This window comes from Acipenser ruthenus, chromosome 48 (genome assembly GCF_902713425.1).
Source record: "Acipenser ruthenus chromosome 48, fAciRut3.2 maternal haplotype, whole genome shotgun sequence".
NCBI classification, from domain to species: Eukaryota; Metazoa; Chordata; class Actinopteri; order Acipenseriformes; family Acipenseridae; genus Acipenser; species Acipenser ruthenus.
The window spans coordinates 4,584,605-4,648,471 of record NC_081236.1 but is presented as its reverse complement, the minus strand read 5'-3'; the positions used below and the strand labels follow the sequence as shown (position 1 = coordinate 4,648,471).

Below are 63,867 nucleotides of genomic sequence, written 5' to 3'. Positions count from 1 at the left end.
CGCGCCCCTCAACTTCAGCTACTACTAGGTATCACAACGTTGAGTTATTGAAACATGTACATCTGACAATAGAACAGATCATTTACAGACATCCGGCTATAAGGGCTCTAGTTTCTGACCCAGAAGTGGCTCAGAATATACAAACGTTAATTACCCTATTGAAAACACTGGGTTTCTTAAAACAGTAGCATTGTATTTGTAGAGCTACAATGGAGCCACATCGCAAAAAAACTTGTAAAAGGAAACATATTGAAATTACTGTTGACGATGATTCTGACAATGATGTTGCTGTGACAGGTGTTCAAAAAAATAAAACGGTTTCAATTGATCCGAGTCAAACGGTGTCAAATTCTGTGGTTAATTCTGTAATCATTCCCCAAAATACCTTAAATTCTGACCCCTCAACAAATTCCCATACACCTAGTATGTCTCCAGCCCCCTGTGGCAGCCCACCCACTGTTCACCCCCAAAATTTAACCGGTTTTGAGAATTTTGACTATCTAGACAAACTATTAAATGATTTAAATTATAACGCATATATTTTACCGTCATTCAGGGCGTTGATTGATGAAATTTTTACAGATAGTGCCCTGATAAATGACAACGCTACTAATATAGACCACAATAACTCCCAGAGCCCTGGGTTTATTAATGATGCTAAATTGACTCAGATCAATTTTGACTCTTTGGATAAGCTTTTGCAAGAAATGGCTAGAGAAAATCATGTTACTACCGAGAGTGTAGATGATAGGGAAAACCAAATAGGAGAAGGCTTAAACAGTGGGGCTTGTCAGGATGATTCTTTTAGCATAAAAGTCCCGGGGGGTGGTGTAGTACATGATGATCAAGTGGCAGGTCCTTCAGGTTTACAGGCCCCCCATAGGGGTAGTGACGGTGATAGAATTGGTGGGGAAGGTGTACAGCTTCGGCATAGACCTATGTTTAACAATATCGAATTGAAACACCCTCTTAACTTTACACATCTGTATGACTTGGATTCCTACGCCGAAGTTTTTACTGTGTTGCATGAAACGTTAGAGAATATGTTGAGTGAGGTTTCTAGAACGCTAAGACCTTCAGACGTCGTTCAGCTTGAATTGAGAGCAGGATCCTTAGATATACCAGTGTATGTAAAAATGACTGGAGACAATTTAAGTCTAGACGACTTTCTCAGTCAGATTGAAGCTCTCCTTCAAAGTCATAGTGAAATTTTAGCTGATGACTCTTTGATGTTGATTGTCCAGGTTATTAGGTGTCCGGAAGGAGGTGGTGTTAGGAGAGGTTTGCAGACCTTAATGAAAAGTGAGCTTATTAGAAAAAAAGCCAAGCATCTGATTATATGTTACAACAGAGACAATCAATTATGTTTTCCCTACAGCGTTCTGAGCTTGTTATTTCCAGAATTCAGGGGTGCCTATGATACGTGTATGGCTGAGGCTTTAAAACTTCAACAGAGTGTGGGATTAAGTGAACATCAAACGGTGTCGTTTGCGGACATAGATAAATTTGAACAGGCTTTAGATGTTAAAATTGTGGTCTGGTACAGATGTCCTCAAAAGGATGTGTTCCTGAATCACCAAACAGATACTCGAGCAAAAAGCAAAACTGTATTTCTGTTTCTTCATGAGAATCATTTCTATGGTATTGTTAACTTGAAAGGTTTTCTGGGTGCAGCCTATCTGTGTAATTACTGTTACACCGCATATAGTAACCGATTGGGACATCGCTGTGAAGGACACTGTAATGTGTGTTTTTCACCAGCTTGTAACACCGAGTCCTCAGTAAAGGTAAAATGTAACGATTGCAATCGTTATTGTCGATCACAGATCTGTTATGATGAGCATAAGATTCTCCGAGATAAAGCCAACTGTGAAAAACAGGCTTCTATGTGTGACATTTTAAAACTATGTACAAGGTGCTATTCTCTCTATAAATGTGACCCTACAAAGCCTCGGACTCATAAATGCCTTAGTCCATACTGTAAGATATGTAAATCAGCATTGTTACCTCACACTGATCACAAATGCTTCATTCCGGTGCTTAAACCTTATGAACCCACAGACAAATATGTGTTTTATGATTTTGAATGTCGACAGGAAGACGGCGTGCACATTCCAAATTATTTGTACTGCATCCACATGAGTGGTGAATCATGGTTTTGGGAGGGTGAGGACTGTGTGAAAAAGTTTTTTGAGCGGTATCGCAGACCCTGTTACGCCGGCTATACTTTCTTGGCTCACTACGCGAAATCGTATGACAGTTATTTACTGATGAATTATTTAGTGACCAACGGTGTTAACCCTCATATCATAGCTCAGGGTAGCAAGTTAATGTGTTTTACAGACGAAGCTTTTAAGATGCGTGTGGCAAAGCGCCCCGCCCCTGTGTGCATTTGTGTTATGTGTATGTATGTATGCGTGCGTATGTTAATGTTGGTGTATAGATTGGTACACGGGATATAAACGGGTCTGTGTTTCACGTGTGTTTAAAGTGTAGATTTGTATTTAGGCACGAGGAGAGCACAAATCACTTCACGTGCTGGTTAAATGTAATATGTGAGCACGGGGTTTCACGTAATGAATTCACGTGCTGGGATTCAAGTGAGTAATTAATTAGTAATTGAATCCCAGCACAATAGTATATATAGAGACACGTAGCATGCACTCGTGGTTGGGTGTTCGGAAGAGGAGAACGGGTGAGAGAGAGAGGAGAACGGGTGAGAGAGAGAGGAGAACGGGTGAGAGAGAGAGGAGAGTTAAAATCATTAGAAGTAAAGATAAGTGTTTGTTCTCACCGTGTTTGTTTGTCTCCGTGCACCGTTTGTTAAGTGTCAGTCGTTTTGTCTGTCTGTTTATTTTGGCGTCAAGTGCCGTGTCCTGTTTTTGTGCTGTTTACAACCCTTTTATTTGTTATTAAACGCTGAGTGCAGCCATTGCACTCGGCTCATCATCACAACCATCGTCTCTGTGTATTCCTTTTCTGGTCTGACGCCACCCACTCTGGCCGTCTTTGTGACAATGCGTTACATTGATTCCTTCAACTTTATGCCCATGAAGTTAAGTGCTATGCCTGCAGCTATGGGGTTTGAAGCCAGAAAAGGGTATTTTCCTCATTTTTTCAATACTGTTGAAAACCAGAATTACGCAGGTCCCTATCCAGAACCACGTTACTACGGTGTTCAGCAAATGATGTCTAAAGATCGTGATGACTTTTACAAATGGTATGATTCGATTAAGAATGGTGTTTTTAATTTCAGAGACGAAATGGCATTCTACTGCAAAAATGATGTAGAAATTTTGAAAGAGGCCTGTATCAAATTCTGTACCGAGGTTTATGCTATAGGGCAGATAGACCCCTTCCAATGTACCACCATTGCTTCACTGTGCATGGCTATGTATAGAAGCAAATTCCTGCCTAAAGACACAATAGCGATCATTCCTCCCGACAATTACCGCGAGCAGCAAAAAAGCTTTTCAAATGCCTCGATACAATGGTTAATGTATGTCGCAGAAACTGAAAATGTTTTCATTCAACATGCTTTAAACTACGGAGAGCTTAAAATAGGCCCCTTTTTCTTGGACGGTTATGCTGTGATTAATGGTAAGCGTACGGCCTTTGAATTTGCAGGGTGCTTTTTTCATGGTTGTCCCTTGTGCTATGATTCTGCCGATGTAAACCCTTTAAGCAAAGTATCGTGCGGTACGATGTATCATCACTTTGATGAAAAGATTGAAACAGAGTTATCATGAGAAATACCAAATCAAAACACCTATAAGCGGCCGGTTATTGCTCTAAAACTGTTATTTATCTAGGCTCTGCAACAGCGCAGCATGTCGGCTAGAATAAAACGTAACCTCCATCTCTTAAAGAGCATAGTTCGTAGCTCTGCTCATCAGAGAAGAGCAATCTTACGAAACGCTTCAGACGATTTTATCAAATCTATTGTGGAAATCGCCTTAAATGCCTTAAAGGGTCACATCCCCTTAACTTCGAGTCAGTTAAACACTCTCAAAAAGCAGCGGCGGGTTATAAAGAGCCTATGTAATAAGAACCATTCAATTAAAAAGAAGAAAAAAACTGTGAATCAGAGTGGTGGTTTTATTGGCGCTTTAATAAGGATTGCCTTGCCATTTTTATCAGGACTCTTAACGCCTCAAAGTTAATTTGTAAAAATGACTCACTCCCAGAAAATGTTTCTGATACCACAACATCAACTCGATAGACTTCGGCAGCCTGAGCCCCAGCACCCCGAGCCTATTAAAAAAGCAGTTGAAAGCCGACTTGACTCTGAAATGAAAAGCATTTTACTTAGATCCGACATCAGTGACCATGAAAAAGTTAAGCTATACACCAACTCCTTACAGAAATATCTAACCCTGCTTAAACAGAGTGAAAAAGAGTTTAATACCCTGACATTAATTACACCCCCCTCTGAGGAAACGGACCAACCTGCCGCAGAATCTGAATCTAAGATAGTGACTGCTGTTATGAGTAGCGTTCCCTCCAGATCTAAGAAAAATGCTAATTTTATTTTAAACGCTATGTCTGAGAATGCTTTGGTTACCTCATGGAATGATCAAGGGGAATTCATTCTTAAGGGCAAGAACATTAGAGGGTTGATTTAATCAGGGCTGCAACAGGGCATACCCATATCCCTGAACATAGGTTACCTGTAGGATGGGCCGAATTTGTCAAAGGTTTGTCTGTGATAAATGTCCCCTATTCTACAGTACCTAATTCTCAAACACGACAACTCATAGAAGCTTATAAAAAACGACCCTTAGAGCCCCCTATGAATAAGAAGCAGAAAAAAAGACAACAGTTATGGGAAAGTTATTAAGATGTTACTGTTTTTATTGAGTTTACATATCTTTACATTTTGTTGTATATTCATGCAAATGCTGTGTAAACATTGTCTGATACATTTTGTTATATATTCATGTAAATGTTATATAAACAATGTCTGATATATATGTCTGTATAAGTCTTTACACCAATAAAAATATTTATTCACCATCTACATTGGTATACATTTTTTGAAGATTAACATTCGTAACATTTTTTAAAATCATGATGAGTCTTGACACACTGCACGCATGAAAATATATTTATACAATTCTGTTTTTTAGGGTTAGACATACAATGTATAAATTGGGACACCATCAGATCATTTTTGTTTAAATCAGAGCTGTAGAGCCCCATAACCTCAGGGTAAGTAAGTCCTTTGGCTCGATGATGTACATAGAAAACACAGTGATGGCCGCAGGTCGTGGTCATAAGCCCTTGTAGAGGCTGATTATTGTACACTGTTTGTTTAGCGTTGTTGTCTAAAAAGTTTGAGATCGTGTCACAAAGACGGCCAGAGTGGGTGGCGTCAGACCAGACAGAAATACACAGACAGAGACGGTGGTTGTGATGAGCTGAGTGCAATGGCTGCACTCAGCGTTTAATAACAAATAAAAGGTTTTAAACAGTACACAAAACAGGACACGGCACTATATGCCAAAATAAAAGGACAAACAAAACGGACTAGACAGTGCACAACACACAGACGAACAAACACGGTGAGTGAAAACACTTTAACTATTCTTCTTCTTCTTATTATTATTACCTCCGTCTCCAATCCCGTTCTCCACTCACCGAACACCTAACCACAAGTGACTAAAACGTGCATCTATATATACTGTTGTGCTGGGATTCAATTACTAATTAATTACTCACTTGAATCCCAGCACGTGAATTCATTCTGTGCAACCCCGTGCTCACATATTACATTTAACCAGCACGTGAAGTGATTTGTGCCCTCCTCGTGCCTACATACAAATCTACACTTTTTAAATATACGTGAAACACAGACCCGTTTATATCCCGTGTACCAATCTATACACCAACATTAACATACGCACGCATACATACACAAAACACACAAATGCACACAGGGGCGGGGCACTTTGCCACATATACCCCCCCTTGTGCGCAGCACACATGGCCTCAACGGCCACCTCCCCCCTTAAAAACCCAGCAGTCCAGAACAAAGTCTCGGGCTGGGAAGGGAGGCTTCAGTGGGCCCTTGGCTGGCAATGCTGTCAGCACCCCTGCCGGTAGTGGCACGGCTGACAGCCTGTTGGTCCCGTCCTGCAGCGAAAAAGCTGCGGGGGCAGGTGGTCCCCCGACCTCCCCCTTCTTCGTAGCCGGCAGCTCCCTCCTGTGGGGCTCCGGCCACAAGAACTCCTGCAGCGAAACTGCTGCTGGGGAAAGTGGTCTCCAGACCTCCTCCCCCTTCTTCGTGGCCGGCAGCTCCCCTTTCTGGGGCTCCGGCCACCGTACTCCCTGCGGAGGTACGGGCAGCAGAGGCAGCTCCTGCTCCTCTGCTCCGGGCGGTGGTGGAGGCAGAGGCAGCTCCAGCTCCTCTGCTCCTGGCGGTGGTGGAGGCAGAGGCAGCTCCAGCTCCTCTGCTCCTGGCGGTGGTGGAGGCAGAGGCAGCTCCAGCTCCTCTGCTCCTTGCGGTGGTGGTGGCGGAGGCAGAGGCAGCTCCTGCTCCTCTGCTCCTTGCGGTGGTGGTGGCGGAGGCAGAGGCAGCTCCTGCTCCTCTGCTCCTGGAGGTGGTGGTGGCGGAGGCAGAGGCAGCTCCTGCTCCTCTGCTCCTTGCGGTGGTGGTGGCGGAGGCAGAGGCAGCTCCTGCTCCTCTGCTCCTGGAGGTGGTGGAGGCAGAGGCAGCTCCTGCTCCTCTGCTCCTGGAGGTAGAGGCAGCTCCAGCTCCTCTGCTCCTGGCGGTGCTGGCTCCCTCTGCTGTGGCGGCTGGGCATGTGCACGCCGTGCTGCCTTCAGCAGCATAGCGAGAGGCTGCTGGGGGACACCAGCATCCTGCCCTTCTCCCCCCCAAAAATTTTCAGGGGGTTGAGCCTGTAACTCCTCCCCTTCTGGCTCTTGGGGCTGAACCAGCAGGCATTTTCCCTCTGCTGGTGGCTTGGGTCCCAGGGCTGTGGAAGCCCCGACTTGCCTCCCTTTGGGCTATGGACGCCCCGACTCCTCCCTTTTGGGCTGTGGACGCCCCGACTCCTCCCTGTTGGGCTGTGGACGCCCCGACTCCTCCCTGTTGGGCTGTGGACGCCCCGACTCCTCCCTGTTGGGCTGTGGACGCCCCGACTCCTCCCTGTTGGGCTGTGGACGCCCCGACTCCTCCCTGTTGGGCTGTGGACGTTCGGGCTCCCCCCACTCAGGCGTAGGACGTTCGGGCTCCTCCCACTCAGGCGTAGGACGTTCGGGCTCCTCCCACTCAGGCGTAGGACGTTCGGGCTCCTCCCACTCAGGCGTAGGACGTTCGGGCTCCTCCCACTCAGGCGTAGGACATTCGGGCTCCTTCCGCTTGGGCTCCTCCCATTTGGGCTGTGGATGCTCAGGCTCCTCCCATTTGGGCTGTGGAGGCAAAACCAGCAGGCATTCACCCTCTGCTGGTGGAGATGTGGACAGCAGGTACTCACCCTCTGCTGGTGGAGATGGGGACAGCAGGTACTCCTCTGCTGGTGGTCCTGCTACCTGGGCTGCTGTTCCATTTATGGTTGCCTCCAGGTAGTTGAGGACAAACTCCACACCCTCCTCCAAGGTGTTTGGGGTGTGTTCCTGCTGATATGCCTCCCATCTCTCACTGTCCATCATCCACAGGACCCGGACGACTATGGGCAGAGACTGGGCCTCCAGCCCAGCATTCTCTAGGAACCAGTCCCGCCATTTTGTGGCGTCTTCTGCCATTATATATATATATATATTATTTTTTTTTTTTTTTTTTTTTAAACAGACCCCTCCTGGTCTGACGCTTGGAGGCGCGGCTATCCCACGATGACACCACGTGTCACAAAGACGGCCAGAGTGGGTGGCGTCAGACCAGAAGCAGGAAGGAATACAGAGACAGTGGTTGTGATGAGCTGAGTGCAATGGCTGCACTCAGCGTTTATTAACAAATAAAAGGGTTGTAAACAGCACACAAAACAGGACACGGCACTATATGCCAAAATAAAAGGACAAACAAAACGGACTAGACAGTGCACAACACACAGACGAACAAACACGGTGAGTGAAAACACTTTAACTATTCTTCTTCTTATTATTATTATTACCTCCGTCTCCAATCCCGTTCTCCACTCACCGAACACCTAACCACAAGTGACTAAAACGTGCATCTATATATACTGTTGTGCTGGGATTCAATTACTAATTAATTACTCACTTGAATCCCAGCACGTGAATTCATTCTGTGCAACCCCGTGCTCACATATTACATTTAACCAGCAAGTGATTTGTGCCCTCCTCGTGCCTACATACAAATCTACACTTTTTAAATATACGTGAAACACAGACCCATTTATATCCCGTGTACCAATCTATACACCAACATTAACATACGCACGCATACATACACAAAACACACAAATGCACACAGGGGCGGGGCACTTTGCCACAGATAGTCTTAGGAAAATAAATAAAATCGGGAGGGTTACCGTAAGAATCAAAAAACTCTCCCTGTCCCTCTTCTTTTAGATAAATCCCCAGCCAGTGTTCTCCAGGATAATTTTTGGGGTCAGTGTTGACAATGAGTATCGCCGGCAGTTTTTTTATTTTTCCTTTAGGTAGTTGATCACTAGCTAGAACCCCATAAAAATACTTTGCAGTCAACGGGTTGCTGGATAGCAACTCTGTAAGCTGAGTGGTATTCATTTTTAAAAGGATCAATGTTGTACCCAACTTTAATCAAAGAGAACAGCTCTTTGGTGGGAAACCTCAATCACGTTCTCAAAAACAGCATAAACAATCATATTCACAGTCTCTGGCAGAGCATTGGCAAAACGCATTTCAAGACGCATATTACCATTTTTCACTAAGGAAAAATGATCTCCACATTCTTGATCGGGGGTCAAATCAAATGCATAGAGCGTATAGCCTCTAATAAAGTCTGCCCTATCAATTATCAGCGGCTTGTCTTTGAGATGTCTACCCGTGGCTTGTATTAGACTGTAATATTCACTGACGGGGTTGTGTCTTGCTGTATAGTGTGGTTGTAAAGGTTTTGAGGGGACTTGTTCACCATCGACGTACATAGCTATAAAGTTCCCGCCAAAGTGTTTAAAGTTAAAAGGGTTTTTAGCGTAGGAACCGCTAAAAGCGTCATTATCTGTTAAACCAATAACCACAAACTTTGGTAACTGCCCCAGAAACAAATTCTCCTGATTACAGACCCTACTCCCTCTAGGAATACTAAAAACTTTCATAGACACTCTATCAATAGGATATCGGGCATTAGAGGTCATCAAGGCCTGAGCTTGGGCAATTCTGACCTCTGGGGACACTTTTACTTTTTTAATATAGAGAGAGGCTTCTAAAATTTTAAGTTTGAACTCTTCTGCGGCATCAGACATTAAACAAAAAGTGTTGTTGGCCCTCACCATTTTAATTTTCAGGTCAATCCCGTTCAGCATGAGTTTCTCTTGAAAAAATATATCAGCATGCAATGGTCCTAAAAGTTCAACAGTATGGCTCATTCTGGTAAAAGCATGCCGTTTAACTAGCCCTTCATTAGCACCTGCAGGATCAGTCTCATCCATGTGTCCTGGGGTATCTTTGTAAAACAAGCCAGCAGTGAATTGAGATTCTAGAGTGTCCTTACTAAAGTTTAGCATTGCTTCTATAATGCTACGGTACGGATAAGTATTACTGCTTTGACTAATTAAGCGATTTCCTAAAGTTACATCCACTTGTGAAAACATGGTAGCTACAGGATAGTTGATAATACCAACTATACTGCCTCCAACTAAATCGGAACCATCAGCCCTAGTAATTTTGCATGAAAGTCTTAAAAGAGTATTATTCAAATCAAGATAATCTTCCCCGTTTCCTGCTATGTAAAATTCGAGTGGGGCCGTGTCAGACAAGGCAGACAGGGGGGAATTTCCACATAAAGGTTTTTTTCAATACTTGTTTGGGTGTAGGGGATAGTAAACAGATCCAATTCTGATTTCACACATTCTTGAGACATATGGTGTACCAGCGTCATGATTTAAAAGATGTTTCTGTTTTTCTTTGTTCTGGGAGTCTTTGGTTTCTTACTCCTTCTCCGGTTACCGCTCCTAAATGACCTAAATGTAGCTGGTTTAGCCTTTTTGTGATGATGATAGCGAGATCCCGGGGGTTTGCTACGTTTTCTCTTGTATCCTCTTGACATCACCATCAATCCCTCCCCTGACTGGCTCTTGTTGTGGCTATGAGGGTTATGACTTGTTAGGACATTTGACACTACGTCACTAACAATATTTTTAGCTGCTGATTTAAAATGAGGTTTAACTATTTCAAAACCCCTTCTAAGTAACGGTAAAGCTTTTCTGAAAAGACTTCGAAAAATACCCCCTATACCCGCTCCGTACATTACAGGAGCTCCCGAAAATCCAGGCAATCCATTACCAGCTTGATTTTTGTAATAATTAATATAAGGATTGACATATCCATTAGGGCCCATTTTTCAATTAAGTGTAAAAAAGAGGCTTTACAGGTCGGAAATGCAACTTCACTACAACCTTCCCAAAACGGAATGGCACTAACTTGTTTTGGTCCGTCTTAATTTGTATAGTTAACGTGTCAAAGTTGGTCTTGCTGAGGGGCACGTAATGAGGTCTGTCGTAAGTTACCGTGATTATATCATTGTTTATGCCTTTAATAGGGACACATCTTAGAAGAGGCACGTAGCTATCTCCAACGGCTTGATGTGTAATGATATCTGTATAGACGTACATGGTATAAAAACCAGCTCTGATATCTACGGGATAGTTGGTCCTCAAATAAGCCGAATACACTTTAGCCTCAATATGGCCTAATAGTCTATAGTTTCACCCTTTGTAGTCTCACGAAATCCCAACATTTGTCCGAGATGTTCTTTGGTAAAAATCATATATGGTTTAGTACTTTTTATATAAACTCGTCTTTCTATAGGTTTATAGACTAATTTCAAATCATTATTATTTTGTTCATCGGGAGCCTTGTCACCTTTCTGATCTAGTCCTTTTCCGAGCATGACATCGTTCATGGTCGTTATTACATCCTGAAGGGTCTCATAATATCCTTTTGGTATAGTATAATCACGTTTTATCGCATTTTCTATATCATAAGTAATAAAAGTGCTGTCTTTAAGGCTTATATTATCCCAGGTATGGGGATATTGAATCTCTGCTAAGCAAACTTCCCATTTTCCCGGTAGATTCAGTGTTTTAACCAATTTGATAGTAAAATTGGATATATCGTTTTTAGGGAAAACATCCTGTGAAGCGTTACTAGGCAGAGTTACATAAAAAGAGTCTTGAGACATCTTGAATAATGTTTTAAGTGTAATTAAATACACTCTGTACTTGTTAACTCTTTAGATCCACCACCTGGTGCCCTGCGACCCAACTGTTAAATTTTTCAGGCCATCCGGCCCATTTTATGAGATAAGACTTTTTGCCATTTTCCTTTTTCTCAGCAACGATCTTCTCTATCCTAAACAGCCTATCAGTCTTGACATTTATTTTCTGCAATTCTGGTTCATAAAAGGTGCCCATTATAGGCTCTCCATCATAATCACATAGTTTATACACCGGTGGAAATCTTGGTATACATTCTGTTATAGTAAAAATCTCTGATGTAAACGTTTGTTCATAGCCTTTTATAAAGGGAGCTCTTAACTTTGAAATTCTTACGCTGTCACCAACGGCAAACTTAAACTTTATATGTTTAGGGCTTTTCTTCTTAGAGTATAAAGTTTTAAACACTTTAAATGAATTATCTTCATTAACTTCTGAAGGTTTCATTTGAATACTACGGTGGAAGGAGTTGTTATAAGCCTGTACCATTTCTTGTAGTTTATCCATATACCTGTGAGTGTTAAAAGCGGTGAAATATTTCCACATTTTTGTTTTCAGAGTCCTGTTGTATCTCTCAACAATAGATGCTTTTAGTTCATTCCCCGTGGTAAAGTGTAGAATATTATGTTTTTTTAGCATATGCTGAAATGCTTTGTTTAGAAATTCTGCCCCTTTATCAGTTTGTAGTTTTTTAGGTTTCCTACCGGCGCTGATGATCCTCTTGAACGCCTCTGTCACCGTCTTAGATGACTTATTTTTCAAAGGTATTACCCATGCATATTTGGATAAGATATCTATACATGTTAACATGTACTTATAACCTCCATTTTCTTTTGACAAGCTAGACATATCCACTAAATCAGCTTGCCACTGTGTATCGATATTAGATACAAATACAGGGTTTCTTTTAAAGTTTATTTTAGAGGGCTTATGCAACGTATATGAGTCTTGCTCTGATAAAAAGTCAGTTAAGATCCTCTCAGAGTCTTTAGGCCCCTCAGCCCCCAGAGCTCTTTGAAGAGTCTGTAAACCCCCTAAACCTCCAGGATTTGAGGGATCGTAGTATATTTTTTTCATACGTTGATGTGCCATCTTTAACCATAATAACACAAATGCGACAAATATGACGTTCAAAAAGTTTTATTCACAGTTTATCAAGAAGATTAGGACATTTTAGAAGACCTATAAAGTTTTTACACAACCATTCATGATTAGTCACTAAGTAATCCACGACATTTTGCACAACTATCGATATATCTTCATCTCTTAAAAACCTGGCCATGTTATAAAAACATACATCTGTCACATAAGCGTACAAAACAATGATATGTGTACATTTGCAATCTTCTATTTCATCAAACATTTTAGGTAATATATTCATTAAAAATGCATTTAAGGGTTTACAGGTTTTTACGTGTGTATTTACCAACTCTAGCCATTCTTGAGCATCAACATCATTATGGATTAAATCAGTTACCCTTTTTAAATTGGTGAACATTTTTACATTTACGGGGATCAGGTTTTGAAAGAGGCTCTTGCAACCCACTTTCTCGGCTATTAACTCAAACAGCAGCCCCTCCATGGTGTTCCTGAGTGTTGCTGGAGTCTGGACGTTCCCCATTTTCAAAGTCACAGGCCCCGTAATAAGCTAAAGGAGCTTGGGGGTTTGTAAAACTGCGATGGTAGAAAGCTTTGGTTATTTTGTTAACAATGTCTCGGGTCTTGTCATCCAGGGTTTCTTGTAGATGCATCAGTTTACGTCTAATACTGTGTTCTGGTCTTAGCTCTGTTAAAATATCTTCCACCAGTTTCTGAAGTTTTGTCAAGGATGGATGAAAATTGAAACAAGCTAGAGCTTTAGCCACCAGAAGCTTCAGCCACGGGACGTGTATTTTTTCTAGTATTTCTTCAAAATGTTGATCGAAATAATTCGGGTCCGCTTCAAAAAGGCAGCTGTGTCTCAGCTGGCTCGGGTGGTCAATTTCGCAACCACGGCAATTTTTCACCATATCACGGTCAATGATCACTTCCAATAGAGATGCCACGAGCCCCATAGAGATCTTTAATACTTTTTCAAAAGAGATGCCTAAGCCACCGTCAACGTCGTCAGCCTCTGTAGGGTTGAGGAGGGGGACATTTTCAAAGTCTTTTATAAGCTGGGTCATTTCTTCACTGGTCCAATCCATTTCAAGATCACAAGGTTCAAGAACGGCATTTTCAGAGAAGTATCTAAAGTTTGCAGAAGACATGGCGTTAGACTCCTTCAATCTAAAGAGCATGTGTTGGGGCGCCCTTTAGTATGTTCCCCCAAGATTAGGGTTCGGTCTATGAGAGTGTTGACGCATTTGAGCTGACCTATCAGAGATCCTTGCTTGGGTGGTCCTTGAGGCACCGCCCCTTGGGGCGTTTTCAGAGTTACCCTAAAACATCCGCCCCCTCTCTCTCATTGATGTTTTGTTTTCAGTTCAGTCCACACACGAGTTTGTACAGTACACAGAGGATCCTAGGGACGGATGCTTGAAGGACACTTGCTTGGACTCTCTCTTGAAACTTTTTTTACAAGCCGCGGTTTCTTTCGCCTCTGTGGAAGGGCTAATGTGCATTTTTTTAAAGGCTTTTATAAGTTCAGCCATTTCCCGATCCTCAAGATCCATTTTCTCGGAGCAGCAACTAACAACGGTATGAGACATCTTGTGTAACAAACTGCCCATATATTTTCCTCCTTTTATGAGGTCTGAAAAACATGCCCAGACTTGCCCTTTTTAAAAAAAAAAAAAAACCATCGTAGCCTCCATCTGTTCAACCTTTTGCTCAAACACCATTCCACCTTGATTCTCTGAAACCCTCGGAAAGCTTAATACTTATTTTTTATTTATTAATGTTTTAAGAAAAACTGTTGTGGCCGAGTGGTTAAGGCGATGGACTTAAGATCCTTTTGACTCAATTGTCAGCGTGGGTTCGAATCCTACCAACAGTAATTATTTTATTTCAAACTCTTTTACATTTATAAATATTTAATGTTTATAAGCACTTGTTAAATACAAAAGGGTCTGTTTTATATATATACATCAATACCTATATTCCATACTCCTATATAAAATCCACGCCCCCTCATTACATATTCATATATTCATAAATCCCCGCCCCTCATTATATATTCATATATTCACATCTATAAGGTCAAAAAAAGGTCAAAAGGGTCATCAATCAAACTTTTGACAGAAGCTATAGTAATATTACTACTCATACAAAGTAGACAACAACGTCAGCACTTGAATGGTCTCGTTACAATCTAGATTACATTTGTAAAGTACACAGTACCAATTTCCCCCAATCTATTTAAAATGAATATATAAAACAGCTGCATGCTCGCAAGAATAAAATAAAATATAACAAATTGCAGTGCATCCCTTTGCAAAACAACGAAACACAGTTTTGTTTTGTTTATTTTTTATGTATGCATATCGAAACTAAATCCTGTCTTAACAAGTTTCCTCATTTATAGCGACCACCTCTCGATGCCCATAGAAATGCTAGCCGCCAGGTAAAGCAAATCAGACTGCCCCTAACAGGCACACAGCAAGGTGACACTAATTCCTCAATACAGAGCATCTAGGTCTACGCTTCTTTGGAAGCTCGTGGAACCAAATCGCCGCCAGCATTTGTCTGTTTAATCTAGGGGTATGATTCTTGCTTCGGGTGCGCGAGTTCCCGGGTTCAAATCCCGGATGTGTCCGTGTTCAATATCTTGCATTACACTTTTCTAATTACGATGCATTGCCGGGAAGGCGCTCAATCACGTGACTGAAAAAGACTGAAAAATCAGTCACCGAGAGCTCTGCTTGCCCACTCGTTAAATCAGGACTGCCATCTTTGTGTACACAGGGAATCAAATGCTTAAAAATTCAACAGAAGTCTCACATAAAAGATTATAAAACCATTCATTTTACAGTTGCTGTACATCATACAGCAATGACTATTTTGGTAACATATGTTTGATTTTTTTTCATGCGCCCATGTGTGTCTAAAACAATCCGGCTGCAGTAAGTTTTATCAGATGGTTGTTTAATTTTAAATATTTGATTTTGCAGCGCATGTAACTGCAACGCCATTGTTATGTGGCAGGACGAACAACAGGACCATATCAATCCTTAGAATGTGATTAATCATTCAACTCACGCTTCCATACATATTTGCAGTTTTCCCGACAACGCATTATCAATGCATGATTCCAAATGAACACATTCGTTTGATGGGGCTTAATGTAGTGACTAATATCACCTCACAGATCATCATAACTCACAGTGATACTTTCAAAGTTATGCTTTTAAGACTATTAACCAGTAAGGCAAATTAGTTGGGGAATGTATTACGCTTTATTCCAATGTTAAATGAAAAAGTTCAAAAAAGACTTGCGTTGGCCGGGAATCGAACCCGGGTCAACTGCTTGGAAGGAAGCTATGCTCACCACTATACCACCAACGCCTCCGTTCTCAAAATCACCTTCAAAGATTGAATTAAGCCACTGTAACGTTGGCTGCTGGGACAGGTCCCGTCTTGCCTCTACTCGATAAGCGTTAATACAGCGACTGGTGTTTGTGGGAGATTTTTATGGTGTTTGTAGATTGATTATTTCTGTAATTATTATTTCATACACAGCAGGCTAGTGTGCATCGTGCCTGTACTAACACGATGAAGCAATTATTGTATTCTATTTTCTTTCAAAAAGGTGCATGCCATGAAGATGGCGTGTGAAAAAAAAGAACAAGCTTCTCTGCCGTGTGAGGATTGCACCTGCCGTGACCCGGATTCGAACCGGGGTTGTTGCGGCCACAACGCAAAGTACTAACCACTATACGATCTCGGCGAACTACCGAGAAGCTCGTGTTTGTTTTGTCAGCTGGGCACTCCGTGCTACACACACGGCAGAACAATTGCAGCAGGTCGCTGCTATGTGTTTTGTTTTATTGTTTTAATTAGGCTACTTTCATTTTTAGAAACTTTCGTTTCTTTCCCTGCGCCAATCAGAGGATGATTCCCCTTTACCTGGCTCATTTCAAAGGCTGGTTTTAAAGACAAGGGGGAGCGGAATAGGAAGCAGGATGTAAGGGAACGGGAGGCTCTCGTGACGGCGGCGGTATGGCTGGTCGGCAGCCTGTGCTATGGCGGTGTGTTTACAATGATTCCGTGTGTGGTGTCCGAGTAGCGGCAGTAGTATTGAAGTGTAGCAGGTCTTTATATACAGATAGCGAAATTTATGTTATTTTCACTACGCCACCGTGTGTTTATTGAGGACAAGGACCTCGAGTGGTTGGTTCCCGCACAAACTCTTTTATCCAGGAGAAATCAAGCAATCATACTCCAAAAATAATCTTTACAAGTTTTAATTAATAATTGTTTTCAAAATCTCAAGCACATTAACAACAATGTAAACAATATGACAATTCCACTTTCACTTCACCATCTAACAATTGTCTAGTAGATACATATAGAGATGATACAATTAAACAAACTCTTAATCTAGCAGTTTCTTATAGTGAAGTTAATTCAACTAGTTACCACATATTATAGTATTGCAGTTTATATAAAATACTTGGATCTATCAGTTTTTTATAGTAAGGTTAATTAACCAGTTCAGCAAATCTGTTCTTTTTGTGGTACATACAAAGTAGACAACAACGTCAGCACTTGAATGGTCTCGTTACAATCTAGATTACATTTGTAAAGTACACAGTACCAATTTCCCCCAATCTATTTAAAATGAATATATAAAACAGCTGCCTGCTCGCAAGAATAAAATAAAATATAACAAATTGCAGTGCATCCCTTTGCAAAACAACGAAACACAGTTTTGTTTTGTTTATTTTTTATGTGTATGTATGCATATCGAAACTAAATCCTATCTTAACAAGTTTCCTCATTTATAGCGACCACCTCTCGATGCCCATAGAAATGCTAGCCGCCAGGTAAAGCAAATCAGACTGCCCCTAACAGGCACACAGCAAGGTGACACTAATTCCTCAATACAGAGCATCTAGGTCTACGCTTCTTTGGAAGCTCGTGGAACCAAATCGTCGCCAGCATTTGGCTGTTTAATCTAGGGTATATGATTCTTGCTTCGGGTGCGCGAGTTGCCGGGTTCAAATCCCGGATGTGTCCGTGTTCAATATCTTGCATTACACTTCACGTGACTGAAAAATCAGTCACCGAGAGCTCTGCTTGCCCACTCGTTAAATCAGGACTGCCATCTTTGTGTACACAGGGAATCAAATGCTTAAAAATTCAAAAATTCAACAGAAGTATCACATAACAGATTATAAAACCATTCATTTTACATTTGCTGTACATCATACAGCAATGACTATTTTGGTAACATATGTTTGATTTTTTTCATGCGCCCATGTGTGTCTAAAACATTCCGGCTGCAGTAAGTTTTATCAGACGGTTGTTTAATTTTAAATATTTGATTTTGCAGCGCATGTTTTGTTTTTGTTTTTTTTCTTCATAAATTTAGTCGTCGCCAATTATTTTTACCCCGGTTTTCACGCCAATTTAGCATGCCCAATTATTATCTGTATCCCCGGCTCACCGCTCGCAGGTCTTTATATACAAATAGCGAAATTTATTATTATTATCATTTTTTTCTTAGCAGATATATATATATATATATATATATATATATATATATATATATATATATATATATATATATATATATATATATATATATATTGTAATATGGTGCGGGAAACTTATTGATTGCAATAGACAGGTGGTAAGATGCAAAACACCAGACACGGAGAGATCGTATATGAGTTCAAACAGCACAGTGTCTGTATGTTTAATTGTTTTCAGGTTGTTGTAGCCTTCCAATAAAGCAACCATTTATACTTCTTTTAATCAAAAAGAAAATAAACAGAACATAAAAACTCTTCAATACGTAAAAGTAACAAAACAATCAATCATTGGCAGTCTCGTGGTTCAGGTACAGAAAAGGGTCGTTTTTACCGGGTTCTCATTCAGTCCACTAATCGGGGTCCAATTCCGTTCCAAAGTCGTTGCCAAGTAATCCTTTTTGTTTGTTTTCTTTATCTTTTCTTCTCTCCCTCGCTCTACGCCCGCTGTCCTCCAAGTCTTTTCTCCTCCACTACACTGTCCCAGATTGCTGGTCAGAGAGCATTTTATACCGGTGTGCCGATTCGTGGCACCTGTCCCTTGTTGAGCTTGTTAAAGCTGGATACAAATGACAAGAAAGGTGAAGCAATATAACGTCCATCAATTATCCTACCCCGTGCCATATTACTCTATATATATATATATATATATATATATATATATATATATATATATATATATATATATATATATATGCATTATAAATATCATATGGGTTGATTTCCATTACACGAGAGTAGATGTTAAAACTTCATGCTGATTTGAACTCGGCTCTCGCCAAGATAAGCACCATATGCGTCTCCATCCATTTACGTTTCCTTCCATATGATGATGTAGATATCCTTCTGTCTGGTGTTAATGGCTGAAGTGTAATGCTGGCTCCAGGGATCAGCTTATTTTGCCTCCCTGGCGCATCAGCACACACAACAGCTGCGATGCTGGCTCCGGGGATCAACCAAAGTGCGGCCTCCCCAGCGCATCAGCATGACAACCGTCTGGATTGAGCTAAGTAGGGTACATCTCTGGGGTTTTCAAGTGGGCACCTTCCATCCTCAGTGTTTCGTCGACTAGCCCACGACACCTCAAGAGGGCTCGACGGTGATTCTGGCGTCCCAGCATCACCCCCCTCCGTCCCCCACTCAACTCAGCCCAGCTTACTTACCTGTCCCCAGCCAGAATCTTTCCGTCTCAACCACAGCCAGTTGCTGCTCCTCTCTGCTGCTTCAGATAAGTTCTTCACTGTGCGACGCAACTCTTGGCCACTGAATCCGACGTCTCTGAGAAACCGGGTTGTAGAGTGTGCCACAAATCCTCGACAACCCACTTCCACTGGGTAAACCCGAACTCTCCATCCTCGCTGTTCCGCTTCAGTGGCTAGTTGAGCATACCGCAGTTTCTTCCTCTCATACGCCTCATCTACAGCGTCCTCCCATGGCACTGTTAACTCTACCAGGTGAACAAGGCGTGCTGATCCAGACCACAAGACAATATCTGGTCGAAGGTTAGTGGTGGCAATCTCAGGTGGAAAAATAAGCCGTTGACCAACATCTGCCAGCATATTCCAGTCTCTAGCAGCTTCCAGTTGTCCTGGGCGAGGATTGGTTTTAACACCTTTTCTTGGTGGTTGCTCTCCTGGGCGGAGGAATGTTGTCTTTTGTGTGTAATGTTTTGATGGAACAGGTGGCAACTTATTGGTCATGTTACGCTTGTCTTCCAATGCTAAGGCCAAACATCGCAGCACCTGGTCATGGCGCCAAGTAAACCGTCCTTGGCTAAGAGCCACCTTACATCCTGTCAAAATGTGCCTTAATGTTGCAGGTGATGAACACAAAGGACATGAGGGATCCTCTCCTACCCAGAGGTTTAGGTTCTGTGGTGATGGGAGAACATCATATGTTGACCTGATGAGGAAACTGATCCTGCTCTGTTCCATTGACCATAGGTCTTGCCAGCCAATCTTGCGTTGTTCCACAGATAGTGAATTGAAGAAGGGATATATGAAAAAGACCTAGGAGTTTATGTTGACTCAGAAATGTCTTCATCTAGACAATGTGGGGAAGCTATAAAAAAGGCTAACAAGATGCTCAGATATATTGTGAGAAGTGTTGAATTTAAATCAAGGAAAGTAATGTTAAAACTCTACAATGCATTAGTAAGACCTCACCTAGAATATTGTGTGCAGTTCTGGTCACCTCGTTACAAAAAGGATATTGCTGCTCTAGAAAGAGTGCAAAGAAGAGCTACCAGAATTATCCCGGGTTTAAAAGGCATGTCATATGCAGACAGGCTAAAAGAATTGAATCTATTCATTCTTGAACAAAGAAGACTACGTGGCGATCTGATTCAAACATTCAAAATCATAAAAGGTATAGACAATGTCGACCCAGGGGATGACTTTGACCTGAAAAAAGAAACAAGCACCAGGGGTCATAAATGGAGATTAGATAAAGGGGCATTCAGAACAGAAAATAGGAGGCACTTTTTTACACAGAGACTTGAGGGTCTGGAACCAACTCCCCAGTAATGTTGTTGAAGCTGACACCCTGGAATCCTTCAAGAAGCTGCTTGATGAGATTCTGGGATCAATAAGCTACTAACAACCAAACGAGCAAGATGGGCTGAATGGCCTCCTCTCTTTTGTAAGCTTTCTTATGTTCTTATGTTCTTATGTTCTTATGTTCTTATGTTCTTATACACATATACAAATTGTAGAAAAGGAGAAGCCATACTAATGGGGGATTTCAACTTCCCACATATAATATGGCAAAACCTGGTGGTGAGCATGCCGAACAAAATTGAAATGATGGAAATGACAAATTACTGCTTCCTAACAGAATTTGTCAAGACACCGACTAGAGGGAAGGCATGCCTTGATTTAGTTTTTCAAATAACGAAGACAGAATAACTAAAACAGTGGTCAGAGTACCATTGGCAAACTCAGACCACAACATGGTCTCATTTGAAGTGAGTTTTAAAACCCCAAAAGTAATGACTAACGCCAAGGTTTACAATTTAAAAAAAGCAAACTATGAAGGTATGAAACAGAGACTAACAGAAGTAGATTGGAGTAAAATAGAGAAAATATCCACAGAAAAAGGCGCAAAACAACTACATCCCAAAAGTAGACAAATCTAAATCTAAAACAAAATGGCCAAAATGGTTTAATAGACCAATATATATATATATATATATATATATATATATATATATATATATATATATATATATATATATACATATATATATATATATATATATATATATATATATATATATACATATATATATATATATATATATATATATATATATATATATATTCAGCAAAAAAAGGCATTTTACAGAGCGTTTACAGGGACCAAAAACAAAAGTACACAGAAAGAGTACTTTGAACTGCAAACGCAAGTTAAAAAGGAAGTTAGAAAGGCCAAGGGAGAGATAGAAATCAATATTGCTAAGGGGGCTAAAACCAATTCCAAAATGTTTTTCCAATATTTTAACAGCAAGAGAACACTCAAAGAGGAGGTTAAATGTCTAAGAGATACAAACAGCAAAATCATAGATTTTACCATTTCGCTATCAGCATAAAAGATTAATTCTCAAACTGAACGCAGTAGGTATTCAATGAAATGCATGCACATGGATTAGGGAGTGGTACCAATCATTTTGTCCATGTCTGCTTTCACCTGCTCAGGACGTCTTGGTTCTTATGTTTGTCCAGTTCTCTGTACACAGAGTAGTCACTTTTTCCAGCCATCTAGTTAAGTTCTTCCTTCAACAATTCAGAAGTAATGGCCAAAAACTTGTTGTTGGACTACCCTATATAATAATTGTAATGTTGGTCATTGAAAATTATGAGAAGAAAAGTTATAATGATTCACAACAAGTTTAAAACATGTAAGTTTAACAAATATATAAATTATGCCATAAAAGAAATGAGAAAAATCAATTCAAAACACAGCATACTGCTATTTAGATCCGATAGCTGAAGACAAACAAAATAAAACACACGTTATACCTCCTGAAACGAGGACAATGTAATCGTTTCCATTTTCTTGTCCATAATAACCCCTCCAGTGATGATAGAGTCCACGGCTAAAGGAGATTATGTCTCTCACATTAAATTTCTGGGGAAAAAAATAAACAACAGACATGGTTATGAGAGAAGACAAGACACTCTGAATACAAACTGTGGATAATGCATTGTGTGGCCACTGTAGAGCTAAACAACATAAACAAAAAGTTGGAGACAAAGATGTGGATACTTGTATATTTCAACTTAGCGTTCTTTCCTTAGACATGTTGGCAGTGTCTCTCTGTTGATTAACTGAATAGAAACAAGAGCAGAAATTCAAGTTTTGGTTTAAATTTTTATGACAGAATTTGTTCAAACAAAATAGGAAGTGTAACTCTCCACCTAAATGTCTCTCCAAGAAGCAATATAGGAGGTGATTCATACTAGCTGTCAAAGCCACATGTACTTTGTTAGTATTACAGTTCAGTTCCTTTCTAATGCAGTTAATGCAATCATAATCATAATCATAATAAACTCACCCCAGTGTAATTCCTTATTTTCTGAAGCACTGATATGTTTGTAACAGAACGTCAGGTCTTTTATATATGCTCTGCTTTTGGGGAAGTTATTGCCTCTTAGGGACTTATTTGCATACAGTCTGACTGCAGCAGTACAAAGGAAACCAAAGAAGAATGAGAAATATTTAAGATCAGCTTCTCTACACAGCAATTGATGTTTTGCTCAAGTTCAGGCTGAAACTGACAAATGGAGAAAATAAAACTTGTCCAGCAGGTTTAAATGCTTCTATAAATCATCTACAGCTTGAGAGCTGGGGGAAATTGTTGAAATGATCCAATTAAGACAATAATTAGTAATGTTAGATAATGAAGAAATTGTGTGGAATTAAAACCATAAGATCCAACACACTCTTGATCTAGAGCATGGTTTGGTCATTAGTTCCATCTCCAATCAAGATGGAGAAAACATCATTCCAAATAGCAATCTATTGGCATTACTGAGTATCTGGTCATAGTTTCATACCAAGCTCAATGGCCACATGAAAAAGGAGAATGAGACTTACAGTTACAGTTTATATATGATATACAAATTGCTGTCTTCTCTATCTCTGCATTATAAACAACACTGGAGTCTAAACTGTTTTTCTGATGAAACAGTGCCATCCTTCATTCACAAAAAGTGAGGGATTTCTAATACTTAAAATGCACAGGCTATGTCTTTTAAAAGTTCAGTAGTAACTGGAAGAGGAAAGCATGCAGCAGACTACATACCCATGGATAAATGTATTACATATCATAGAAGCTGAAGACAAGACAGCCTAAATAGAGAGTCCTTCACAGTGAAAGCAGATTAAGCTTCTAATGTCTGAATTGTGTCATGGTGTGGGCATTAGTTGCTGCACACTATGGCGTGTATTTTGTATATTATTTAATTATTGTTTTATTTGTATTGTAAATTATTTCTCGTGAGAATGCGGTCGAGTTTCAATTGAATGATTAATTGCATATAAAAATGGCATGGCTCAGCTGTTCAGAGAGAGGAAGTTAGGAGATCAAGAGAGAGAGAGAGAGGGAGAGGGAGAGGGAGAAGGAGTAAGAGTAAGAGCGAGCGAAACAGCGAAAGTAGTCCATTTAAATCTTTACCTTTTGTTTTGGCCATCACACTCATTCCTTTGTTCCTGTTTGTTTATTGATTTATTTATTTCTGTGTTTATTAAATATGCGCCATAGTGCTTAAACACATTTGTCTGTGTGTTTCTCTTCCGGGTTTACGCTACACCACGACCCCAAGACATATGGTATCAGAAGTGGGAAGTAGCGGCCCCTGCTGCACTGGAAGAAGACCACAGGCAGGAATAGGAAAAAAACAACAAATAAAAAATGGGAAGAACAAGCGAAGAAGGACAGCAGCAACCTCAGCAACCACAAGGGGGACCCAGGTCTTGTTGAGCCCAGATGCCTTGCAGGCCCTATGGGAGGACGACCTTGACGTCTTTGTGGAAGTCACAGGATGTCTGCTGTGCCGGGAATATGGCCATGAAGTTGCCAGTTGTCCACTCCCTGAGGAAAACGGGGAGCCAGAGGCGGCGGAGCTGTCGCTACCATCCCGAGGGCCCAAGAGGGAGGAGCCATTGCTGCCTTTCTGTGAACCAGAGGGAGAGGAGCAATCGCTGCCGACACATGGCCCAAAGGGAAAAGAGGCTGAGATCTGCCTCACCTGCCTCAAGGGAGAGGAGTGGTGTTTTAACGTCAGGAAGTCCTGGCACATAGTACCAGACCACCTCTTCCCCTACAGGAACAAAGAGCTGCCATACCACCAGTCAGAGGAGGAGCCAAGATGGTGGTGTCTTGACTGTGGGGAGGGTGACCACCCAACGTCCTGCTGACCTGTTCGAGAGCCAAAGGGGGAGGAGCTATCGCTGCTGACCCGCATGCCAGAGGGGTGACCTATCGCTGCCACCCCGCGTGCCAGAGGGGGAGGAGCTATTGCTGCCGTCCTGCGTGCCAGAGGAGCCAAGATGGTGGTGTCTTGACTGTGGGGAGGGCGACCACCCAATGTCCCGCTACCTTGTTCGAGAGCCAGAAGGGGAGGAGCTATCGCTGCCAACCCACATGCCAGATGGAGAAGCCATTGCTGCAATCCCGTGAGCCAGAGAGGGAGGAGTATCACTGCTACCGCTGCTGCTGGAGGAGTTGGCAGCACCACAACAACCAGTGCTGCCGCTGCAGAGAGGCCAGCAGCAAGAAGCCTAGGAGGGTCCCAGGAGGGGACAGTGAACATTCTCTTCTACCCACCTGAACTTTGGGAGTTTAAGGGGGGTGGTGGCCATTTAGGCTATTTATTACAAAAATTTCACTCTTAACATGCTCAGGCTCTGAAATAACATTAGCAGCTAGTTGAACAGACTTGCATTAGCTGGCTATATAATAGTAACAGGCTCCATTTTAAGAAACAGTCAACACAGGATACAGCAGAGATAAACATTCCAAAAGTAATTTCAAGTTATGTTACTCTAAATATTTTTTCTCTACAACAGAGACGTCGGATTCAGTGGCCAAGAGTTGCGTCGCACAGTGGAGAACTTATCTGAAGCAGCAGAGAGGAGCAGCAACTGGCTGTGGTTGAGACAGAAAGATTCTGGCTGGGGATCTCAAGCACAATAGAAAGAAAGATACGCTGATGTACAGGTAAGTAAGCTGGGCTGAGTTGAGTGGGGGACGCCAGAATCATCGTCGAGCCCTCTAGAGGTGTCGTGAGCTAGTCAACGAAACACTGAGGATGGAAGGTGCCCACTTGAAGACCCCAGAGATGTACCCTACTTAGCTCAATGCAGACGGTTGTCATGCTGATGCGCTGGGGAGGCCACACTGTGGTTGATCCCCGGAGCCAGCATCACAGCCATTGTTTGTGCTGATGCGCCAGGGAGGCAAAATAAGCTGATCCCTGGAGCCAGCATTACACTTCAGCCATTAACACCAGACAGAAGGATATCTACATCATCATATGGAAGGAAACGTAAATGGATGGAGACACATATGGATCACATTAGTTTACTGTAAAGCTACATCTTAGTTGGTGCTTATCTTGGCGAGAGCCGAGTTCAAATCAGCTTGAAGTTTTACTCTCGTGTAATGGAAATCATGAAGATCTGGATACGTCCAGTGACTGCTGTGAATAGTGCAGCTGGCAACAAGGGAAAGACCTTGTGACAGCCTGGAGAGACAGCTGACAGGAGGAAAGAGACCCCATGGGACTGGTAAGGGTTAGCTACCCTTGACGGGCAGTATCCAGCTCTGTGTTTATAGGATGCTGGACACCTGCCCAAGGCTTCTAAGAAATTAAAGAGAAAAATACCCCTAGAGTCTGCGAGAGTGGGGGCGGAAGATGACTCAACGTTGGACAACACGGTTAACGACTTAGGAACGGAAATGGATATGAGTATGGAGAGTACTTCACAAAAGACTAATTCAAGATCTGCAGTTAGCAAAGACATGGAACTCCAGGTTTGTGTCTGCGGCTGGAGCAAGGTGACAACGGTCAGGGGTTTGAAGATTCATCAAGGGAGAATGAAATGCTTGAGGGAGAAGGGACAAGGGCCTCGCATTGATCAGTACTTCTTACAAAGTCAGTCTAGTCAGTCGAATTAAATCCAGCGACAGGAAGCAAACCACAGTTCGCAGGATATCAGCACCCTTGTCATAGACGTGAGGAGGACTTGCATGGACACAGTTAGTGATGAACCTAATGATCCTTGTGAACCCAGTCAGACAAACCAGCATAAGAGAGAAGAGAGAAAAGAACCTCAACGGGCACAAGCCTAGAGTTAAATGGCCAAGAGCTTGTGAGAAAACTGCATGGGACACAGTAAACACAGATCTCTGCTTTGCATTGGAAAGATTAAGTGGAACAGTTGAAAAGCTGCTGGATAAATTTGGGGACATCATCTACGCATATGGAAGTGAGAGGTTTGGAGTTGAAAAAAGGAAGGAAAAAGTACAAACTATTCCTGGAAAGTCTAGACGGCAGCAGGAGATTGAACGCTTAGTTAGAGAAAGGAGACAGCTGAGGAAGCAATAGAGAAGAGCAGAACAAAGTCAGAAGGAGGGACTCAATCTCTTACAAAGGGTCATAAAAGATAAGCTTGCAACATTGTGCAGAGCTGAGCTAACTTTTATAAAGACCCATTCAAATTTGTAAAGAAGTTATTCACCAGTGAGAAGAATGGCACACTAAAAGCATCTAAGGTTGAGCTGGAGAGATATTTGGAGGAAACACATACAGATTCAAAAAGGCAGGAGCCTATGTCAATTCCGTCAGACATCCTACCTATCAATCCACCAGAATACCAAATGGAGGACTGTGCACCTAAGTGGAAAGAAGTAGAAGTAGAGCAAGCTGTGAAAAAAGCAAGGGCTTCATCATCTCCAGGGCCTAATGGAGTTCCGTACAGAGTGTACAAGAGTGCTTCAGGAGTTCTACGAATTCTGTGGAAATTGATGAAAGTGGCATGGGAAAAACAGATTGTACCAAGAGCATGGCGCCGAGCAGGTGGAGTCTTTATACCTAAAGAAAAAGATTCTACAAGCATCAGTCAGTTTCGTCCTATTTCCCTATTAAACGTAGAAGGCAAGATTTTCTTCAGCATTATTGCTCAGAGATTGTCAACTTACCTATTAAAGAACTGCTTCATTGACACTTCAATCAAAAAGCGGGCATTCCAGGTTTCCCAGGATGCTTAGAACACATCAATGTGATCTGGCAACAAATTCAATCAGCTAAAAAGGAGAAGAAGGAGCTCCATGTGACATTCCTGAATTTGGCAAATGCATATGGTTCAGTGCCACATGAACTTCTTTGGGCAGCATTTGATTTTTTCAGTGTACCGATGACAATAACAAATTTAGTGAAAGCCTACTTTGGAGATTTGCAATTTAGTTTTTCAACTTCAGAATTCAGCACTACATGGCAATGCCTAGAGGTTGGAATAATGGCAGGATGCACCATTTCTCCACTGGCTTTTACCATGGCAATGGAAGTAATCATTAGGGCATCAAAATGGGTAGTAGGAGGACAGCGCTTGGCTTCTGGAATGCGACTACCACCAATTCGAGCATACATGGATGACATGACAACCATGACTACAACAGTAGCCTGCACTAATCGGTTATTGGGCAAATAAACCAATAACATTGAATAGGCACGAATGCAATTCAAACCCACTAAATCAAGGAGCATCTCTATAATTAAAGGCAAAGTAGTAGATAAAATATTCTTCATTAATGGTGAGGCAATAGCAACAGTGTCTGAGAAGCCAGTGAAGAATCTTGGGAGATGGTACGACGGGGATCTAAAGGACACAGTTCGTGTGGGAGAAGTTAGACAACAAGCAGTGGAAGGGTTGAAGATCATAGACAGCAGTGCTTAACCAGGCAAACTAAAACTCTGGTGCTTTCAGTTTGGTCTACTGGCGAGGCTGCTGTAGCCACTGACTGTGTATGAGGTTTCTTTGACAACAGTAGAGAAGCTGGAAGCTTTAATCAGTTCATACATCAGGAAATGGTTGGGAGTTCCACGCTGCCTCAGCAGAGTGGGACTTTATGGTAAAGGAATACTGAAGCTACCAGTCTCCTCTCTAACCGAGGAGTTTAAGTGCACCAAGGTCAGACTGGAAATGACATTAGTAGAGTCACGCGACAAATGCGTAAGGGAGGCAGCACCTGTGTTGAAAACTGGAAGAAAGTGGGCGGCAAATAAAGCTGTGGAAGATGCAAAGGCTGCCCTTCGAATTGGTGATATCATGGGGCAAGTTCAGCATGGAAGAGGGGATCTTGGTCTCAGTTCAGCTCCTCCTACATGGCACAATGCAGCCCCAGCTTAAAGGAGGAAGCTGGTAGTCAATGAGGTACAAAAGCAGGAGGAGAGGATGAGGTGTATAAAGGCCATTTCCCAGGCCAAGCAGGGAGAATGGATGAGATGGGAGAGTGTGGAACAATGCAGGATTGGCTGGCAAGACCTATGGTCAATGGAACAGAGCAGGATCAGTTTCCTCATCAGGTCAACATATGATGTTCTCCCATCACCACAGACCCTAAACCTCTGGGTAGGAGAGGATCCCTCATGTCCTTTGTGTTCATCACCTGCAACATTAAGGCACATTTTGACAGGGTGTAAGGTGGCTCTTAGCCAAGGATGGTTTACTTGGCGCCATGACCAGGTGCTGCGATGTTTGGCCTTAGCATTGGAAGACAAGCGTAAGATGACCAATAAGTTGCCACCTGTTCCATCAAAACATTACACACAAAAGCCAACATTCCTCCGCCCAGGAGAGCAACCACCAAGAAAAGGTGTTAAAACCAATCCTCGCCCAGGACAACTGGAAGCTGCTAGAGACTGGAAAATGCTGGCAGATGTTGGTCAACAGCTTATTTTTCCACCTGAGTTTGCCACCACTAACCTTCGACCAGATATTGTCTTGTGGTCTGGATCAGCACGCCTTGTTCACCTGGTAGAGTTAACAGTGCCATGGGAGGATGCTGTAGATGAGGCGTATGAGAGGAAGAAACTGCGGTATGCTCAACTAGCCACTGAAGCGGAACAGCAAGGATAGAGAGTCCGGGTTTACCCAGTGGAAGTGGGTTGTCAAGGATTTGTGGCACACTCTACAACCCGGTTTCTCAGAGACGTCGGATTCAGTGGCCAAGAGTTGCATCGCACAGTGAAGAACTTATCTGAAGCAGCAGAGAGGAGCAGCAACTGGCTGTGGTTGAGACGGAAAGATTCTGGCTGGGGATCTCAAGCACAATAGAAAGAAAGATACGCTGATGTACAGGTAAGTAAGCTGGGCTGAGTTGAGTGGGGGACGGAGGGGGGTGATGCTGGGATGCCAGAATCACCGTCGAGCCCTCTTGAGGTGTCGTGAGCTAGTCGACGAAACACTGAGGATGGAAGGTGCCCACTTGAAGACCCCAGAGATGTACCCTACTTAGCTCAATCCAGACGGTTGTCATGCTGATGCACTGGGGAGTCCGCACTGTGGTTGATCCCCGGAGCCAGCATCGCAGCCATTGTGTGTGCTGATGCGCCATGGAGGCAAAATAAGCAGATCCCTGGAGCCAGTATTACACTTCAGCCATTAACACCAGACAGAAGGATATCTACATTATCATATGGAAGAAACACGTAAATGGATGGAGACACATATGGATCACATTAGTTTACTGTAAAGCTACGTCTTAGTTGGTGCTTATCTTGGCGAGAGCCGAGTTCAAATCAGCACGAAGTTTTAACATCTACTCTTGTGTAATGGAAATCATTACATTTCAAAGTAAAAAATAAATAAACAGATAATTATTCATTTGAACATTAAGAGTGCAGCTCACCTGCAAACGAAACCAAGTATATCAGATTATTATTATTATTATTATTATTATTATTTGTTTATTTAGCAGATGCCTTTATCCAAGGCGACTTACAGAGACAGGGTGTGTGAACCATCAGCTGCAGAGTCACCTACAACTATGTCTCACCCGAAAGACAGAGCACAAGATGGTTAAGTGACTTGCTCAGGGTCACACAATGAATCAGTGGCTGAGGTGAGATTTGAACCAGGAACCTCCTGGTTACAAGCACTTTTCTTTAACCACTGGACCACACAGATTGACATCAGCACACTGTTGCACAGCTGAAACCATATTACGAACTAACTGCAGTGTGCTAATGTAAACTACCCACATGGAAAAGAAAGACATCCTTCCTGCCAGGGAAAACAATAGGTGTCCCAGAATTCCCTACCAGTTTGTAGTTCTTTTGCTGACTTGTTAAACTAGCTGGCTACACAAGCAAGCAAATATTCCATGGAACGGAACATTCTTTTACAGCAGTTCAAAAGACCGAGGTGGGGGTGAAAAAACCTCCAGATGGCAGCAGTGGGATTGAAACTCACACCTCCAGAGCAAGTGGAGCTTAAATATAGCACCTTAGACCGCTCGGCCACACTACCACACCAGAATTTGCCAGACCCCTTCACGTTTCATACTATACGCCGCTAATGCAATTCAACAGCAACAACAACAACTTCTTATCTTGTAGTTGTAAAATCTTAACATAATGATTGGATTGAAAAACCAAACACTACTTTCTCTGGTTGCACTAACTGGGAATAGAACCCGGTCACAAGAATGAGAATCTTGTATGATACCACTACACCATTGGCGCTGACATGCACGCATGCATGCAAATATTCCATGGAACGGAACATTTTCTTTTACAGCAGTTCAAAAGACCGAAGTGGGGGTGAAAAGAAAACAAGAAGCAGGCAGCGGTGGGATTTGAATCCACGCCTCCAGAGAGAATGGAGCCTTAATCCAGCGCCTTAGACCGCTCGGCCACGCTACCACAACACTAACACTTACCCACCCAGGTTCCATACTATACACTGCTAGGCCGCTCGGCCACACTACCACGCTGCAGGCTGGCAGCCCCCCAGGTTTCATACTATACGTCACTAACGCAATTCAACTAGAACAACTTATTGTAAAATCATAACATAATGATTGAATTGAAAAAACAAACACTGCCTTCTCAGGTTGCGCCACCTTGGAATTGAACCCAGGGCGCAAGAATGGGAATCTTGTATGATACTGTCACCTGTGTGACAGTATCATACAGTATATACTGTGTGACAGTATAATTTAATAACTATGGAATTGAATGGGTGGGTAATTATTTCATTGATGCGTCCAATGGAGACTCTCTCCAATTGACTTGTTGAATTAGAACAGCGCTTGGCTATTGTGTCCAGGTGCGTTCTTACGTGTTAAGTATTGTCTGCATTTTCTATTTCATTTTTCTATGACCCTTTAAGAGCCTGTTTATTCGCTAATTATATAGAATGGGAATAGGTGTTACAGTGATTTTTCAGGGCTTATAGGAGGCTGTGTGGTCCAGTGGTTAAAGAAAAGGGGCTTGAAACCACGAGGTCCCTCGTTCAAATCCCACCTCAGCCAGTAACTCATTGTGTAATCCTGAGCAAGTCACATAACCTCCTTGTGCTCCATCTTTCGGGTGAGACGTAATTTTAAGTGACTCTGCAGCTGATGCATAGTTCACACACCCTAGTCTCTGTAAATCGCCTTGGATAAAGGCATCTGCTAAATAAACAAATAATAATTATTGGGGAGAATAATCATCAAAAAGGATATTGCTGCTCTAGAAAGAGTGCAAAGAAGAGCAACCATAATTATCCAGGCCTTAAAAGACATAACATATGCAGACAGGCTAAAATAATTGAATCTATTCAGTCTAGAACAAAGAAGACTATGTGGTGATCCGATTCAGCCTGATTGCGCTGCAGGTAGAATTGAGCTGGTAAGTGTTCACTAAGGCACGAGGCTGGGTTGCTGTTTTTATTGGTTTTCGAGTATCAAAACTATTATACTCTGTTTATTATTTTGGAATATTCTTTTTTTGTTTGTTTGTTTTGTGTTCTTTTGTTTGGACTGAGACTTTTTTGTGTTTGTTTTATTTGCAGAGATGCATTAACGTCAGGGAAGCACTGGAGATTGTTTGATGTAACTTTAAACACTTTAAATAAAACAAATGTGGAAATGGTGTTATAAAGGGGAAAAAACTCACCGTTTTGGTTCTTGTTTATTACATATACAGTACTGTGCAAAAGTTTTAGGCAGGTGTGAAAAAATGCTGTAAAGTAAGAATGCTTTCAAAAATAGACATGTTAATAATTATATTTATCAATGAACTAAATGCAAAGTGAGTGAACAGAAGAAAAATCTAAATCAAATCCATATTTGGTGTGACCACCCTTTGCCTTCAAAACAAAATAAATTCTTCTAGGTACACTTACACAAAGTCAGGGATTTTGTAGGCATATAGTCAGGTGTATGATTAAACAATTATACCAAACAGGTGCTAATGATCATCAATTCAATATGTAGGTTGAAACACAATCATTAAATGAAACAGAAACCGCTGTGTAGGAGGAATAAAACTGGCCGAGGAACAGCCAAACTCAGCTAACAAGGTGAGGTTGCTGAAGACAGTTTACTGTCAAAAGTCATACACCATGGCAAGACTGAGCACAGCAACAAGACACAAGGTAGTTATACTGCATCAGCAAGGTCTCTCCCAGGCAGAAATTTCAAGGGAGACAGGGGTTTCCAGATGTGCTGTCCAAGCTCTTTTGAAGAAGCACAAAGAAATGGGCAACGTTGAGGACCGTAGACGCAGTGGTCGGCCAAGGAAACTTACTGCAGCAGATGAAAGACACATCATGCTTACGTCCCTTCTTAATCGGAAGATGTCCAGCAGTGCCATCAGCTCAGAATTGGCAGGAAACAGTGGGACCCTGGTACACCCATCTACTGTCCGGAGAAGTCTGGTCAGAAGTGGCCTTCATGGAAGACTTGTGGCCAAAAAGCCATACCTCCGACTCAACTATGCATGAAAATACAGGAACTGGGGTGCAGAAAAATGGCAGCAGGTGCTCTGGACTGATGAGTCAAAATTTGAAGTATATGGCTGTAGGAGAAGGCAGTTTGTTCACCGAAGGGCTGGACAGCGGTACACGAATGAGTGTCTGCAGGCAACAGTGAAGCATGGTGGAGGTTTCTTGCAAGTTTGGGGCTGCATTTCTGCAAATGGAGTTGGGGATTTGGTCAGAATTAATGGTCTCCTCAATGCTGAGAAGTACAGGCAGATACTTATCCATCATGCAATACCATCAGGGAGGCATCTGATTGGCCCCAAATTTATTCTGCAGCATGACAAGACCCCAAACATACAGCGAAAGTCATTAAGAACTATCTTCAGCGTAAAGAAGAACAAGGAGTCCTGGAAGTGATGGTATGGCCCCCACAGAGCCCTGATCTCAACATCATCGAGTTGGGGATTATATGAAGAGAGAGAAGCAACTGAGGCTGCCTAAATCCACAGAAGAAATGTGGTTAGTTCTCCAAGATGTTTGGGCCAACCTACGTGCCGAGTTCCTTCAAAAACTGGGTCCAAGTGTACCTGGAAGAATTTATGCTGTTTTGAAGGCAAAGGGTGGTCACACCAAATATTGATTTGATGTAGATCTTTCTTCTGTTCACTCACTTTGCATTTTGTTAATTGATAAATATAAACTATTAACTTGTCTATTTTTGAAAGCATTCTTACTTTACAGCATTTTTTCACACCTGCCTAAAACTTTTGCACAGTACTGTGTGTGTGTAATATATATATAAGAACATAAGAACGTTTACAAACGAGAGGAGGCCATTCAGCCCATCTTGCTCGTTTCATTGTTAGTAGCTTAATGACCCCAGAATCTCATCAAGCAGCTTCTTGAAGGATCCCAAAGTGTCAGCTTCAACAACATTACTGGGGAGTTGGTTCCAGACCCTCACAATTCTCTGTGTAAAAAAGTGCCTCCTATTTTCTGTTCTGAATGCCCCTTTATCTAATCTCCATTTATGACCCCTGGTCCTTGTTTCTTTTTTCAAGTCAAAGAAGTCCCCCGGTTTGACATTGTATATACCTTTTAGGATTTTGAATGTTTGAATCAGATCGCCACATAGTCTTCTTTGTTCATGACTGAATAGATTCAATTCTTTTACCCTGGCTGCATACGACATGCCTTTTAAACCCGGGATAATTCTGGTAGCTTTTCTTTGCACTCTTTCTAGAGCAGCAATATCCTTTTTGTAACAAGGTGACCAGAACTGCACACAATATTCTAGGTGAGGTCTTACTAATGCATTGTAGAGTTTTAACATTACTTCCCTTGATTTAAATTCAACACTTCTCACAATATATCCGAGAATCTTGTTAGCCTTTTTTATAGCTTCCCCACATTGTCTAGATGAAGACATTTCTGAGTCGACATAAACTCCTAGGTCTTTTTCACAGTTCCCTTCTTCAATTTCACTATCTCCCATATGATATTTATAACGCACATTTTTATTGCCCGCATGCAATACTTTACAATTTTCTCTATTAAATTTCATTTGCCATGTGTCTGCCCAATTCTGAATGCTGTCTAGATCATTTTGAATGACCTTTGCTGCTTCAACAGTGTTTGCCACTCCTCCTATTTTTGTGTCGTCTGCAAATTTAACGAGTTTACTTACTATACCAGAATCTAAATCATTAATGTAGATTAGGAATAGCAGAGAACCCAATACTGATCCCTGTGGTACACCACTGGTTACCTCGCTCCATTTTGAGGTTTCTCCTCTAATCAGTACTTTCTGTTTTCTACCTGTTAACCACTCCCTAATCCATGTGCATGCATTTCCTTGAATCCCTACTGCATTCAGTTTGAGAATTAATCTTTTATGCGGGACTTTGTCAAAAGCTTTCTGGAAATCTAAATAGACCATGTCATATGCTTTGCAGTTATCCATTTTCAATGTTGCGTCCTCAAAAAAGTCAAGTAGGTTAGTTAGACACGATCTCCCTTTCCTAAAACCATGCTGGCTGTCTCCCAGGATATTGTTACCATATAGGTAATTTTCCATTTTGGATCTTATTACAGTTTCCATAAGTTTACATATAATAGAAGTCAGGCTTATTGGTCTGTAGTTGCCTGGTTCGGTTTTGTCTCCCTTTTTGTAGATCGGTATTACGTTTGCTATTTTCCAGTCTGTCGGTACAACCCCTGTGTCAAGAGACTGTTGCATGATCTTGGTTAGCGGTTTGTAAATAACTTTTCATTTCTTTGAGTACAATTGGGAGGATCTCATCTGGCCCAGGGGATCGGTTTGTTTTAAGAGCTCCTAGTCCCTTTAACACTTCTGCCTCTGTTATGCTAAAGTTATTTAAAATTGGATAGGAACAGGTCGACATGTGGGGCATGTTGTCTGTATCCTCCTTTGTAAAAACCTGTGAAAAGTAATCATTTAATATATTTGCTATTTTTTTCTTCATCTGTGATTTTGCCATTTGTGTCTCTTAGACATTTAACCTCCTCTTTGAATGTTTTCTTGCTGTTATAATATTGGAAAAATATTTTGGAATTGGTTTTAGCCCCTTAGCAATATTGATTTCTATCTCTCTCTTGGCATTTCTAACTTCCTTTTTGACTTGTGTTTGCAGTTCCAAGTACGCTTTCTGTGTACTTTGTTTTTGGTCCTTTTAAACGCTCTGTAAAGTGCCTTTTTTCACTGAATATTTTTTTAATTGATCAATTAAACCATTTTGGCCATTTTGTTTTAGATTTAGATTTGTCTACTTTTGGGATGTAATTGTTTTGCACCTCTAGTACTACATTTAAAAAAACAGCCATCCTTGTTCTGTGGATGTTTTTTTCTATTTTACTCAAATCTACTTCTGTTAGTCTCTGTTTCATACCTTCAGTTTGCTTTTCTAAAATTGTAAACCTTAGATTTATTCATTACTTTTTGGGTTTTAAAAATCACTTCAAATGAGACCATGTTGTGGTCTGAGTTTGCCAATGGCGCTCTGACCTCTGTTTTAGTCTGTCTGTTATTTGAAAAAACTAAATAAAGGCATGCCTCCCCTCTAGTCGGTGCCTTGACAAATTGTGTTAGGAAGCAGTCATTTGTCATTTCCACCATTTCAATTTCGTCCGTTGTGCTCCCCCCCCGGGTTTTCCCATTTTATATGGAGGAAGTTGAAATCCCCCATTAGTATGGCTTCTCCTTTTCTACACACATTTCTAATGTCATTGTACAACAGATTATTTTGCTCAGAGTCTGAATTTGGTGGTCTATAGCATGCTCCTATTATTATGCCCTTTGAATTGTTGTCCATTATTCTGACCCATACTGATTTGGTGTTGTTTTCTTTGTCCAGATTTAACGCCTGGGCTTCAAGACTATTTCTTATGTATAGCGCTACCCCACCGCCTCTTCTGTCATGCCTGTCTTTCCTATACAGTGTATACCCACTAATATTATATTCCTCTCCATCACTCTCAGACAACGAAGTTTCTGTAACACCTATAACATCGTAGTTACTTGTCAGGCCTTCTGTTTTTCAGTTTTTTAATTGAATTTGTCGTTGCTTATTTTGAGCTATTTGAGTTTTAAGTAAATAGTTTTTTTTCGGGGCTTTCGTTTTTGATATACTGTATGAAATTAGTGTTGTTGGTTGAGTGCTTGAGCTTTTTTTCCTGTCAAAATATGTATAGTAGTAACTTGACAGTACTTGCACACTTAAGTTGTACCTTCTTTCCTTTGCGGTCTTCCACAACAAAATCCCTATGGACAAGGGCACATTTTCTGGGGTTTTTGTGTGTAGGCATTTTTTTAACCTTTCGCCACAATTCTGTTTATATCCTCTGTATTATTTTATTGTTTAAAACCAAAAATCAGAAGCCTTAAATATATACAATCTATATTAAAACCACCACATGACATTTCCAGCAAGTTAGGCACTGTTTAACCGAGGCATTTCAGAATGACATGCTTGCCTTTGTCCCATGAGATACTGACTCTCTAAAAGCAGCACAACGTTGCATCGATTTTTGTATCTGTATAAATTTGTATTTATGTCAAAATTCATTTGAATATTAAGATATTTGTCCCAGCACTAATGAAAATGGATATTGTTCTTGTTCCACATCAAAGCACAAAACTTTATTGGCAATATCTTTTAATAAATACAAAATAAACTAGCTCTTGGGGAAGGTAATTCTGTCACGTGAACACATCTGTTCTAATTATAAAAACATCAGCACATATCTGTTTCAATTATCAAAACATCAGCACACTTGTGGTAAATGGAAAATGTCGATCAACAGACGTGTTTTTACAAATATTGTCATGGTGAGAGTTCAGTTACAACAACAAAATGTAACTAGAGTTGCTAGCAACTATAAAGGCTTAAAAGCAGTTATCGTGAAATTTAAGTGCATGAAACGTTATCATCACAACTGTGTCAATTTTGGCACAAATATGAGAAGACTTGAAAATTGCCCACATTTTTCATTAAATCCAAGATGGCTGCCAGACCATGTGACCAAAGGCCGCCACATTGACCATGGCACAACATCCCATAGTCCTCTACATCCGTGTCAAATTTTGTGCGTTTTGACCTTTAGGAGAGGTCAGAGGTCACGGGCGATGGCATTTTTTCATAGAGCACATATGACTTCCTATACGTGTTCCATTATAACTATGACCCTGTCGGCACGCCCTAGAAGTTAAAATTTCAACGTAAATTCCAAAATGGCCGCCACACCGTATGAGCAATTGGTTTCAATCTTCAGCAGTTATTACTTTGCAATTGTGTTAACATTGAAGAGCATAAGTGCAATGGTGTTCTTGTTATGGGTTGCAATTTTTTTTACAATTATCAATATGGCCGCCAAACCATGTGACCAAAATGTGTCATTTTCATATCACCAGTACTTTAAAAATAGAGCCGTCGTGAAATGGTTATTTGCACGCCACGGCCATGTTTTCTAATGAAAAAGCGTGGATTTTACAACGGTAGAAAGGACCTGGTTATGAACATGCGGGCCAATTTAGGTGTCGATTGACGTTACGGTTTAAGACAAGAACATTGTTGAATATTTGGCGCCAATCCAGCGTAGCGGGCAAAGTAATTGTTCAATCGACCTCGATTGAACATATGGTTTTTATAGGCCATTGCTGCACTATCTGCTGCCATTGTCATAGTTCCACCTTAAGTTGTTTTTAACGGCAAGAGTTTTGAAAAATTCCCAAATTTTCCACGAGACCCAATATGGTGGTCGAACCATGTGACTTTCATTCGGGGATGCCAGTCTGGTTGTCCAGCCATAGGCATCTACTTACATATGCGTTTCCATAACTCTGCGATGATGTTTGGGAAGAATAATAAACACAGCAATAATGATAGGCTTCCCAGCCTTTGGCTTGGAAGCCTAATAATAATAATCATAATAATAATAACTAGAGTTGCTAGCAACTATAAAGGCTTCCAAACAGTTATCGTAAAACTTAAGCGCATTGGTTAGCGCAGTATGTACAACATGTTTCATTGTTGTAAATGCAAGACACAGCTGCTGTTCTTTATAAATGAAAACACAGTGTTTATGTATTTAGAGTTTATACATACAGAACCTGTCTGCTTGGAAATGTGAGAACACAATATTAAAATACTAAATTAATACATCATCTGGTCACAAACCATTGTGATTGCGATCTGCTCTGTCAGTGGCAGATGCAAACCTGTGTGCCGTCTTCAAGACACCTCAGTTAAACATGTTAATAAAGTCACACCTCATATGTCTGGCAGTGGCTCAGTCTCAGTCTCACAGCTCAGTCAGGTGTGAAGTCGCTGGTGTCGTTTAAAGGCTCCAGAGTGACGGAACATTTGTCCACATTGTGTACAACGGAATGGTTTCTCTCCGGTGTGAATCAGCTGGTGTCTTTTCAGGTTTGCCGAGCGACTGAAACTTTTTCCACAAACAGAACAGCGATTAGTCTCTCCTGTGTGGACTCGCTGGTGCTGCTTATAGGACTCAAAAAGACTGAAACTTTGCCCACATTCAATGCAATGATACAGTTTCCCTCCTGTGTGGATTTGCTGGTGCACTTTAAGATTTTCTACCCGAGCAAAGCTTATTCCACATTCATTGCAACGATGAGGGGTCTCTCTCACGTGAACACGCTGGTGTTGTCTATAGGCCACTAAGTGACGGAAACTTTTCCTACAAACATTACAAAACCATCTCTTTCCTGCTTGAGTTCCCAGGTGTCTACTCAGGTTTTCTAGTTGACTTGATTTTTTTCCATTTGAGGTCTCAGGGGTTTCCAAACTGCACATTCGTTGAGTGGTTCCTTTTACAAAGGGCAGATCAAGTTGTGGTAAAGAAGAATTCTGAAACCTAACAGTCTCAGTTCTCATGCTTTGCCAATACTCTTCTTGATGTGTTTTCCCCACTTGCATACCTTGCTGCTGTTTGTATGAGAGGTTGTGGTGAGACAATATGCAAGAGCCATGTTGTTCTTTTGTATCCACTTCAGAAGCATATATGAGAGAGAGAGAGAGAGAGAGAGAGAGAGAGAGAGAGAGAGAGAGAGAGAGAGAGAGAGAGAGAGAGAGAGGAGTTAATATATTTATGTCAATTTCTTTAGAATGTTTCTTCCCTCAGCAGAAAAAAAGCAAGTGCAGGAACTAACCTACAGTAACTTAAGCCCCTTTCACAGTGGCACCCCTACCCGGTTCCTGGCTACCCGGGTCACAATCCGCTGTAGTGTGAAGCATAAGAAAATAAGGAAGTTTACAAAACCAGAGGAGGCCATTCAGCCCATCTTGCTTGTTTGGTTGTTAGTAGCTTATTGATCCCAGAATCTCATCAAGCAGCTTCTTGAAGGAGTTATAACTGTAAAAAGTTGTCAGTGTTAACAATGAAAAGAAAAACGTACCTAGGGTCGACACGCTTTGACCTGGGTCTAGCAACACAAAATGCATGATGGCCGATGTAAGCCGATGAAATAACAAACAGCCATGCCTGTGTGAAGGTTTCACTTCCGCAAGGAACTTTTGCTTATTCAGTTCAGCCATATTTTTGTTGATTGAGAGACAGCATGGGGCGAAGAAACATTTGCTCTAATCAACATTTGGACTGCCGGTTCAATCCGGAGAAGCTTGAATGGAAGCATCCGTAACAAGCTGCTTCCGGGGCATTTATACTTGCGTTGTGTATTGCTTCAGTCACCCAGGTCAACCCTGCTTTGACAACCTGCCAACCCGCATGACACAAGATCGTGAGGGTAGGTTCTGACCTGGGTTGAGCATGCCAGTGTGAAAGGGGCTTTAGGTTAAGTAGCAGGGTTCTGAAAAAACAGTGTTGTACATCCCCATGTGTTGCTACAACTGTTTAAATAACTTGCCTGTAATTTTTCTTTTCATTGTTAACATTGACAACTTTTTACACTTATAACTTTAAAAGTCTTATTCAAAACTCTTTGTAAAATGGCTGCTCATTTAGCTCATTAAATGCAGCATTTAATTCAGGGCTGTCCCACGACTGTCCTGGAGGGCCATTCCACTCTAGGTTTAACACGTCCAATGAGATAAATAACTACTTCAGGGTTGGAACTACTTTAGAACAGGGTTGGAACAAAGACCAGGAGTGGAAGGGACCACTTTGCCCCCCCCCCCCCCCCTAATTTAATTCATTCAGCCCACAGTGGCCATTTTGGATTCTACCACAAATCCATGCAGTAATGCCTCAAAACCCCTTAAGAATTCTGTGAATATAAGTTGTTTAGCATCATAGTGAATTAAATATCAGAAACCTCTTAAACTCTACACATAAAACATATGTAGCAAAGTTGTTCATCATATGCATTTCAGATGGAGGTTAAATCAAACAAAGTTGGGGTCATTTTGTGCAGAAGAATACAATTCAACAGCCGTACATAAACAAACTACAGTCAGCACTCGCATATCTGACCTATAACATTTTCACTTCAGTGACGGTTAAATGAGTGTGACGCATATCTGATTATTTCATCTGATTTGTCGTGTATGTAGGTGAGCACGTTGTAACCTGACCCCTACCACCCAAACAACCCCCTGCCCTGCACACACAAAACACTTTGTACGGAAAGAAAAAATATGACTTGGGTTTGAGGAACTGTACGCCAATTCTTTGATTGAAATCTGTAAGCGCACGAGTTGCAGTAACACAGCAGTAAAATACAAAAACTTGTCAGTTTTTTTCAAGGAACACAAAAAAATACAAATGTCAAAAATACAGCTGAAAGACTTTTAAAAAATAAGCAGGCTTCCATGTAGATGTACTGTAGTTGTTTTTTTTGGTAAAGTACTATATTTTCAACAGAAGTAGTATTTTAATTCAGAACAATGATTCTGAAAACATCACTTGCCAAAGAGATGACTGGACACGTGAACTGCAATACAGTACATATTTTTTAATTTGGTACGTATTGTAGCAGTATGTAAAATTCCCTTTTAACAACCCAACAGCAAAATGAAATCAAAATGTTACCCATACACAGAACTGCTTAAAACAAATGCAATTTAGCAAAAGATTAAAAAAAAATTTTTCCAGAATTAAAACTGTATCCAATGTCAAGGCCCTAATGTCACAGTTCACATGCAAATGAAAATGCACAAATGCAACTAAAGATCACAGATTTAAAAAATGCATCACAGTATCTAAACTGTTTAATGATTTACTTTTACATTCCGTGCCTTGTCTCATTCACTTTGTTTTTGGAGGAAGCGCTGTGTAACTGCAGTGCACAATAAAGACGATTTGTCATGCCAGAAAAAATAAAAATAAAGAAACGCAGTGTGACGGTTAAACACAAGTCAAGTCACTGAAGAGATGGGCTTTGTATCAGAAAACTGGTGACGGAAATTGCATGTGACGGGTAAGTGCATTCATTTCATACATACATACATACATACATACATACATACATACATACATACATACATACACACACACACACTGTGGTCAAATGGAAATTTAGAAGTCCCGGTTGTTTAGTAAACAAGTTGTTTATTTACCTTCTTCCAGTGGAATCATCAGGAGGAAATTCATATATGAGACAAGAAGATGAATGTCAAAAGTTTCATAACAATAACACAATAGATCAAAAAACTGTATATGCTCCCAGAGTACAAGCAACCAAGTCTTTCCTTCATCAAAAGCACATTTGATTCTGCCTTTCACCTCCGGAAAGGTCCTTAAAGTAGTCCAATATGTGATAACTATCACTAGATGGCGACAGAGACAGTAGAATAAACCAACACTGCTGCACTTTTACCATAATGAATAACAGAACAAATGATCAGTTTTCCACATGAACGAGAATAAGACTACGAACATTCATTTTCATAACCATAACTTTGAACTACAATTCGGCTACACCTTTAGTAAATCATCCTAGTAGCTCCCAGACACACTTCATGCCTGCTGGATTGTTTGATTTCTCCTTGTCTGTCTGCTTTGAGCGACAAGTGGTGAAGTCTGCATGGTGGCGTCCCTTTCCCAATCAAGATCGAATGTAGCTTTACGGTTTGAAAAGTTTAAGCAGGGGACCAACAGTTATTACAAATAGAAATCTGGATGTAGTTTTCATGCTCGTTCAATACATGAAAGGTAGAGCGCGCTAGAATAATGCATGAATACTGTGCAACCGCACTTGCATGTTTCTCTGTCACTTTTCCATGATTTGCATCGCACGGAAACCCAATCTCTCCGTTTCAGGCTGTTTATATTTATTTTTTGTCAAACTTTGAAATTTCATTGTGTACGTTTTTACACGACTGATCAAAATTGTATTTGCACAGATGGCGATTTGATAGAGAATCATTTTCACCAAATTACCACCATATTTGTCAATGGCGAGATGGCAAACCGGGATCCCAGCCAGTACACATTGTTGGTTTTCTGAGAAGGTATGGCATACCGTAGTATACCTGCCCACTTCGACCACTGTATAATTTGTTTTTATATATATATTATATATATATATATATATATATATATATATATATATATATATATATATATATATATATATATATATATATATATATATATATATATATATATATATATATATATATATATATATAAAATACACACACACACACACACACACACACACACACACAGTACATACATACATACAAATGGGGATTGATTTTATTCTTAATAAAAGGACGGTAAAACGTGAATGATGTGTATCTGGGTAGCGGACATCCAAGTGCTGACTGTACTGCAATTTAAAACTGTTACTAAAACACTTTACAAATACTTAAACCAAATAAACAGTAATATATGTTTTCTATTTACCGTATTTATTAAAATAGGTTTTCAGAAACAACTGATTTCATTTTAAAACTATTGAACTCCTGCTTTGTTTTCATGTCCAATTGTTTATATTTTATCACCTAAAATCAACACGATTTTTAATATTCAGGAGCATTATTTTTTTGTAGTGAATGTAGTAGCACAACAAAGCTTTGTGATCATCAAAAAAAACAAACAAGAACCAAAGCAGTTTGTACATCTTTGCTGTCCTGAGCTCTACTTACATGCTGTCCTGCTAGTGGAAGGCATTCTCCGCTCTCCCTCATTGCTGTGGCTCAGTTCCACGGGCGAGTCTGCGAGAGCCAGCGTGGATCTGCAGTTTCCTGTGCTTGTATGCAGCCGAGTGGAGTGAGGCCTGCCCAGGATGGACCCCAGATCAGTCCCCTCCTCAATTATAGAGCATGTCTCTTCAGAGCCAGATTGCTGCTCCAGGGCCTCCTGTTTAATGCAGCCTGGCTCCACTTCAGAGACCAGCTCAGTGAGCTCCCCCCCCACTGTCACCTCAATGATCTGGACAGATTCTGTCTTTGCCTTGTTCTCAGTATCAGGGAGACATGTTTCATCTTCAGTACCTGTGTGAAAATAAAATGATCATTAATAGATCGTAGAACATAAGAACATTTACCAACGAGAGGCCACCTGGCCTATCAATGCTCATCCAGTTCCAAGTAGCTGATTGATCTCAGAACTCCCAACGAGGATCCCAGTGATTCAGCATTAACATGGTTAGGTAACCCATTCCCTGCACTCAGACGTGTCTCCTACCCTCTGTTCCAAGTCTGTCTCCACTTCATTTCTAACTATGTCCTTTGGTCCTGGTCTCTGCGCTGTGCTTACAGTATTGGCTAGGGTTAACTTTGTCTGGTGGGGGGCTCCCGAGTGGCACATCTGGTAAAGGCACACAATTGGCCAAACGCCACCCGGGGGGGGGGGGGGGGCTTAAGTCGGCCAGGGTGTCCTGGGCTCACCGCGCACCAGCGACCCCTGTGGCCTGGCCAGGTGCCTGCAGGCTTGCCTGTAAGCTGCGTTGACTCTGTAGCTCTGTGGTGGCTGCATGGTGAGTCTGCAGTGTGAAAAAAGCGGTCGGCTGACGGCACACGCTTCGGAGGACAGCGTGTGCTCGTCTTCACCGCTCCCGAGTCAGCGCTGGTGTGGTAGTGGTGAGCGGAGCTTAAAAATAATTGGATATACCAAATTGGGATTAAATAATAATATAATTGGCGATTGCTAGAGGACACTAGAGGATTACTAGAGATTTCAAGATTGAAAACTTCAAATCAAGCCCCCCATAATACTTCTAGTTTAGCCCCGTGCTGCTCTAGTGTCTTGTTTCTGACAGCAGTTAGTCCATTACAACATCAAGGTCTTTGTCGTGGTGGGCCTGTTCTAGTTCTGCATTACGTATTTCAATCCTACATTGTTGCCAGATAAAATTAAGTTTTATCTGGCAACAATTTCATATCAATCAGCCACATAATTATTTGATATTTCCCCATTCAGTGTTGTTAAAAATAAAAATAAAATAAACATATATGTTTTTGATAGAAACTAAATGATTTCATACCCTCCAACTGCAGTGATTTGGCTGGTACAACACTGGCAGTCTTACTTTGGTACCGGTGTCCCAGGAAATAAGTAGATCAGGAAATAAGTTGATCAAGCTCTAGAATTTAAAGGGGAGATTCAATTGTTTCTAATGTAAATGAGCCTAGGCCAGGAAATAAGTAGATCGAGCCAGGAAATAAGTAGATCGGATATATTAATGAACAATAAATAATTTAAAATTAAATGTTGCAAGTATAATTTATATCAATTAGTAGATCGGATTTATTCGGCAGTATGCTGCTAGATAAGATGATGTGAATATCGCTTTAGATACAATATATTAGTCTAACAAATGCATAATTTAAAATGACTTTTGTACATATAATTTACATTAACATGTAGATCGGATATATTTCGACAGAATTACACTAGATAAGGGAATGTGAATATCGCTGTAATATATATTAGCAGCAAATAATAATTTAAAATGAATTGTATGATTGTACATTTCTGATTGTGTATTTCTGGTTGTGTAACAAACATCAACTTGCAAAATGTGTTATGTATTGACGTTATTTTGCATTTCTGGAGGTGTTGTTTTGGGAAGCACTACAGTATGGACAGCAGGTATGCGAGCGATTGACCAAAAGTTAAAGCATGAGTTTCAATCATGGAAAAAATTAAGCTCCATGCTGCGATTACTAACTAGGCCACGGTGCACATCAAATCACATGATGTACTTGAAAAACGTTGCTTATACAGTATTATTACTGTATATTTGTTCTTTCATTTATTTTTCATACAGTACTTTGTATAATTAGGACAGAAAACGAACAGTAGACTGGTTATCATAGTGCATGTATTTCAATTACAAGTGTGGGAAGAAACAATACATTCATTAATTAAAAACTAAAGAGTTAACGTCTTTGCTAAACCATGGTAAATACCTGTAGTTCAATACCAACCAAGATTTTGTGTTGTGAGAGAGATCATACAGCATATGTAGGCTACTCTATAACAGCATAATTTTAAAATGGTAAATCCCTGTAGTGCAACAACCAATAAGACATATAACGAGAAAGAGATACAGTATATTGAATTAAAGTGAATTATCACTCATGTAGATACACATATATATGGTATCTCTCTTCCTCATTATATAGGTCTTTTTTATATATCTCTATTCTTCATTATAAATTCCTGTAGTGCAACAACCATGTAACACATAACTAGCAATCATATCTACCACGACACTATATATTACTGCAAGGAATACAATTGTCACTTTTACGAAAAATATGGCATTTATGTTAATGTATTGTGTGCAAACAACATGAGATTTTTTTTTAAATTCCCAACCCGACTACACGACACAATTCCTTTCTAAAAAAAACTTGTCTGGCTATTTGTGGTTCATTTTCTTCACCCTATCCCAATTTAAAAACCACAACCCTAAACCTGATGATGGATGCAGCATGTCATCAGATTATATTACTGAAACATTTTAATTTTGATTAGATTGACAACATTTTGATGTGTAAAAAATGTAATATATAAATGAATCTCAGCGATCACACAAACTACATCTGATTGGCAACGATGTTATAGAAACATAAAAAGACAGGGATTTAAAACATTTTACCATATAAAGAGCCGTCGATCACACATTGTAAAGTTCATACGAAAAGACAGTGGCAGGAACACGCACCAACATAGTCTAGTAAATAAAACGGCCAGATAAAAATAAAAAGCCATGCAGTGAACCTGCCCTTTAATCAAAATGTAGCCCCGCATTACTTTTGTCTACTTTTGCCTTACTGCGCTTGCGCGATCAAATTATCAACTTATTTCCTATGACACCGGATCCATTCAGTAACTCTGCTTCCAGCACTGCTCTGAGCAATACAGCCAGACAGCAGACAGTCCATTTCAGAACAGAACAAAACCACTCAGCACCAGGCGCTCACTTCCAGCACTGCTTAGAGCAATACAGCCAGACAGTCCATGTCAGAACAGTAGCACCAGGCACTATCTTCCAGCACTGCTCAGAACAATACAAACAGATTTGTCTAAGATGCTTAACATTGTATGACAGACGACGTATGGTGCTGGGGATTAAAAACAGAGAGTTTAAGGAGAACATGTATATTTTATTAGCAGGGCTCCAGACTGTGACTAAAATGGTTGCCAATGCAACAACAAAAAAATCTTAGCAACTATTTTTTGGGGGTTAGACACTATTGGTGCCTGTAACACAGAAACATGCTGGCTCTCCCTTTAAAAACATACATCAATATTTATATTTATGTAAAGGAAAAAAAAACTGCACCTGTTTTAAACTGAAGTGCAAGCAGGATGGTGACATGATCAAATGCCAATGCCTGGAAGTCCAGAGAGGTGCTGTATTAACACCAGCAGAATACAGGAACCCCAGATTCATGCAACAGGAGTGATGGTGACCAAATATAAAAATGTGTGCAAGTACTTTTGTGTAAAAATTAAGCTTAAAATGTACAGTTTCATTCAAGAAATTTAAGACAAAGACAAAGAAAAACTCAAATAATACACCGTGTTGGAGGCCTAATTAATAAAATGCACTGAAAGGAAATAAACAAAATAAAATTGTAACAATCGGCTAAATTGAAAATACAATGCATCTTGTGTTATATAAATGGCACTTCTTATTGTATGTGACAAATCAATCAATAAATAAAAATAATAAAACGGTCAAAACGTCATTGAGACGCCACATCACTGTTGAATTTGAAATCCACTCTTAAGACACATTTGTTCTCGGCAGCCTTTTTAGTGACCCTGTGGACTTGTTCGTAAAACTTTTGATGTTTCTTTTGTAATTATTGTTTTTATGATCTTAGGAATTAGTTTTCATTTGTATTTTACCTGTTTTGAATATATTTTTGATTGGACTGTTTATTGTTTGCTTTGTTTTATGGTTATTACTATGTTCCTGACTTTGAACACAAGAAAGTTTACAAACGAGAGGTGTTTACAAACATTTGGTTGTTAGTAGCTTATTGATCCCAGAATCTCATCAAGCAGCTTCGTGAAGGATCCCAGGGTGTCAGCTTCAACAACATTACTGGGGAGTTGATTCCAGACCCTCACAATTCGCTGTGTAAAAAAGTGCCTCCTATTTTCTGTTCTGAATACCCCTTTATCTAATCTCCATTTGTGAAAAAAAGTCCCCTGGGTCGACATTGTCTATAACTTTTAAGATTTTGAATGCTTGAATCAGATCACCGCGTAGTCTGAAAACAATATTCTAGGTGAGGTCTTACTAAATACATTGTAAAGTTTTAACATTACTTCCCTTGATTTAAATTCAACACTTCTCACAATATATCCGAGCATCTTGTTGGCCTTTTTCATAACTTCCCCACATTGTCTAGATGAAGACATTTCTAAGTCAACATAAACACCTAGGTCTTTTTCATAGATTCCTTCTTCAATTTCACTATCTCCCATATGATATTTCTAATGCACATTTTTATTTCCTGCATGCAATACTTCACACTTTTCTCTATTAAATGTAATTTGTCATGTGTCTGCCCAGTTCTGAATGCTGTCTAGATCATTTTGAATGACCTTTGCTGCTTCAACACTGTTTGCCACTCCTCCTATTTTTGTGTCATCTGCAAATTTAACGAGTTTGCTTACTATACCAGAATCTAAATCATTGATGTAGATTAGGAATAGCAGAGGACCTAATACTGATCCCTGTGGTACACCACTGGTTACCTCGCTTCATTTTGAGGTTTCTCCTCTAATCAGTACTTTCTGTTTTCTACATGTTAACCACTCCCTAATCAATGTGCATACATTTCCTTGAATCCCTACTGCGTTCAGTTTGAGAATTAATCTATTATGCGGGACTTTGTCAAAAGCTTTCTGGAAATCTAAATAAACCATGTCGTATGCTTTGCAATTATCCATTGTCGATGTTGCACCCTCAAAAAAATCAAGCAGGTTAGTTATACACGATCTCCGTTTCCTAAAACCATGCTGACTGTCTCCCAGGATACTGTTACCATATAGGTAATTTTCCTTTCTGGATCTTAGTTTCCATAAGCTTACATATAATAGAAGTCAGGCTTATTTTTTCTGTAGTTACCTGGTTCAGGTTTTGTTTCCCTTTTTGTGGATCGGTATTACGTTTGCAATTTTCCAGGCTGTCGGTACAACCCGTGTCAAGAGACTGTTGCATGATCTTGGTTAGCGGTTTGTAAATCACTTCTTTCATTTCTTTGAGTACTATTGGGAGGATCTCATCCGGCCCAGGGGATTTGTTTATTTTAAGAGCTCCTAGTCCCTTTAACACTTCTGCCTCGGTTATGCTAAAGTTCTTTAAAACTGGATAGGAACAGGTCGACATGTGGGGCATGTTGTCCGTGTCCTCTTTTGTAAAAACTTGTGAAAAGTAATCATTTAAAATATTTGCTATTTTTATTTCTTTGTCTGTGATTTTGCCATTTGTGTCTCTTAGACATTTAACCTCCTCTTTGAAAAGTCTCTTGATGTTATAATATTGGAAAAACATTTTGGAATTGGTTTTAGCCCCCTGAGCAGTGTCCATTTCTACCTCTCTTTTGGCCTTTTTTTTGATTAAAGCAATTAAAGATGTAATTTCTCCTTACTGCTTCTAACTGCTCTGTACTTTCCATATTGTGCAGCACCCTAAGAGAGTGCGAAGGGTGCTATGTCAAATTAAAAGTTATTATTAATAAAAAAGGAAGTGAAAAGGTTATCATATCAAGCTGAAAAAAAATGTATTTCTGCTCTCCAATAAACCAATGTTGTCCTTCGCCAGTCACATCGCAGGGTGCAGAAATAAAGTTACGAGTCAACACAAACAGATTTTTTTCTGTCTGTTGCATCCTCTTTAGCAGCTGCATCTATCCCATATATAACAGTTTCAGTTAATTGCACAGCAGCTTCCCTAGTTTGATGATGAGCTGACAATATCTCTTCAGCCAAAGAAGTAGCCACACTCATTTTAAGATGTTACAATAATAATAAAAAAAACAGCAATTTTTTTTTTTACTTAAGCAGGGTCAGCTGTTGTAGGGAAAATTTAGCTCATATCACTGACCATTTTAAGAACAGTGAAGGTCTGTAAATAGGAAGAGTACTGCTGAAAAAAATATTTTGAGAAATGAAAATGAGATGTATAGAAAATTCACTAAAGTTAGCTCTCAGATTGTGCTAATGAAAAAGAATGGTTTGAGAATATCAAAAAATATGACAAATGTGCTTCTTGTGGTTTATTTATTGCTGGGGGAACATGAAGCCAAACTTGCTTTCAGAAGACTAGGTTTCAGGACACTGCATAGCACACCAGAGGAGACTTGGGGTCAGCAAATTTGCCTCAAACTATGTCTCCCGGAACCAGGTTTCAAGCCACTGTTCCCAAGAAAGTGACTCCATGTTCCCTCAGCTTAATATTATAAATAACAGAATGTACTCACTGAAACTTAAAACTAGTTTATACTGAAAAATAAAGCAGGAAGATGTAAACTTAAGAGCTGTCAGTGTTACATGTTCTCAGATCAGGACTTCACTAAGTAACAAACACTGAGCATGAAATCTGCAGCATGCTATTACCTGTATTACAACTGCACACAGAGGTGTGCTCCACAATTCCATACACAACACGTGCAAAACATCAAATACAAACAAGCTCATTGCAGCCATCAGCTGCATAGATTAACCATTCAGCAGAATGAGGCTCACGTCAGCGTTTTAGCAAGCTGTTGTATTAAAGCAGTCGAATATGGTAGCGACCAACCTTTTCATTTTTGTACACTGTGGTTAAACCTCCTTTAAAACCTATAGAATGATCGTTTGTGGTATACGGTTTTTATTCACCGCAGGAGCATGTTCCAGTAAATTACAAGCCCTGACAATATATGTAAGGACATACTCCTGAAGGGAATAAAAACTGTATACCACAAACGATCATTAGGTATTCTGTTTATACCATAAGTATATTATTAAAATAAAATGTGTATATTTTTTTATTAAATCATGAATTAAGGGATTATTTAACCTGGCACATGTTTACTTATTATCAACAGACGGATTCATTTCGAACCCTGTTTATGGCCTCTTCGTAACCGTCTTTAGATAGCTCCTTAAGCTCAGTCTGTCAGTTTGCATCCTCTCTGTTTCCTACCTATACTACCGGTTTTAATGAAGGTGCTGCAGGCTGCTAAGATAAGCCAGATGCAGGCAGATGGGTAACTGGCATTTCTTGACTAAACCCATTCAAAGAAAATCGATCCAAATTAAAACAACAGAAATCTGAAATTATTTCAGACATTTTAAGGCATAAGTGTAGAAAGACAGGCAAGGCTTTTCAGCTACAGGCCAGCTGAAAGCATTTGAATAATGAGTTTATGATTTAAATCAATTCTTAATTCCAACACACACCTACCTTCACATTAGTGTTAGGGTTGGAACCATAGAAGAATTATTTATGCGCAATGTACTGTAAAGCCAAAAATACTCCCCCCCCCCCCCCCCCAGAAAACCTATTTTGCTGCAGAAATGTTGCGCCCTGTTGTAATATACAAAGTATGTATTGTTAGTGGAATTTGAATTCGTGCCAAAAATGTTTGCGTTTTTTTTTCATACACGAAAAACCCATAATAAAAGGCTTGCAAATATTCATGGCTTTACAGTAGTTGGGGAGTGGGGTGGTATTACCTTTAGTTTCAGCAGCAATCTCACTCACCAACAAAACCTTCACTGTATTGATGGAGACTACAAAGACACACAGGTGGATACACGAAGTGGTGTGGTACAATGCCATGGTCTCGAGAACTTCCATTGCTATACTGATGATACACATCAAGTACTGGATGTCAGATGAATTCAGATAAAACATAGGTTATGCTAGTGGGTTCACAGACTCATATTAGGGAAGTTACTAACATATATTTTTACCATTTGAGAAATATAGCCAAACTTAGACCAATTATTTCCTGATCTGATGGCGAGACACTAATGCATGCCTTTCATCTAGAATTGATTATTGTAATGCACTTTTTTCTGGTGTCCCAAAACGTGTGGTATCCCGCTTGCAGCTTTTTCAGAATACCGCTGCTATAATTCGGACTAAAACCAGGAAAAATGAACATATTACGCTTGTTTTGGCCTCTTTACACTGGCTCCCTGTGCAGTATAGAATTGATTTTACATGCTGTACAAATGTATTGTGGTTTGTTATTTATTTTTATTTTTTTTGCTATGTACTGTAGAGTGTTTTGCCATACCTTTGTATAAAAAACTCTATATAAAATGTAATAAATAAAACAACAAGCAACAGCTCACGTTTCATATGTTCAAAAGAATGTGGTCGTTTTACATTGGCCTGTGTTTCTGCACCAGGTTAAAGAGCGGGACCTGTCTTTCTGCACCTATGCATATTTTAAAGTTGTTATTAAACATGTATAAGTGGCAGTATCGTCTGAAATGCCGAAGCGCAGTTCTGTCCTGAATTTCAGCAGCACACCACTGGATTGAAATGCAAGCAAAGACACATTTGAAACTAGTCCCGGTAAGCATGTTATGGGAGAATAAAAACTGCACACCACGAACATTCATTCAATATCCTCTATATTGGGTATTAGGTGATACAGGCTTGTTTTAATTCCTTAATTTAACTTATATGCCTAGATTCAATCTATAGTATATCAGTCTTATGATCCTACAATTAAGAGTTATCAAGTACCTTATCTTTTTTTTTGACTAAATTAAAAAAAAAACAGTCAGGATATTTAACTTAGTCACAAAGCTATATATTTGTAGAAATAGATACAAGTGTATAGTTCCTACTTACATAATAAGGATATGCTATAGCAATGTAATTGCCCAAGCACAACACATTTTGTTATGAGTGTAACACTTTGCTTGAACTTCACACACACAGTATTGCGATCTGTAAACACTTCACACACTATTGCAATCTGTAAACACTTCACACACACACAGTATTGCGATCTGTAAACACTTCACACACACAGTATTGCGATCTGTAAACACTTCACACACACAGTATTGCGATCTGTAAACACTTCACACACACAGTATTGCGATCTGTAAACACTTCACACACACAGTATTGCGATCTGTAAACACTTCACACACACAGTATTGCGATCTGTAAACACTTCACACACACAGTATTGCGATCTGTAAACACTTCACACACACTGTACTGCGATCTATAAACACTTCACACACACACTGCATTGCGATCTGTAAACACTTCACACACTGAATTGCGATCTGTAAACACTTCACACACAGAGTACTGTGATCTGTAAATACTTCACACACACAGTATTGCAATCTGTAAACACTTCACACACACACACACAGTATTGTGATCTGTAAACACTTCACACAGTATTGCGATCTGTAAACACTTCACACACACACAGTATTGTGATCTGTAAATACTTCACACACACAGTATTGTAATCTTTAAACATTTCACACACACAGTATTGGAGGCTGTGTGGTCCAGTGGTTAAAGAAAAGGGCTTGTAACCAGGAGGTCCCCGGTTCAAATCCCACCTCAACCACTGACTCACTGTGTGACACTGAGCAAGTCACTTAACCTCCTTGTGCTCCGTCTTTCAGGTGAGACGTAATTGTAAGTGACTCTGCAGCTGATGCATAGTTCACACACCCTAGTCTCTGTAAGTCGCCTTGGATAAAGGCGTCTGCTAAAATAAACAAATAATAATACTAATTGCGATCTGTAAACACTTCACACACACAGTATTGCGATCTGTAAATACTTCACACAATATTGCGATCTGTAAACGCTTCACACACACACAGTACTGCGATCTGTAAACACTTCACACACTGTACTGCGATCTGTAAACACTTCACACACACAGTATTGCGATCTGTAAACACTTCACACACAGTATTGCGATCTGTAAACACTTCACACACAGTATTGCGATCTGTAAACACTTCACACACAGTATTGCGATCTGTAAACACTTCACACACAGTATTGCGATCTGTAAACACTTCACACACAGTATTGCGATCTGTAAACACTTCACACACAGTATTGCGATCTGTAAACACTTCACACACAGTATTGCGATCTGTAAACACTTCACACACAGTATTGCGATCTGTAAACACTTCACACACACAGTATTGCAATCTGTAAACACTTCACACACACAGTATTGCGATCTGTAAACACTTCACACACACAGTATTGCGATCTGTAAACACTTCACACACACACAGCATTGCGATCTGTAAACACTTCACACAGTATTGCGATCTGTAAACACTTCACACACACACAGTATTGCTGTCTTGACTGGAGGGTCGTGGGTTCAATCCCAGGTGGGGGACACCGCTGCTGTACCCTTCAGCAAGGTACTTTACCTAGATTGCTCCAGTAAAAACACAACTGTATAAATGGGTAATTGTATGTAAAAAAATAATGTGATATCTGTATAATGTATATGTGAATTAATGTGATATCTTGTAACAATTGTAAATCGCCCTGGATAAGGGCGTCTGCTAAGAAATAAATAATAATAATAATAACAATAATAATAATAATAATAATAATAATAATAATAATAATAATAATAATAATAATAATAACAACAATAACAATAATAATAATACTGTGATCTGTAAACACTTCACACACACACAAAGTAATGCGATCTGTAAACACCACACACACACACACACACACACACACACACACACACACACAGTATTGCAGGCATCACAATTCATGTAATTTTATTTCTTCTGAAGTACACACAGTCCAGCATATTTTCCATTTTAAATGCAACACAAAAGTCTTGTTACAGTATGGGAGTCATTTTACCCGCCTCCACTACCCTTACCGGGTAATATCCTAGCTAATGTCTGAAGCTTTCGCCCTGTCCAGCTAAATCAGCTGCCTGAAAACAATTTAAAAAGGGGCATGACTTGTGTCATTTATTAAAATCAGGTGGACTGGACCTTACCTAATGACATTAAACGGGTGTATCTCGAGTGCTGATTAAGATAACTTGAACATATGTACCCAACTACAAGGTCTGTCCTATAAAACTGTTTTATCACACTGTATACATTACATTTTCTAAACACCCCATACGAAAGTTTTGTAAAGATTTATAAAGTTGAATACAACTTTTATAGAAAACATTCTATAAAAGTTTGATAGTCATGTGGTGGTTCTGTAAAACATTTTTATAGAAATCCTAGTTTTTTCATGCCTTTTCACTTTAAATGTATTCATACACCAGTCAGCTTAAAAAGAAATTCCCTTAAATCGCTCTTATGACAAACACGACATACATAAAAATGATTTCCATTACACGAGAGTAGATGTTAAAACTTCATGCTGATTTGAACTCGGCTCTCGCAAAGATAAGCACCAACTAAGAAGTAGCTTTACAGTAAACTAATGTGAGCCATCTATTTGCGCTTCCTTCCATATGAGGATGTAGATATCCTTCTGTCTGGTGTTAATGGCTGAAGTGTAATGCTGGGATCAGCTTATTTTGCCTCCCTGGCGCATCAGCACACACAACGGCTGCGATGCTAGATAAGTTACATGTATAAAAATATGTATAAACCCTAATAAACGATTTTAGGACATCACAATACTGTAATACATTTTAGAAATGATAGATTAACAGTTTTTAATAGGAACTAGTTTTTCACATCACCAGCATTCTTGTCTGGTTGATGTCACAGGTACAAGGTTGACTCGAGTCAGTGATCAATTCAAACATCACATACTGTAAGTAAACAGTCAGTGAAGACAGGCAGGAGGTACCTGTTAATTCAGTGGATCGAAGACCCTCCACAATGGGATGTGCTGAATGCCAGCAAAGCCTTTTCTGGCATTAACCAGGACTGCATCAAAAATATTACAGACTGTCTGGAAAGACTAAACATCCAGACTAAACTTCCTGCTCTTGGTAAGTGCATTTTTAAATCATCTTGATTAAACAATACATTTTTACCAATGAACCAGACTGGTATAATTATATCAGTTTTTGGTCTTTTAAAGGTCAAAAATCTACCATGGAAAAACTACTGGTTAAAGGTGTTGCAGGAGGTGAAAGAAAAAATGCCACTACTGATTTGAGACGTGGTTTAATGGGGTGAAACAATCATTACAAATACATCTTTCTGAATGGTGAACCGAATTATTATCTTTCTGAGTTGAGAACCAAGATCTTGTCTGCTAGATCCTCATCAAATACGAGGCATTATACAGAACAGCAGTGAAGGAGTCTCCCCTCCAGCTCATCTCCTTCTTGCTCAGGTAGATCGCTTTTCTAGTGTCCCTCATATATATGTCCCGTCTCTGCATTGAATTCAATTTTATTGAAGTACTATGGAAATCAATATTTTCTGTATAATCTGTAGTGTTATTATTGATAATGTTATGGCAAGTTTAAACCATAAGGTCATTCCATGTCAAATGAACCAACATTTTGTGAAACTGTCACCATCATGGGACGAGCAAAATATCAGGGCAGTGCAATCCTTTCACATTTTCACTGACGCTATTCAACAATACCTGCCGGCAGCCATCACAAGTGTGTGCCTCTGACTCAAGAGGATTGGAAATGTTTCACCTTTCTAAAGATGACTTTAGTACCCGTGGGCAGGTAACAGTCTCCCAAAAGGCTCCAGCAGCAAATGATACCAACAGTCTGCAGCCTGGACAGTATGTGGCTACCATGTATGACACAGAATGCTGTGTGGGTGTGATCACAGAAAGGTCTGATGAGCACGGTGATGTGCTGGTGAACCCTCAGGCATGCCGTGTTTACAGCTCAGCTGGATGAATGCCATGTGCCTTTCGATCACATCCTGTGTTGTTTTCCTGTTCCTACTCTGGTTGGTAGCAATGGGAGTCAGTACAAACTTGAGAAAACACAAACAGAAAAAGCTAACAAAATGTAAATCATTCCTTCAAGCTAAATTTAATTGAGCTCCATTACCTGTAAAATACTTTATTCAATACAGCTGTTTTTTCCTTTACTGTAATTGTGTATGCACATCACATGTTAATTGGAGTTCTTGCATGAATGTGGACCAACATGGGAAAAAGTCTTTACTGTTCTACCTTCAACTGCACACTAATTTGAGTGTAGTGAACATGATTGTGAACTTAAAAGAAGTCACTGGATTTTAAAACCTAAGCTAGGGGTTAGGAATGGTTACAATGTTTAACTTTTTACCTGCGAGACCCAGTAGAGTTTATATAGCAAAATGTTTTGGGCGAGAGAGTGTGTAAGCAATGGAGAGAACACACAGAAAACGTGAAGCTTTTCTTAACCCTAGACAGGCCCTGAAACCCCACATCATAAGGAATATTTTAAACACAGCAAAAGTCATACAGTCTGTTTAAAAGACATATTGACATTTTTATGAAGAACTTGCTTTTTTACCCTAACTGGAATTGACTATGCCCTGAAAATGCAATTCCTTTTTCTATAATTCTTAATATCTCAGAAAAGAGAAATATCCCTAAATGAATTTCTTGCCAGTTAGACAGACCCCTATTAGGACTCCCTTGTGTAAATCTCAGCTTGATACCACCTATGCCACATCTTCATTTATGCACATGTGTGGGACTACCTCACTTCCAAAAAAACACCTTGATGACCTTTGGTGCTTAATTTAGCTGTGAAATGCATAACTGACATGGAAAGTTTTGTAGCCCTGTCATAAATATTTCAAAAGTGATTAGCTTTTTACTGCAATGTGTTTGATTTTTCACAACCTCGGGAGGTGAAAATGGGGCAGAAATCCCCATGTTATGATCTACCATTCAGAAACTATTTGGAGCGGAGAGTAAAACTTCAAATTTCTTCATAACTTGCATTACCTAATTATGTACAGAGTTTCTGAGATGGGTGGTGACATGGCTGGCTGAATTGACACCGAATGACCCTGTACCAAGATTAAAAATGCACTTTAGCTCTAGTAACTTGCTTAAATTGTTAATTGTGATGCTGTTGTGTTGCTTAGAGCCAAACATAGCAATTTATTTTAATCTTCTCTATTTTTCTTCAGAAAAATCTATCATATTATAAGAACATAAGAAAGTTTACAAATGAGAGGAGGCCATTCAGCCCATCTTGCTCGTTTGGTTGTTAGTAGCTTATTGATCCCAGAATCTCATCAAGCAGCTTCTTGAAGGATCCCAGGGTGTCAGCTTCAACAACATTACTGGGGAGTTGGTTCCAGACCCTCACAATTCGCTGTGCAAAAAAGTGCCTCCTATTTCTGTTCTGAATGCCCCTTTATCTAATCTCCATTTGTGACCCCTGGTCCTTGTTTCTTTTTTCAGGTCAAAAAAGTCCCCTGGGTCGACATTGTCTATACCTTTCAGGGTTTTGAATGCTTGAATCAGATCGCCACGTAGTCTTCTTTGTTCAAGACTCAACAGATTCAATTCTTTTAGCCTGTCTGCATAGGACATGCCTTTTAAACCCGGGATAATTCTGGTTGCTCAGAATTTGCACTCTTTCTAGATCAGCAATATCCTTTTTGTAACGAGGTGACCAGAACTGAACACAATATTTTAGGTGAGGTCTTACTAATGCATTGTAAAGTTTTAACATTACTTCCCTTGATTTAAATTCAACACTTCTAAAAATATACCCGAGCATCTTGTTGGCCTTTTTTATAGCTTCCCCATGTTGTCTAGATGAAGACATTTCTGAGTCAACATAAACTCCTAGGTCTATTTCATAGATCCCTTCTTCAATTTCAGTATCTCCCATATGATATTTATAATGCACATTTTTATTGCCTGCGTGCAATACTTTACACTTCTCTATTAAATGTTATTTGCCATGTGTCTGCCCAGTTCTGAATGCTGTCTAGATCATTTTAAATGACCTTTGCTGCTGCAACAGTGTTTGCCACAATGTATACTATATAGTTATAGGATATTTACTGGACATGCTACAGAACATCTACAAAATATTCTACAGAGGTTTTATAGAATATTGCAGTTGGCCCATTTTACTATACAATTTCTATAGCACTTTGATATAGAAATATTATATCAATTATTTCTATATAATTCTTACAGAACATTTAAACTAGATATTTTCAGCAACATGTAAAACAAAACCTGAATGTCAATTATCGTAATATTGTAATAATCACAATAGACAATTATCATGATATAATCACAATATATAATTATCACGGTTATTTTTGGAGGCTAAAAGTAATTTTGTCCCAACCTCCAGCTCATCTTCTTACTCAGGTGTTAACTTCTAGTCTTCCTGGTATATGTCCTCCTCCCTGCATTTAAATTATTTGTATTTGATGTATTGAAGTACTACTGAAATCAATCATTTCTGGATAATCTGTGAAGTGTTATTATTGATAATGTTATGGTAAGTTTGAAATGTACAAATATCTATAATGCACAAGTAACTTGCTTAAATGGTTACTTTTGTTACTGCTGGCTTCACAATTTAAAAAAAAAAAACAATACTATAAAAAGGTAAAACACTTGATACTTAATATCTACAGTAAAATACAGTACTAATCTCTCATACTATAATGCATAGTTATAGGATATTTACTGGACATGCTTGAGAACATCTATGACATATCTATGCAGGTTTTAAAGAATGCTGTACAAAAGAATATTCTATAGAGTTCTTACAGAAATCTATATAATACTCAAAGTTATTATAGAAAATTGGCCTGTTTGTCCATAATTTCTACAGCACTTTTCTATAAAAATGTTATAGAAATTATTTCTGTAGAATTCTTATATAACATTTTTGTATGAGCTCCAATGAATAGACACCAACTTCCCTCATAAGAGGTGACATTTCACTTCAACTGCATACATTGTGAATGGTATAATGCCTTCTCAATGCCGACTCCTACTCATTTTTACAAACTGAGAAAATGAAAACATAAATTAAACAATTGTGATTATTTTAGTAAACGTACCGTACTTCTCACGAAATTCAAATGTACATACGGTTTGAAACAATACGATACCTGCTATTTTAAAATCACAACATGTAGAATTTACAATTATTTATCATTAAACATGCATTTATTTGTGTTCTGTAATAACCATCAGAAAACTTACCTTTAACAGTTCTGCCCCACTCGGGTATCCACGTGTCACTTACTGGTTCATAGTCATGCACTCTAATCAGCAACTCTTGTTCTGACTGTGCAATGTCTTGCTGTTTAGCCCGGCAGTCTCGATTTATTGCATGCACTGGGTCCCGTATTTCTATTGACGGGACTGGGTTACTTATACAATCCCGCTTTGTGGTGGACAGACAGCGAGCAAACCCGATACTGCTCTCGCCTACAGCAGTGTTAACTTTGTCATTGAACAATGGAACGCACGAGTCTGTGGTGATATTGCCGCTGCCCCTCCCAGGTAGAGCAAATATCTCACTGTTGTTCTTTCGAGAGGTCTGTTTATTACAGTTGGAGTTTAAGAGAGAAATGCCTGCAGTATTCAAATATCCACGCATTACATTCACTTCGTTATCTGACATTTCTAATCTCATCTTCAGACTTGCGTTTTCTTTTTCCATTTCAATTTGGAAATCAACAAGTTTGCTGTCGATCAGCTTTGCAAGTTCACACACAACGACGTCCACAGCCGCTTTCACTGCTTGTTCAATGGTAGGGACGAGCTCGCCTTTAAAATGGGACACGGAAATCCGGAGATCCATTGTCGCTTCTATTTCAGAGGAGAACAAACCTCTTCAGACTCGTGAATTGGTTTCAGCCTTTGTCTCCGGCAGAGACGGTAACTTGCCGTTTTAAAATCCTGACTCGGGTAACTCGGAGCAGCGCTTCACTGATAAATGCAGTAAATAAAACACAAAAAAACTCTTCCTGGTTACTATATATAAATATATATAACCAACAACTTACACTGTACACAGGCCCCTATCATGCCAAACCCACACAAGGTCGTATTATAACCTCGTTATTATATAAAAATAAGAAAAAAAAACTTACAAACTGTAAGACTCTCAATTAATCCGCTTGCAGTAAGTAATCACCTGATTTGGATTTCAAGCACTTCCGTTTCCTTCTTTTTAGATTTAAATGGAGTCTTTAAAGACTTGCCCCACCTACTGGATGGAGTTCAGTTCTTTGTATTGTAGAAAACTAAACAAGCTGGACAGCAGAAAGACAATGCGATGTTAACTTCAAATGAATAAACTTAAATGCAATGGATAATAAAGAAAACATGAAATGCAAAGCATAAAGACAATTCAAGATTCATTTATTGATGGTAATATAAGATTTCTGGAGGAAACTTAAAATACATTTGAATTGACTAAATGTGATTTCATGCATAGCAACAACAAATTACAGTACTGTTAAGTGTTCTTGGAAAATAACATGGAAGATTTGCGAACAAAAAAATAATTTCGACAGAGGAAAATCCATCACAAAATTAACTGTTGTTAAAACTAAAATAGAAGTGATGATATTGAAAATTGAATAGTTAATACCAAAAATATAATTCAAATTTTCCATTATCAAGAATTATATTTTTAATATAAAAAACGCATACTAATGAACATCCGGTCCGAATTTTATATAAAAAATGCATACTACAATAAAGAGCAAGGAACATCCAAATGTACCTGTATTCTAAAATAAGATTTAAAAAAATAGGCATATGATCAAATCCATCATATAGCCATCTGGTATCTTTACATAGTATACAGTATTTGCATGTGAATTGTATTTTTTTTTGTTTGGAAACACACTTATTTATTCTATGCATTTTATATGATCTGAATTTGTAACGTAACAAACCCCGATGATTTTGATTTACAGGAGTGAAATTTTTTAATGTAAAATACAGCATTTCCAATTATGAGTTCATTACTTTAAACTTGGTTTATAACAGAAAAAATATGGCACAAGGAAGGAGGTGTGTGGAAGGTGAATTTGTTCCTCTTTCAGAAGAAAGTATGTATGTGTGTATCTCTCTCTCTCTCTCTCTCTCTCTCTCTCTCTCTCTCTCTCTCTCTCTCTCTCTATATATATATATATATATATATAGTATATAGAGAGAGAGAGAATGAGAGAGATGATTGTGGCAGATGTGTGTGTAATATGCTATACAAAATGTATAGTGGTTTGCTTTTCTGTTATGTACTGTACAGTGCTTTCCAGATACTGTTGTATAAAAAGCACTATATCAATGCAAATAAATACACTCTTTGACTTCTGTCTTACACCTCCCACCCTGCTTATGACTTCCATATCTCCTCTTGTATCTCAGAATGCCTCTTGGCTATCTCAACTTGGACACATTCTCACCACCTCAAACTCAACCTTTCCCTCCTCTGACCTCTCTATTTCAGTATCCCTTGATTCTATCACTCTCCATCCCCTTCTGCTAAAAACCAAGGTGTTATTCTCAACTCCTCCCTCTCTTTCTCTCAACTCTCTTCCCTGACACACACTTGCCGCTTCTTTCTTAGCAACATCTACTGAATCCGTCCTCTCGGTACGTATTCCACCCAACTCCTGCTCCAAAATCTTGTACTCTCCAGATTGTACCACTGTAGCTGTCTCCTTGCTGGTCTCCCTGCAATCCACCCCTTCAGCTCATTCAAAATTCTGCTACTCATCTTGATTTCTCCCAACCTCGCTACTCTCATGCTAACTCTCTGCTTTGCACCCTTCACTGGATACCTATCTCTACTCCCATTTAATTCAAGACCCTTGTTCTTGCCTACCACTCTCTTCACCACACTGCCCCTCCTACCTCCAATCCCTCGTGTCTCCCTACACCCCCTCTCCGCTCTTCCTTTACTGTCCGACCTGTTATGCCCTCCCTCCACTCGCCATCCTCCTGTGCCCACTCCTTCTCTTCTCTCAGTGCCTTCCACTGCCTTCTCATGACCCACCTGTTTAGACTGCACTTATAGATCTTTTGATCTGCCCCTCGTTCTATGCACTGGACTTCCCTGATCTATGCACCACATGTTACCTTACCGTCCTATTACCTTAATAAAACAGATTTTGGGACCTGATAACTCACACAAGCTCCGAGGTCCAGAGCAGCACAGTTATACGCCTACTGTTTAACCACTCTGGGGTAACCCGTAACAGCAAAACTATGAGTAAGTTAGTGCAGAGGCATAGCGTACATTGAGGCAGCCAAGGCAGCCGCCTCAGTAAAAATCAACTCGGAACATTTAAAAAAAAAATTTAATAATGTGCCCACTTACACTTTTTAAGACTGGCGTATAATCGACATGTCTTCATATTATTATTATTTTTTATTTGCCATTTCTTCATAACATTATTGTGATCTTAGGCTGTATAAAAATTTGACCACCGGGGTATTGAAACTTCACGCCAAACAGACATTTCTCGTTCTTATTGGTCAGTTTCCCTAGTTACGCCGCGTGTAGCTCCAGAATTGGATCCAACATCCCATTTTTTGTTCTTGTTAGTGCAACCAGCCCCTGGAGCAGCAGGTAGTCCTGTATATTATTTAGAGGATGGTTAGGTACTGTACATACTGAAAGATGAAACGAAGAAACCAATCTGTAACGTATTTCCTTCAGATGAAGCCAACTCTGGGTACGAATGATTAGTGATTTTATTTCTTATATCAATATTGTTTTTCTGCTGACAGTCCTGTGCAGTGTAATGTTTAGCTGCGATCTGTGTTTTTCTTGCGCGATGGCAACGCCTTCCCCCTCCCCGATACAACGATTCATAGATATAGTACTTTTCATGTACAGTGGAACGTTGCATATCCGACGTCACATAACCGCCCTGATCAATTAACTGCCTCGCTAAATAAATAAATACATATTAAAAGTAGG

General features: G+C 39.9%; 2 protein-coding genes and 3 non-coding genes across 5 annotated transcripts in view; 2 read left to right on the top strand and 3 right to left on the bottom strand.

Moving 5' to 3' along the window:
• Positions 1 to 3,675, top strand: part of LOC117407818 (uncharacterized) — a 4,260-nt gene extending 585 nt beyond the window's left edge. The window contains exons 3-4 of the mRNA XM_059014499.1: positions 1 to 2,384; positions 3,628 to 3,675. The exon at positions 1 to 2,384 is cut by the window's left edge and continues 174 nt beyond it. Coding sequence (XP_058870482.1) covers positions 210 to 2,384; positions 3,628 to 3,675 — 2,223 coding nt within the window. The 5' untranslated portion in view covers positions 1 to 209. The remainder of the gene's footprint in view (positions 2,385 to 3,627) is intronic.
• A 10,598-nt stretch (positions 3,676 to 14,273) lies between these two features.
• Positions 14,274 to 14,358, top strand: trnal-uaa (transfer RNA leucine (anticodon UAA)). The gene has a single exon. It is a non-coding gene; the product is annotated as a tRNA-Leu (tRNA).
• A 1,436-nt stretch (positions 14,359 to 15,794) lies between these two features.
• Positions 15,795 to 15,866, bottom strand: trnag-ucc (transfer RNA glycine (anticodon UCC)). Its single transcript has one exon. It is a non-coding gene; the product is annotated as a tRNA-Gly (tRNA).
• A 15,036-nt stretch (positions 15,867 to 30,902) lies between these two features.
• Positions 30,903 to 30,984, bottom strand: trnal-aag (transfer RNA leucine (anticodon AAG)). The gene has a single exon. It is a non-coding gene; the product is annotated as a tRNA-Leu (tRNA).
• A 7,621-nt stretch (positions 30,985 to 38,605) lies between these two features.
• On the bottom strand, positions 38,606 to 61,109 carry LOC117407803 (zinc finger protein 397-like). Its single transcript, XM_034013049.3, has 3 exons — positions 60,126 to 61,109; positions 43,624 to 43,971; positions 38,606 to 39,560 (listed from the first exon to the last, which is right to left on the bottom strand). Exons 1-3 carry the CDS (start codon positions 60,727 to 60,729, stop codon positions 38,863 to 38,865), a joined length of 1,650 nt encoding a protein of 549 aa, XP_033868940.1. The 5' UTR covers positions 60,730 to 61,109; the 3' UTR covers positions 38,606 to 38,862.
• Positions 61,110 to 63,867: the final 2,758 nt, after the last annotated feature.

Coding starts and splice junctions, on each gene's coding strand:
- LOC117407803 (XM_034013049.3), bottom strand. CDS start 60,729: ATGGATCTCCGGATTTCCGTGTCCCATTTTAAAGGCGAGCTCGTCCCT. Junction 43,972..60,125: donor GTGGGGCAGAACTGTTAAAG/GTAAGTTTTCTG, acceptor ATTTTCACACAG/GTACTGAAGATGAAACATGT. Junction 39,561..43,623: donor TTCCACTAGCAGGACAGCAT/GTAAGTAGAGCT, acceptor ATGCTTCTGAAG/TGGATACAAAAGAACAACAT.